The 72,089-nt window shown below is 43.0% G+C and overlaps 2 protein-coding genes across 3 annotated transcripts in view; both read left to right on the top strand.

Annotated features, from left to right (window-relative positions):
- The window catches only part of KATNBL1 (katanin regulatory subunit B1 like 1), a 49,234-nt gene extending 42,336 nt beyond the window's left edge, over window positions 1-6,898 (top strand). For both annotated transcript variants that reach the window (XM_063439056.1, XM_063439057.1), the window contains exons 8-10: window positions 208-297; window positions 2,043-2,136; window positions 6,352-6,898. In XM_063439056.1, the coding sequence (XP_063295126.1) occupies window positions 208-297; window positions 2,043-2,136; window positions 6,352-6,384 (217 nt within the window). In that variant the 3' untranslated portion in view covers window positions 6,385-6,898. The remainder of the gene's footprint in view (window positions 1-207; window positions 298-2,042; window positions 2,137-6,351) is intronic.
- A 17,128-nt stretch (window positions 6,899-24,026) lies between these two features.
- GOLGA5 (golgin A5) lies at window positions 24,027-60,653 on the top strand. Its single transcript, XM_063440524.1, has 13 exons — window positions 24,027-24,173; window positions 28,126-28,702; window positions 30,342-30,566; window positions 32,462-32,681; window positions 36,764-36,887; window positions 40,959-41,162; window positions 41,956-42,126; window positions 43,080-43,208; window positions 44,848-44,946; window positions 49,396-49,621; window positions 51,509-51,614; window positions 59,398-59,461; window positions 59,902-60,653. Exons 2-13 carry the CDS (start codon window positions 28,171-28,173, stop codon window positions 59,980-59,982), a joined length of 2,181 nt encoding a protein of 726 aa, XP_063296594.1. The 5' UTR covers window positions 24,027-24,173; window positions 28,126-28,170; the 3' UTR covers window positions 59,983-60,653.
- Window positions 60,654-72,089: the final 11,436 nt, after the last annotated feature.

The raw sequence follows: 72,089 nt of genomic DNA, 5'->3' as shown, positions 1-72,089 counted from the left end.
CACTAGAGGGGTTACTGGGCCACACTGCCTTTTCATTGCTCAGCCTGCAGGGCTGAAGTGGTTCTGGTGACTAGAGTGTTCCTTTAATCAGGAAAGGAAGTTTTAATTATTTATCATTTTGACTTGTATAAAAGTAAAGGTGGTCTTAAAGTGGGTATTGTTACTTGTGTCTTGGAGTAACTTCCTACATATGTTTTTTTTGTTTAGATATATAATAGTCGGTCTGAATTGGCTTCAGGCTATTGTGAAGAGGTGGTGGACACAGTTATCTGCAAATTCGGAAAGTACAGCAGATGAGTAAGTACTCTTAATTTTCAGATATGAAGGTCAATCCCGTCTGTAGCAAAATTAAATGGATGTTTACTCAACTCAGGAAATCTTATTTATTATTTATTACTGGCATTTATAGAACTCCAACATATTCCGCAGCACTGTACAATTGGGAAAGAGACTAAACACAATAAGAACGGGCCAATAAAACAGGTAGAGGGCCCTGCCCGTGAGCTTACAATCTAAAGGTTAAAATTGGGAGAAGAGACAAGAGGTAGCAGAGGAATTTGTATGTGAGGACAGAGAGTTTTAATGTTTTAACTGCAGCAACTGATAACGTGAATGGAATGAAGAGGTGATTGGCTGTGGTTCCAAACAGCTGGAGGTGCATGCTATATAGTTAGAAGGAACGCGGGTGGGTAGAGTCGAGTAAAATTAAATGGCCTTCATATTGCAGGGATGGATGGTTTGGGTCTAAGGAAGAGATAAGACAATTACTTAAAAGGAATTTAATGCTTGGAGTGGCAAGCGGGTGGGAGGAGGAATGGCGAAAATGTGCAATGTTGCCTATAGTATCTCTATGGACAATACTTTTAATGTATTTTATTCCTCTGGATATGTAAGAAAAGGAAAAAATAGGCAATGTAACTCAAGATAGGCAAGTCACAAGGCCTCCACAAGTTGTGTAGACCTAGACTGAGTGAGCTTTTCCTGCTTTATCCCATCCTATTTCTCATACTGTAAAAAGGTTCCTCCACAAATTAATCCTCTTCTTTTAAAAACTGTATTTGCTTACCTGAAAATCATTTCTAGATAATTGAAACCAGATTGTAAATAAAATTAGCTTGTTTACTTTGTATGTTGCTTCCTCACTTAATGGACCAAAGCATCAGAGATAAAATGAGCTTTCTGCATCTGCACTAGGCAGCGGTCAGCAACCTATGGCATGTGTGATTGAAGCTGCAAGAGCCAAACATGCTCTGGCCTATCAGGAGTCCCAGTGGGACTTCAGATATCTGCAGAGCTGCAGTAGAAACCTCCCCTTCTATAAATAATACAAACAGCCCACATACACAACACCACTGACAATCCACATGCATGCACACAACCCCACAAGCAGCCTCTCACATTTAATACCACAAGCAACCAGACACTTATACACAATGTGACATATCCTCCAAACACACAATCCTACAAGCCACCCCCATGCACAGCCCACATTCATAGTTATTTGACACAATACCACAAACTACTCATGAACATGTACAATATAACAGCCTATATATGCACAAACATAACACTACAAAGCAGCTTCAACAGACCTTAATAACACAAGAATACGGCAACATACAAACCTCAATTTAAAAAAAAAATTCAATATCATGTTTTGGCATACCATAGTACTACAAAAAGGTTACCTACCCCCTGCACTAGGAGCTCAAATTTACACATGCCTAATACAACAAAGCTGGTCAGCCTAAGCACCATAACCACTTTTCATTAAGAAGCCAAAGCCTTGTGTTACTGCTGTTGATCAAAAAGAAGGCAAGGAAATTAATTTGAACCAACTTCTAATTTTGACACAACATTTACAACCATGTTTGACACAACCATACCGTTTTTTTGTTTGTTTTTTTTAGTTATTGTAGGGAAATTTGCTGTTTTAGTTTTAAATTCTTACATAGTTTGTGAATGATTTGCAGTTTTATGCACATCTAAACTGTTAATCCTTATGCAAATAATCAGAACACGCTTTCTGTTTTTGTTTTTAGAAATGTTCTAATTTTAAAACACCTATTAAGTGGTATGTGGAAACAAGAAAATCATCTGACCTCCTTCCCTGGTTATACTGGGAACATAGCAAAGGTAAATAATTAAATATTTCTGCTTTATAACAAACATTTTCGTAGTTGAAAACTTTACAGTTGCAGTGAATGCCTTTCATGTTAAGGATGGTAGTAATATCCACCTGGTATGTTGCTTTTTAATAGTGAGCATTTCATTTGGATAAGGCAAAAATATAAACTAATTTACAGGGACACTGCAGACCCCTAAATCCCTTTAGGTTGCTAAAATGCTTTGTGTGTAAAGAGTGTCCTTTTTTTTTTTTTTTTTTTTTTTTGCAAAGAGTGCCGATTTTCAATATAAATGTATACATTATTTTGGTTACACTCCTCTGACTTTTCAAGCGGACAATGGATTCTCTTACTTTCCTGGTTCGGTCAGCTTAGCTGTACTGAACTCAAGAGGCAGCAATTGCTCAGAGCACCTACATTGCAAAGTCTGTGATTGAACCGTCACATAAAGTCTGGGTGCGGTTAAAAGGGGAGGAGATGCAGACTAGAGATGAGCAGTTTTTGCAAGCTGTTTGTAGATCTAACTCCAATGACAAAAATGCATAATTAAATGCCTGCAAGTTTTCATTTTGGGTGTATATACTTTTTATTAATTTTGGATTTGGGAAGTGGAGAGTCCCTTTAAACACTTACTAGGGATCGACCGATATTGATTTTTTAGAGCCGAAAACGATAATCTGTGAATTTTCAGGCCGATAGCTGATATTCTGTACATTTACCATTTTGAAAAAATAAACAAATTCTAAAGGTAAATGCACAAAATATACATGTCACATGTAGTGGATGAAGTGTGTTTAGACAGGGGAGAGCTGTGTGTGTAGTGGATGCAGTGTGTATTTGTGTAGTGTGTGTATATAATGAATGCCGTGTGTATATATAGTGAATGCAGTGTGTTTGTGTAGTGTGTATATATAGTGAATGCAGTGAGTGTGTGTAGTGTGTTTGTGTAGTGTGTATATATAGTGAATGCAGTGAGTGTTTGTGTAGTGTGTATATATAGTGAATGCAGTGAGTGTTTGTGTAGTGTGTATATATAGTGAATGCAGTGAGTGTTTGTGTAGTGTGTATATATAGTGAATGCAGTGAGTGTTTGTGTAGTGTGTATATATAGTGAATGCAGTGAGTGTTTGTGTAGTGTGTATATATAGTGAATGCAGTGAGTGTTTGTGTAGTGTGTATATATAGTGAATGCAGTGAGTGTTTGTGTAGTGTGTATATATAGTGAATGCAGTGAGTGTTTGTGTAGTGTGTATATATAGTGAATGCAGTGAGTGTTTGTGTAGTGTGTATATATAGTGAATGCAGTGAGTGTGTAGTGTGTATATATATAGTGAATGCAGTGAGTGTGTAGTGTGTGTGTATATATAGTGAATGCAGTGAGTGTGTAGTGTGTGTGTATATATAGTGAATGCAGTGAGTGTGTAGTGTGTGTGTATATATAGTGAATGCAGTGAGTGTGTAGTGTGTGTGTATATATAGTGAATGCAGTGAGTGTGTAGTGTGTGTGTATATATAGTGAATGCAGTGAGTGTGTAGTGTGTGTATATATAGTGAATGCAGTGAGTGTGTAGTGTGTGTATATATAGTGAATGCAGTGAGTGTGTAGTGTGTGTATATATAGTGAATGCAGTGAGTGTGTAGTGTGTGTATATATAGTGAATGCAGTGAGTGTGTAGTGTGTGTATATATAGTGAATGCAGTGAGTGTGTAGTGTGTGTATATATAGTGAATGCAGTGAGTGTGTAGTGTGTGTATATATAGTGAATGCAGTGAGTGTGTAGTGTGTGTATATATAGTGAATGCAGTGAGTGTGTAGTGTGTGTATATATAGTGAATGCAGTGAGTGTGTAGTGTGTGTATATATAGTGAATGCAGTGAGTGTGTAGTGTGTGTATATATAGTGAATGCAGTGAGTGTGTAGTGTGTGTATATATAGTGAATGCAGTGAGTGTGTAATGTGTGTATATATAGTGAATGCAGTGAGTGTTTGTGTAGTGTGTATATATAGTGAATGCAGTGAGTGTTTGTGTAGTGTGTATATATATATAGTGAATGCAGTGAGTGTGTAGTGTGTATATATATATAGTGAATGCAGTGAGTGTGTAGTGTGTATATATATATAGTGAATGCAGTGAGTGTGTAGTGTGTATATATATATAGTGAATGCAGTGAGTGTGTAGTGTGTATATATATAGTGAATGCAGTGAGTGTGTAGTGTGTGTATATATAGTGAATGCAGTGAGTGTGTAGTGTGTGTATATATAGTGAATGCAGTGAGTGTGTAGTGTGTGTATATATAGTGAATGCAGTGAGTGTGTAGTGTGTGTATATATAGTGAATGCAGTGTGTAGTGTGTGTATATATAGTGAATGCAGTGTGTAGTGTGTATATATAGTGAATGCAGTGAGTGTGTAGTGTGTGTATATATAGTGAATGCAGTGTGTAGTGTGTGTATATATATATATATAGTGAATGCAGTGAGTGTGTAGTGTGTGTATATATAGTGAATGCAGTGTGTGTGTAGTGTGTGTATATATAGTGAATGCAGTGAGTGTGTAGTGTGTGTATATATAGTGAATGCAGTGTGTGTGTATATAGTGAATGCAGTGTGTGTGTGTGTGTAGTGTGTATATATAGTGAATGCAGCGTGTGTGTAGTGTGTATATATAGTGAATGCAGCGTGTGTGTAGTGTGTATATATAGTGAATGCAGCGTGTGTGTAGTGTGTATATATAGTGAATGCAGCGTGTGTGTAGTGTGTATATATAGTGAATGCAGCGTGTGTGTAGTGTGTATATATAGTGAATGCAGCGTGTGTGTAGTGTGTATATATAGTGAATGCAGCGTGTGTGTAGTGTGTATATATAGTGATTGCAGCGTGTGTGTAGTGTGTATATATAGTGAATGCAGCGTGTGTGTAGTGTGTATATATAGTGAATGCAGCGTGTGTGTAGTGTGTATATATAGTGAATGCAGCGTGTGTGTAGTGTGTATATATAGTGAATGTAGTGTGTATATATAGTGAATGCAGCGTGTGTGTAGTGTGTATATATAGTGAATGCAGCGTGTGTGTAGTGTGTATATATAGTGAATGTAGTGTGTATATATAGTGAATGCAGTGTGTGTGTAGTGTGTATATATAGTGAATGCAGTGTGTGTGTAGTGTGTATATATAGTGAATGCAGTGTGTGTGTAGTGTGTATATATAGTGAATGCAGTGTGTGTGTGTAGTGTGTATATATAGTGAATGCAGTGTGTGTGTGTAGTGTGTGTATATATAGTGAATGCAGTGTGTGTGTGTAGTGTGTATATATAGTGAATGCAGTGTGTGTGTATATATAGTGAATGCAGTGAGTGTGTAGTGTGTATATATAGTGAATGCAGTGAGTGTGTAGTGTGTATATATAGTGAATGCAGTGAGTGTGTGTGTGTATATAGTGAATGCAGTGAGTGTGTGTGTAGTGTGTGTGTATATAGTGAATGCAGTGAGTGTGTGTAGTGTGTGTGTATATAGTGAATGCAGTGAGTGTGTAGTGTGTGTATATATAGTGAATGCAGTGTGTATATATAGTGAATGTAGTGTGTGTGTGTATATATATATATATATATATATATATATATATATATATATATATATAGTGAATGCAGTGAGTGTTTGTGTAGTGTGTGTATATATATATATATATATATATAGTGAATGCAGTGAGTGTTTGTGTAGTGTGTGTGTGTATATATATATATATATATAGTGAATGCAGTGAGTGTTTGTGTAGTGTGTGTGTATATAGTGAATGCAGTGAGTGTTTGTGTAGTGTGTGTGTGTATATAGTGAATGCAGTGAGTGTTTGTGTAGTGTGTGTGTGTATATAGTGAATGCAGTGAGTGTTTGTGTAGTGTGTGTATATATAGTGAATGCAGTGAGTGTTTGTGTAGTGTGTGTGTGTATATAGTGAATGCAGTGAGTGTTTGTGTAGTGTGTGTGTTTGTGTGTATAGTGAATGCAGTGTTTGTGTAAGGGGGGGGGTCTTACGAGGTATTATTGGCAATATCGGTATCTATATTGGGCGATCGCGATATTGCCGAAAATACCGATAATCGGTCGATCCCTAACACTTACTGTGAGGGAGGTATGGTGGTTCTCCAGCTCTGCGAAGAACAGTTTCTCATCTGTAGAAATAAAAGTCAAAATATTGAACTGATTTTCTATTGGTTTGCTTTCTGATAGGATTTGGATGGCTATTTATCACAGCTCCATTGACCTGGATTCTTCATCAGACTATGTGCTTTCTTCTGAATTTGCAAGATAGTGGACAATTCTTGCTATGGATGCTACTGAAGTAACCGATATTGGACACAAACAATATAATAAAACCACTAACTCATCGAAAATGTGATCATTCACGCATCCATTATGAATCCACAAACGAAACTGTGACTGCCTGCTTCATATTGAAGTAGTGTTATCTCAAGATGGCTTCTTTGACTTATTTTAAGGAATTGTCCTTTTTGGACATGTGAAAAAGTGTCACTCATTACCCAAAGGATAATGGAAACCATTACATAAACTTCACTGGAATCACGTTTGATGGACCGCTGCCATCTGAGCAAAATGCACTTCGTAATGCATAAGAGTCCGTGCAAACCTCTGTGCCTCCATCTCTTTGGTACACTTAGATGTGGACTCTGGACATTGCAGCTATTTTCTGTTTGTGTTTTATTATTATTATTATTTGATGCGTAATATTAAAAACATTTTTTTGCAATAGAAAAAATGTATATCTTTTTTGTTTTGTTAGAGGCCATTTTCTACCAACCCGCTATAAAGACTGATAGACCACATGCAGTGGAAGATCCTTCGTACTAGGGATCGACCGATATAGATTTTTTTAGAGCTGATCATAGGCGTGCGCACGGGGTGTGTCTGGGCACACCCTAATCTCCGCGGCACGTCTATGGAGTGAGACCGGCAGGGGAGATCTCAGGATCTCCCCTGCCGGCTCATGCAGACTCTGCTCTAAGCCTCCATGGGCCGGTGGGGAGATCAAAGATCTCCCTCACCGACCCACATGCAGGGAGGGAGGCAGGAGAGGACCCGGGGAGCTAAAGCCAGCAGCTCTGCCTGTTTCCTCTTGCGAGATCTGAGCGTTGCCACGGCAACGCTCAGATCTCGCAAGAGTGAACTCTAGCCCCGCAGGCTAGAGTTCACTCTCCACTGGACCACCATGGAAAGCATCAGCAACAAGGATCTCCCCTCCCTACATAAGGTTTGAAGGGAGGGGGGATATTAAGTAATCTACATCCACTGGACCACCAGGGAAGGCAGCAGCACGGTCCCCCCTCCCTACAAAAGGTAAGAAGGGAGGGGGGATATTTATTAACTAATCTGCCCCCACCTCCACCCCCACAAATCACCCAAACATACAGCACGCACACACAAACCTCACCAGCACACACACACACAGTACACTTACAGTACCCGCACACAGCACACGACACCCGCACACAGCACACGAACAGGACCCTAACAAACACACACATACACAGCACAGTGCCAGTACCCTTGCACACTACCAGCACCCTCACACACATAGCACACTACCAGCACCCTCACACACAGCACACTACCAGCACCCTCACACACATTGCACACTACCAGCACCCTCACACACATTGCACACTATCAGCACCCTCACACACATTGCACACTACCAGCACCCTCACACACATTGCACACTACCAGCACCCTCACACACATTGCACACTACCAGCACCCTCACACACATTGCACACTACCAGCACCCTCACACACATTGCACACTACCAGCACCCTCACACACATTGCACACTACCAGCACCCTCACACACATTGCACACTACCAGCACCCTCACACACATTGCACACTACCAGCACCCTCACACACATTGCACACTACCAGCACCCTCACACACATTGCACACTACCAGCACCCTCACACACATTGCACACTACCAGCACCCTCACACACATTGCACACTACCAGCACCCTCACACACATTGCACACTACCAGCACCCTCACACACATTGCACACTACCAGCACCCTCACACACATTGCACACTACCAGCACCCTCACACACATTGCACACTACCAGCACCCTCACACACATTGCACACTACCAGCACCCTCACACACATTGCACACTACCAGCACCCTCACACACATTGCACACTACCAGCACTCTCACACCACCCTTACACAGCACACAGCAGTGTGTGTGTATGTACATACATACATACATACATACATACATACATACATACATACATACATACATACATACATACATACATACATACATACATACATACATACATACATACATACATACATACATACATACATATACACGCGGCGTGTGCTTCTGCTTTAGGGTGAACACCCTAATGCAATCGGCTGCGCATGCCTATGGAGCTGATACCGATAATCTGTGAACTTTCGGGCTGATAGCTTACCGATATTCAACACATTTACCATATTTTTTTTATTAAGTGGTAAATGCACAAAATATACATGCCAGTCAGATTTGTTTTTGTTTTAAAAAATATTTGTGTCTTTACTGGATGCAATGTGTGTGTTTGTGTAGTAGATGCTGTTTGTGTAGTGGATGCAGTGTGTTTGTGTGTAAATATGTGTGGTAGGAACTCCCCTCCTCCCGAATCCTTACCTGTCTTAGTGCCCCCCCCCCCCCCCGCCCCCATTCTCCTGTTCCTCTCCCTTCTATTTTAGTGGTCCGTCCCTCCACCCCTGTTTTCATTTTTCCCTTCCCTCCCCTGTACGTTAGTGTATTCCTTTAATGTTCCTCTCTCCCCATAGTGTTCTTCACCCTTGCTTCCCTGTCCCATAGTGTTCTTCACCCCCCCTTCCCTGTCCCATAGTGTTTTTCACCCCCATCCCTGTCCCATAGTGTTCTTCACCCCCCTTCCCTGTCCCATAGTGTTTTTCACCCCCCTTCCCTGTCCCATAGTGTTCTTCACCCCCCTTCCCTGTCCCATAGTGTTCTTCACCCCCCCTTCACTGTCCCATAGTGTTCTTCACCCCCGCTTCCCTGTCCCATAGTGTTCTTCACCCCCCTTCCCTGTCCCATAGTGTTTTTCACCCCCATCCCTGTCCCATAGTGTTCTTCACCCCCCTTCCCTGTCCCATAGTGTTCTTCACCCCCCTTCCCTGTCCCATAGTGTTCTTCACCCCCCCTTCACTGTCCCATAGTGTTCTTCACCCCCCCCTTCCCTGTCCCATAGTGTTCTTCACCCCCCCCTTCCCTGTCCCATAGTGTTCTTCACCCCCCTTCCCTGTCCCATAGTGTTCTTCACCCCCCTTCCCTGTCCCATAGTGTTCTTCACCCCCCTTCCCTGTCCCATAGTGTTCTTCACCCCCCTTCCCTGTCCAATAGTGTTCTTCACCCCCCTTCCCTGTCCCATAGTGTTCTTCACCCCCCTTCCCTGTCCCATAGTGTTCTTCACCCCCTTCCCTGTCCCATAGTGTTCTTCACCCCCCTTCCCTGTCCCATAGTGTTCTTCACCTCCCTTCCCTGTCCAATAGTGTTCTTCACCCCCCCCTTCCCTGTCCCATAGTGTTCTTCACCCCCCACCCCCTTCCCTGTCCCATAGTGTTCTTCACCCCCCACCCCCTTCCCTGTCCCATAGTGTTCTTCACCCCCCACCCCCTTCCCTGTCCCATAGTGTTCTTCACCCTCCATCCCCTTCCCTGTCCCATAGTGTTCTTCACCCCCCACCCCCTTCCCTGTCCCATAGTGTTCTTCACCCCCCACCCCCTTCCCTGTCCCATAGTGTTCTTCACCCTCCATCCCCTTCCCTGTCCCATAGTGTTCTTCACCCCCACCCCTTTCCCTGTCCCATAGTGTTCTTCACCCCCCCTTCCCTGTCCCATAGTGTTCTTCACCCCCCCCTTCCCTGTCCCATAGTGTTCTTCACCCCCCCTTCCCTGTCCAATAGTGTTCTTCACCCCCCACCTCCTTCCCTGTCCCATAGTGTTCTTCACCCTCCACCCCCTTTCCTGTCCCATAGTGTTCTTCACCCCCACCCCTTTCCCTGTCCCATGGTGTTCCTTCTCACCCCCTGTCCCATAGTGTTCTACCACCACCCTTCCATAGTGATCCTTTAAACCCCATGTCCCCCCCCCGGTCCCTTAGTGTTCCTCTCTCCCCTCCTTGGTCCCCGCTCCCAGGTGTGTCTCCTGGTAGCGTGGCCTAAGGAACAGTGCGCACCATGGTACAGGAGATTCAGTCTCCTGTACCTGGCCGGACTAACAGGAAGTGCTCTCTCAGTGAGCACTTCCTTTTAGTCCGGCTGGGTACAGGAAACATAAGTTCCTGTACTGCGCTGCGCACTGCTCCGCTGGGCCACGCTACACAGAGTGCCTGGCAGGAGGGAGCGCTGTGCAACCACCTCCTGCCGGTCACTGATCTAGCGCCCCAAGGCAGACGCTTGTGCTGCCTTATGGACGCGCCGGACCACTCATTCATTATCAGTATTGCTGGTAATTATTGGCTGATACTTGCTAAAAATCGGAATATTGATAATCGGTCGATCCCTACTTCGTACATTCTCACCAAGGGTAGTAATGAAGGTTTTGGAACATTTTTGGATTTTGTTCATATTGTTATTATTTATATAGCGCCATCAGATTCCGTAGCGCTGTACAATGGGTGGACTAACAGACCTGTAATTGATATTACCTGCTGATATTCTGTATTTTCAGCAAGATCGGTATCGCCCAATAAAGATGCAGATAATACAGACCAGGGTCCTGGGGGGGCCGCAGCATACTCTTACCACCTTCCCAGCAGCTCCCTTCAGCTCCCCTCTCTAACTCTCGTGAGTCCTGCGGCCGTCAGAGCGTTGCAAGGGGTTACCATGGCAACGCGGCACACAGGCCGCTAGAGTTGGACAGGGGAGCGGAAGGGAGCTGCTGGGAAGGTAAATAAGAGTGCGCTGGGCCCCCCAGGACATGCCATATCCCCTCCCTGGCCAGGTAAGAAGCAGGAAGAGGGGACTAAAACTAAATGTAAAAAAATTAAATATTTAAAAAATAGAAAGAAAATGCCCCCCCCGCCCCATTTTACACACATTACATACCTACACAAACACTCACTGCATAAACACACACTACATTCATTATATACACTCTGCATTCATTATACACACTGCATTCACTATACACACTGCATTCACTATACACTAGTACAGGGGTAGGCAACCTTTTAGCAGCACTGTGCCGATATAGGAATGTGATGTCCCGTAGCGTGCCGGTCCTATTTTTTTTTTAATATGAGTTGTGTATGCTGCCGTATCCTGCTTGTGTTATTTTTACTGTAATTGCTTTGTATCGTTGTATTTGTGCGTATATGCAGGGCCGTCTTTAATATTTACTGGACCCTGGGCAAAGCATTTTTTTGGGGCCCCCTGGACCCTGCCCCCCTCCCAGGCGTGCAATCACGTCCTCCACCTCAACGCAGTGGCGGACCTAAAGTAGAGAGGTGCAAGAATTTTTTTAGGCCTCCCTGTTGCACGAGTGATTAAAAGGTAGATCCCCATCTGTCGTGCAACTCCAGTAATGCATTGACAGCTGGGGCTCTACCATTTACCCATGTTTCCAGGTCTTGGCACTAAGCGTTTTTTGTGTGTTCGAATATAAACAGGTTTTTGTATGGAATATGTTTGTATGTGGTGTTGGCGTGACTGCAAGCATGTATTTGTGTAGTGTTGGTTTTTGAATTCAGGGGTGTATTTACATATAATTTTGGTGTGTAACACAGACATGTGTTTGTACGTAGTGTTGAAATTTGAATGTAGGGGTGTATTTGTGTGTAGTGTTAGTGTGTGAATGCTGAGATGTATGCACATATACACGCACACAGAGATATATACACACTGAAACACACACACAGATATACTGACACAGATTTACTGACACACACACACACACACACACACACACACACAGACATGCTGACACACACACAGATATACTGACACACAGATATACATACTGACACACACACTGACAAAGACATACACACACAGATATACTGACACACACAAAAATTGCACTTTTAAACCCATCCTCCAGTTTCCTACCTTTCCTGCTGGTGGCTGAAGGTGTTGGGAGTTGGGGTCTGGCTCTCTCTGCCAGCCCCCTCCACTCTGCCTACTTTTCTTTCCCGCGCTCTCTTTGTGGGAGGAAGTGATGCACGCCCGTCACTTCCTCCCAGCCTGTTGCCAAAAAGCAAGGGGCCTGCTCGCGCTGTTAAAGCGCCTCAGTGCGCCACCGGGACCCTGCTGACAGAAGCCCACCGGGTGGCCCTTTGTGCACGGGCCACCCGGTGGGCCTCCTTAGTGTGCGGATTACCGTCCGGGGGTTAGAAATAGTTGAGGCCAGCGGGGCTCACGGTGCAGCTGCCCAGTTTGCCCCACATTAAAGACGGCCCTGCGTATATTAGCTATTATATTGTATATGTTCATGAGTAGTTTATGGTATTGTGTATGATACATATGAATGTGAGTTGTGTATGGGGGCTGCTTGTGGAATTGTGTGAATGGATATGTCACATTGTGTGTTTGGGGGCTGTTTGAGGTATTGCAGAGTTGAGGTATTGCAGAGTGTGAGAGACTGCATGTGGGGTTGTGTGCATGTATGTGGATTGTTAGTGGTGTTGCGTTTGTGCAGATTATGTGTATGTTTGTGTGTGGGCTGTCCGTACTATTTGTATGAGGGATTACACAGGAATGCAGGATTCTGCATTCCTGTGTATATCTAGCAGTGTGGGTGGCTTCCCTGGGTTCCAGTGGGGACCAGACCGGCCAGGTACATGTCAAGGACAGGAGCTGCAACAGCAACTGCGAGCTGCTCTACTGCAGTGTGGCTTCCTATTCACAAGTGCTGGGAGGAAGTGATCTGAGATCACTACCTCTACGTGCTGCAATGCATAAATTGAGGATTGTCCTTCACCACCTTTTCGGATTAGCAGATATCTGAAGTTTTACTGGGACTCCAGATAGGCCAGAGCCTATTTGTCTCTAGCAGCCTTGAGTGCCGTGCAAAGACACCTCGAGTGCCATGCATGGCACTAGTGCCGTAGGTTGCCTACCTCTGCACTAGTACATACACACTGCATTTACTAATCAAATACTCTCACTCCACACACATTCTTGAAAACTTAAAAAAATTCTGACTGGCATGTATATTTTGTGCATTTACCTTAATAAAAAAAATATTTGCAAATAAATAAATAATAACTGAACATGTTTAACAGATTTGTGTAGATAGTTTATTTTTTCAAAATGGTAAATGTACAGATTATCGGTATCTGAATTTGCTCTAAAAAAATCAATTTCAGATCTCTAGTACGTAGTGTGGAAGAGAATAAAGCATATTGCGTGAATGAAAGCAGAAACTGCTAAATAATATTACATGAAACGCCAAGCATCATAGCTACTACACTGTGTTATGGTGCCTTCCATTGTAAGCTGTCAAACCATTTTCAGAATGATTTAAATTCCTAGCTGGGGTCAGCCGAGTGCTGCTCCCTACCTCGTCCAACAAATTATTGCAGTGCAGGGCTTAGCTCATTGGCTGAGAGTGATTAACTGACACTTGTAACCGCGTCTGGTTCCCTTATTTACCACTATAATGTCTTAAAGCATAGAACTTAGTAGGGCTAACCATACAGATATCTTAGCCATCATTTTATATAGTTTGTGTAAGAGATCCTCTATTTAACATATATAAATAATTGAGAATACAATATAAAATAAGGATTGTCTTGGAAGTAATAGTTTTGTCTTTTGGATATTTATTATATAAAAATATAAATATAAATATAGACATAAAATCCATTATAGCAGAGTTTATAAGATTAAATGCTTGCAAGTATCATTAATAGGTTAACATTCCCTTCTGAACATGTAATCATGTCACTCTCTCTGTCATTTTAAGATGGAGCAGCATCTGTCTCAAAGTCTCTCATCTGTGTCTTAACATTTTAAAAGTACAACTATTTATACCTTAGGTGTCTCCATTTTAGGGTCACTGTAGTTCATATATGAGAAAAGTAACACTTCTTTTACTTTATTAATTTTAGGACCTTAATTTGGCAAACATACAAGGCCATAACTAAAGGGTGTATACGTCATGGATATTTTCCTGACTTAGTTCAGGATGGCATCTTAAAGTCTGAACGTCCTTATCTACTAAGGTTACCACAGTATATTACGTCCTGAAAGAGTCATAGCCTTGAAGCTTGTTTATGCATTATTGTTATTGTAATTTGTCTGGGACAAAATGGCGTAAATAAAATATGCACTGAGGTTATTGCTTAAAGAAACAAATATGAAAAACAATATGTTCCATTTCTAACACCTTGTCAGTTTGCAATATCTCTTAAAGACAAAGTACACAATTTAAGAAATAAAACATTTCATTCTAAAACTTGTAATATTTGCATCTGCCCATAACACACTCTTAACCAATGAGCAAGTCCTGCATTGCAGGTCTTGGCTCTGGAAAGCTAGCATAAGATTGGTTTAACCCGTTAAGGTACAAAAGTGCTGCTATGGCCTCCTAGTACCATAACAATTCGGGATTATTCTAACTTTTAGTGACAGGAGGCGAATATTTGCTTATCTTTCTTTACTGTAACTCCCAGCAGCAAAGAAACAGGTAACAATCAGTGTAAAAAAGTTTAACCAATCAGCATGCATCACAGTAATATAAACTGCCATCAGGCTCCTCCCAATTCCTCTTTCTTGATGTAGCCGAACAGCTGTAGAGTCAACCATGTAAACGTAGAACCATTAGAACGATGATTAGGTAACAGTGTAAGTATCCGATAGGATGAAGACAGTGCTCAACCCGCGGGGGAGACTTTAGACAGAGATGACGAGTGATCTTCACACTAGGAGGAAAGAGAAACATCGTGAAAGTATGGTCTCTTTGGCAAGAGAAAAATCTAATTAAATGCAATGAAACTAACGTCCAATTTAAGTACAAGCTTTAACATATAATAATTAACTGCCTGGTGTCTAGGGCAAGTGAAAACCAAATTAAAATGTAATGAAAGTGACGTCCAATTTGAATGCAAGCTTAACTTATAATAATGAACTAACGAGTATAGGCTAGAAAAGTTGAGAGAATGCTAGCCACCTAGTTAGAGATGGAGGTAGTTAGATATACTTACCTATTAGGGTGGGTAAAGATATTCCAGGGTGGGAAAATATTCGCCTCCTGTCTCTGCGCTGCAGGGTGGGAAAATATTCGCCTCCTGTCTCTGCGCTGCAGAGATAGCAGATCGAAACATGTTAAAAGTCCGGTAGGATTTACCCTGGTTGAACAGAGATGACAGGAAATTGATAATATTAATTATAGATGTTGAAAAGGGATCAAAGTTTCTTTCCAAACACCAGCAACTCCAGAGACGCCATGCAGAAATGTAAGAGCGTCTGGTTCCTGGGGCCCATGAATCCCAAAGGAGTCCCTGAGCAGTTGTCGAAAGGCCTGAGACATTCCAAGATCCCCCTGAAACGGTCCAAGCCACTAGTCGGAGATGATCCTGGATTGCCAATGGGTGAAAGTTGCCTGCCGGGTCCCTGAGGAGGTCGCAGGAGGTGGGTAGAAGCAGGGGAAAGTCCACTGATAGTTCCAGTAGGTAAGTTTACAATGGTTGGGCCCGCCATAGGGGGGGTCACCAGTGTTATCTTGACACCTTGAGTTTTGAGGTGCTGTAGTGTGCGTGGAATCATGGAGAATGGAGGGAACGCATATGCACCGGACATCGGCCACGTCTGTAAGAAGGCATCGACTGCAAGGCACACTGGATCTGGCAACCAGCTGAAAAATGCGTCCGTCTGACTGTTGAGGCGAGACGCAAAGAGGTCCAGGTTGAATGGTCCCCGCCAAATCTGGAGACAGTGGAATATCTGTGGATTCAGTTGCCAATCGCTGGAATCCCTCCAATGTCGGGAGAACCAGTGTGCGGCAAGGTTGTCTGATCCCGGTAGATATTCTGCTCGCAGGGAAATATTCCTGTCTAGGCAGAACTGATACAATTCTTTGATCAGGTCCAAAAGCATCTTCGATTTGGAACCTCCTAGATGATTCACGTAGCGAACTGCTGACACATTGTCCATCTTCAGCACCACGGAACAATTGTAGACATCCTTGGCGAAACTGCAGATTGCGAAGGAGCCTGCAATTAGTTCGAGGCAATTGATATGAAGTACTCGTTCCGAATGGGACCAGAGTCGTCCTGTAGAATTTTTCGAGCGAGTTGTGCCCCATCCGAGCAGGCTTGCATCCGATTCTAGAATGAAATCTGGTTGGAATCCGCAAATGGCTCTTCCATTCCAAGCGTCCATATGGTGTAGCCACCAATGGAGTTCTAGCCGGACTTCGTCTGTGAGTGTGATCTGTTGTTCGTAGGATGTCGACTGATGTAAATATTGCGTCTTCAGGCATTGCAATGCTTGGTAGTGCAATGGGGCAGGGAATATAGCCTGTATTGAGGCGGAGAGCAAGTCGATGATGCGAGCTAGATCTCGCAGGCAGAAGTATGGTGATATCAGCAACCTCCGAATGTCCTTTTTTATGGATTTGATTTTAGTTGCCGGAAGTTAAAGGACTGCATGAACAGAATCTATCTGGAATCCCAGGAATTGTACCGTCTGGGACTGTGTGAGAGATGACTTCTGGCGATTAACCCCTTAAGGACACATGACATGTGTGACATGTCATGATTCCCTTTTAATCCAGAAGTTTGGTCCTTAAGGGGTTAATCACGAATCCAAGGTTCTGCAACAAAGCGGAGGTCATGGCTGTATGAAGGTGAAGAGTCTCTTGGTCCTGCACCATGAGGAGGATATCGTCCAGATAAATGATGGATCGGATTCCCTGGAAACACAGTAATGCCATTACTGGTTTCATTAGTTTGGTAAAGCACCAGGGTGCAGAAGATAGGCCGAAGGGGAGGCAGGTGAATTGCCATAGTTCCTGTTCCCAACTAAATTGAAGGAGGCAGCGGTGGGCTAGTGTTACCGGCACCGTGAGGTATGCATCCTTTAGATCGAAGCGGGAGAACCAATCTCCCTCGCAGAGTAGGTCTTTCAATAAATGGATTCCCTCCATTTTGAAGTGACAGTATGTGATGAACCTGTATAGATCTCTCAGATTGATAACAGGTCGTAGGTCTCCTGATTTTTTTCTTGACTAGAAACATGTTGCTTATGAAGACCTGGGGGCCAACAACTCTTTCGATCGCACCTTTGGTGAATAGATTGTTGAGTTTGCTCTGTGGAGTCAACTCATATAACAATGACATCTTGATCGGGATAGGACACAATCTGAAGGATCCAAGGAGTGAGTTGAGACCACTGTTGGGAAAAAAGGGTTAACCGGCCTGCAATAGAAATATGAGAATAAGGAAGGTCCATTACCTGTAGCAGTGCGACCGCGGAGGGAAGCGGATCCACGTCCTTGGATAGCTCCGCGCGAGGGGATAAATTGCCTATGGTGGAATCTGGTATTGCCCGAGTTCCAGGTGTCCGAAGGTCGAGGCCTGTAGCCCATGAAGGCGGCTCTGCCAGTCGCTCGGCCTCTGTAGCGACCAGCTCTCCCGGAAAAAAGCTGTTCGCGAAACACCTTTGTGCTTCGATTGTGCACCTTTGTGCTTTTGTCAGCGTAGTAAATACAGAGACGTGTTTACTTAGTTCTTTTATGTACTTGTCTCCGAATAACATGACTTGAGCCTCTAGACCAAGTTCTTTAATGCCCAAATTCGTCAAGCTTGGCATCGATTTTGAAAAGGACGGCCTTCCGCCGTTCTGTCGAGATCGCCACATTGGCATTGCCTAAAAGGCATAAAGCCCTTTGTGCCCACTCTCGCACCATATGTGCGTCAAACGTGCCACCTGATAAAGCCTCGTCTGCTATAATGAAAATTTGTATAAGCAGGCCCGCCACATCCATCAACTTATCTTGAGTGGCTTTCAGACCCTGTTCTAGACCCTTACGGGGGTCTTTCCCTGACTTGGTCAGAAGGGTAACAAGGAAGGGGTCGAAATCAGGTGTACTGGCCACCTTGTCCGGGATAATGGGATGTGGGCATTCTGCCCTCAATTTGGCTCTCACCTCTTTTTCTAAAGGCCGACGGAGCCGCATTCTGCAGTATTTGGCAATGTGGTCCGGGGGTGTCCATTTGGCAGATCTAGGGTGCCTGATGCATCTGGGGTCAAATAAGGTATCATCTTTTAAGTTAGGGTTTTCAGATGTTAGTTTAGATTCCAAAGGAAATTCCTATTGAGGTAAGAGGGAGGGCTCATTATTTGCAGAAGGTTAAAGGTCTCTGGATGTCTTATGAGGTGGAGCATCATTATCCGAATGTTCTGCGTAGTATTCATCTACCACCTGAAGATTATAATTAGAGTTTGAACCCTCAAGTCGGTCAAAATTATGTTGGGAGACAACCTCCCTGGGTTTAGAATAGAAAACTCTAGGGTGTTTGGCAGGCGCTTTGCCTTTACCGGCGGTAGCGCTATCGCCCTTCCAAGGGTGTTTGCGAGGAGCTTCGTCACGTTCTGAACCGTGAGAATCCTCAGAATCTGACATCTGGTTAATGGTCGCCGTAGGGGCTGGGACTGTCTGTTCGTGGAAAGCTGCTAGAGCTTTGGGTATGGATTCGATAATGGCATTGAATAGCCAAGCCTTAAGTTCAGCAGAGACTGCTGGTTCTGGCAAATCTGACATAATGTCAGTAACAGTGGGGTCACCACTATAGTATTTAACTTATTTATATTTTATATTTTTTTTTATGTAAAGTTTTTTTTTTTTGTTGTTATATGCAGACAAACTATTTACAATGAGGCGGTGGACTTAGACAGTATGTAAACTGCAGGAAAACAATTATCCTGTAAAAAGTGGGGTTCATCCACAGCTTATCAGTGGGGTTCACCCAGAGAGAAAAGGACAATATAATGTCCAAAATCAATAACAGGTAATTATATAGGGGGTTACCCTGTATAGAGGCAAAAAGGGGGTCACCCTTAGAAAAGTGGCTAGAGGGGGTCACCCTCAGAATATAGGCTAGAGGGGGGTCACCCTCAAAATCAAGCAATGTTTTTTTGAAATACTTTGTTGTGTAATTGGGAATCTGTAAACAGAAAAACAGATATGAGTATGGGAGTTTATACCTTTAAGTAAACTAACGGACTGGGGCTTTAAGAAGAAAAAGTATACTTACCGAACAGCTGGGTCGCGTTTGCAGTGAAGAGCCGAAACAAAACTAAACCGCCGCACAGAAACCTTCCACAAGATGGCGCTGAGTCAAAAGCCCGGGAAAAAGGTAAGAGAAATGGCAGCGGCATAGGAGGAAGGGCGGGACGCGTCTCTATGGAGACGCCAGGGCAACACAAATTGTGTACAAAGAACTGAGCGGCTGAACGGACTGGCAAAACGCCGGGAGCCGCGGCGAAAGTGTCAGTTTGCACTTTAGATTTAAACTGACAGCACAATATAATGAAATTGAAAGAATTATGAAGTAATCTGAAGTTGTTAATAAAAGGAGCATATATTGCACATTATGTTATAATAAGTCACTGTATGTTGCCAGCTATGATTTGACTGTTTGTAATTTTATTGAGTTTTCATAGCAATGTTAATGTAATGACCATTTGGGCTAGTCCCAAGTAAAATAAAGCTTTAGACAGTTCTACTTCACTCTCAATTTGGAGTGCTGTCTCTTATTGGGGGAATCTGCTACAAGCCATTGCTATGCTTGTCATACTCCCTTACTAAATCACTACTAAGCTCTTGTAAGCGCTTGCTCCTGTCTTGCCCTCTGAAGCCTGAACCCTAACCCTAGCCCTTAACCTTGCCCTCTGAAGGAGTCTACGGTGGGTTTGGTTTGCTGGAAACCCTCAGGAAGCGTTAGGAGCATCCTTCAATGGAAGTACCCAGTCGGGGTGCCAGGTGGTCTGTTACATTGGTGGCAGCGGTGGGATGGCGTCCTGGTGTGAGAAGAACCCTAGAGACACCGGAATTATTTTGGAGCGGTATAGATCCAGCGAGTCCCTGGACAGCGCTCGAAGTGGAAGATGAGTTTTACAGAGCATCTTGGCCCAACTGGATAAGCCTATTGCAGAGGCAACCAGGTTGGCATGCAGAGAGGATGCCCGACAGGAGATGTGGGAAGAAACCCTAGAGGGTGTCCAGCGTTGGCGGGGTGAGCGTCTCCCTAGCAAGGAGCAGCGACTACAAGCCCGAGTGGCCCTACAAATACCTATGCTGGGAGACCAGCCCAGGAAGGAGTTGGTGATCCAGCTTGATTCACTGGCATGGAGGGAACTGGGTCTCAATGATGCGTACCAAGCGCTACGTTGGTACGTGGTTCAGCGTGTTCCCGGACTGGCCAAATTTGACAAACCAGAGGGCAAGGATTACAATGGCTCTGGTTTATTATGGGGGGGCCTTTGCAGAACCGGAATTCGGGAGTGCGGCAGAGTCATGGCTTTGGGACATATTTTACTACAGAGAGGCCATGCTGGATCTCCCTATGGCTGAAGACCTAAGGCCAGACCTGATTGAATTGGCTGTCCAGGAATGGGAACTGGAGCAGGATTACCAGCACCTGATCAGCTCCAGTCAGTCACCCTATACCCTGCAGGTACCGCCAGAGCAGTGAGAGATCAAACAGGATTATGCTTGCCTATATGATCAAGTGACACCACTTCTCTGACATCTCACCGCTTCTCTGACATCTCTGACATGATGGGGCTTATGGACTGTACACCATCGGGAGCGTTGAGTTTCGTCCCTCCTCCCCAGCAACTAAGCCCGTCATCTGGAGACATAGGTTCTGCACCACCTACTTCCCAACCAGCCCCAGAGATGAGAGACCTTATCGACTGGTCCTGGGAAGACCCCCAGCTGGCAGGTGGAGCAGGGACAGAGGTCTCTCCACCGGCCCTACAAGGATGCTGGGCAGCCGGCCCAGATCGCCAACCACAGATGGATATGTTAGAAGTGGGGACAGTCGGTCCCTCTCCACAGCGTGAAACCCAGGGAGAGAGAGTGTTGTCATCCATTTCCAGCAGCCAAGTGTGATGTTGGGAGAAGAGACAGGCGGTCTCTCTCCCCGGTAGCAGAGTTCCTTACAGGGAGGGGAGACAACCGGTCTCACTCACCAGAGGCTGAATGTGATAGTGGAAGGGGAGACGGTCGGTCTTCCTTCCCTGCAGGACAGTGTATTGGGAGAGGAGACAGCCGGTCTCCCTCCCCAGCGAGGGGAAGTGTTTCAGGGGGGTCTCGCTCCCCAACAGTCGGTCTCTCTCCCCAAGTATAGTACCAGGAGAGGAGAGTGTCGTCCTCCATCTCCAGTAACCAAGGGTGTTATTGGGAGAAAGGACAGGCGGTCCCTCTCCCCAGCGGCAGAATGTCTTACAGGAAGGGGAGACGGCTGATCTCCCTTCCCAACAGCAGGAAAATTTATTGGAAGGGGAGACAGTCGGCCCCCCCCTACAACAAGGGAGAGTGTTGCAGGAAGAGGAGCCTGTTACCCCTTCTCCCCACCAAGGGGAGACACTAAGCTCCCCACCGATGCAGATGGGACTGTGGTCTCTGTGCCCAAGCTACAGGGGGTAGGGACGGTCGGTCCTGTCCCCCAGCAGCAGGGCTGTTTATCCAAAGGGGAGACAGCCTGTCTTCCCCTCCAGCAGCAACACCCTTCTCCTCAGCTGGGCTCCAACCAGGCTACTCCCGTGGTAGCGCTGGCACCAGGGCAGAGTACCGCTGGTCTCTGCTCACTCAGAAACCCACCGATCCGGAGGGCTAGTACCCCCCCAGAGCTGAGGTGGAGCTCCTGGACATGGACAAGCGACCCACTACCCCAAGTGTAGTAACCAATTTTCGTGGGTGGGTTATACTGCGGATTCTGTTTTGTGGGTGGGTTGCTGGACTAACCAGGGCACTGACCGGCAGGAGGTCAGATACCCTGTTAGTCTGTTTGGAAAATGGGAGAAATGTGGTGGAACCAGCCTCGCCACTGGGCATTGGAGAAGACTGATTGACAGCCTCCTGCCATGTGACTATGGCCCCTGGGATGTATTGCCTGCTCTCCTGTACTGCTGAGGATGGCTACCAACTAGGTGGATTTGGCTATGGAGCTTGTGTAGGGCCTCTGTTGGTAGCAACAGTAATATGCACTACCTGAATAGCAAGACTGGTAATTTGCATATTCGTGTAGATTTGCATATCGCTAATTCTGCATGCAGGAGAGACATTTTGTGTTAATTATGGTCTTCCCCACCCATTTATAAATATGTAATTATGTTATAAAAAGTATGTTGCCTGCTATGATTTGACTGTTTGTAATTTTATTGAGTTTTCATAGCAATGTTAATGTAATGACCATATGGGCTAGTCCCAAGTAAAATAAAGTTTTAGACAGTTCTACTTCACTCTCAATTTGGTGTGCTGTCTCTTATTGGGGGAATCTGCTACAAGTGATTGCTATGCTTGTCATACTCCTTTACTAATTCACTACTAAGCTCTTGTAAGAGCTTGTTCCTGTTTTGCCCTCTGAAGGAGTTTATGGTGGGTTTGGTGTCTGCTGGGGTGCTGGAAACCCTCAGGAAGCGCTAGGAGCATCCTTCAACGGAGGTACCCAGTCGGGGTGCCAGGTGATCCGTTACAAAAACATTGAAAAAGGCTTTCCTAATGACAGCTTGAATGCGCCACGCATGTGCATTCGGCTCTGCTGACGTCGGGAGGCGAGGTCACCAGCGCAGAGGGAGAATAAGGTAAGCTGCTGGAGGGGTTTTAACCTTCAGTGCCACAGGGCACTATAGTGTCAGGAAAACCGCTTAGTTTTCCTGACACTATAGTGATCCTTTAATCTTGAATCTAAAACTGAAGAATTGGCAAGCAAAACAAAAAGCACAAAAAGTTAATTTGTAGGTTAAAAGGACACTACAGTCAATTACCACTTATATCAGTCGGTCCCTGCAGGTTTTTTGCAGTCAACACTGTGTTTTCAGAGAAAAGGCAGTCAACAATGTCTTTTCAGAGAAAAGGCAGTGTGTACATTACAGCCCAGGGACACCTCCAGTGCCCATTCCTCAGATGGCTACTAGAGGTGTTTCCTAGGATAGAGCTAGTGTTGCGCAGTGTGCAGCATGGAAACACTGAACTTTCCTCATAGGTATTCATTGCGTCAATGCATCTTTATGAGTAGAGGCTGATTGGCCAGGCTGGCGTTATCAGAATTGACAATCTCGCCAATACAATGCTTTGCTATTGGCTGAGGTCATCACTTCTCATGATGTCCGCCAAGGAGGCAAATCAGAAGCAGATACAGCACCAGCAGACTGGAATAAAGGTTAAGATTTTTCTATCTATCTAAACATGTGCTGCATTGTTCAGTAAATTTTTACATTTCAGCAAATGCAATTCAAAGTGCTACAATGAGACAAAAAAAGCTAAGCATGTGAAGGTAATACACTTACAGTGCTTTTCATAAAAAAAAAAATCTTTAAATTAGAGTACAGTCAAAGTCTGGCTTTGTAAATCAGAATGATTATCAACCTGTTGTATTCATTTCTTACAGGTATAGGTGAAATTATCAAAAATGAACACTAGAGGGAGCACGTATACAAGGAAGGATCAATTAAACTCCACGTTGTATTTATACCTCCAGTAACTGTCACGTGACAACTCTCTATGCTCACTCGGGGTAGGGAAATTTGATAGAACACCGTCTCTCTTCTCTATGGTTGCTTACGTTGCCTGGTTACGCCTCCGCCTCTCCATGGTAACCGGGGTCCTGCTCTCCAGTCAGGCAGTGCCACGGACGCCTTGTTTGGGGACCTGGCCGTGTCAGCACTTCCGGGTCCACGTCTTCCGAAGAGGATGGAGCTGAGGACCGGGGACAAACTGTGACCCAGACACCGGGACTGCCCGACACTCTGTGTATAGCCCGGGGCAGATAGCTCATCGGCTGCAGGTAACACAGTGCGTCAGGCCATGCCGGGACAGCCCAGGGCAGACTGTCTGTGTTTATATATGGCACCGCACACCTTATATACACTAAATATACACACTATATACAGCATCCATTATATATACACACAGCATCCACTATATATACACACAGCATCCACTATATATACACACAGCATCCACTATATATACACACAGCATCCACTATATATACACACAGCATCCACTATATATACACTATATATACACAGCATCCATTATGTATACACACAGCATCCATTATATATACACAGCATCCATTATATATACACACACAGCATCCATTATATATACACTATATATACACAGCATCCACTATATATACACACACAGCATCCATTATATATACACTATATATGCACACAGCATCCACTATATATACACTATATATACACAGCATCCACTATATATACACACACAGCATCCATTATATATACACTATATATGCACACAGCATCCACTATATATGCACAGCATCCATTATGTATACACACAGCATCCATTATATATACACTATATATACACAGCATCCATTATATATATATATATATATATACACAGCATCCATTATATATACACACAGCATCCATTATATATACACACAGCATCCACTATATATACACTATATATACACAGCATCCATTATGTATACACACAGCATCCATTATATATACACTATATATACACAGCATCCGCTATATACAGCATCCATTATATATACACTATATATACACACAGCATCCACTATATACAGCATCCATTATATATACACTATATATACATACAGCATCCATTATATATACACTATATATACATACAGCATCCATTATATATACACTATATATACATACAGCATCCATTATATATACACTATATATACATACAGCATCCATTATATAAACACTATATATACATACAGCATCCACTATATACAGCATCCATTATATATACACTATATATACACACAGCATCCACTATATACAGCATCCATTATATATACACTATATATACACACAGCATCCACTATATACAGCATCCATTATATATACACTATATATACACACAGCATCCACTATATACAGCATCCATTATATATACACTATATATACTCACAGCATCCACTATATACAGCATCCATTATATATACACTATATATACATACAGCATCCATTATATATACACTATATATACACAGCATCCACTATATATACACACAGCATCCACTATATATACACACAGCATCCACTATATATACACACAGCATCCATTATATATACACTATATATACACACAGCATCCATTATATATACACTATATATACACACAGCATCCATTATATATACACTATATATATATATATATATATATATATATATATATATATATATACACACACACAGCATCCATTATATATATACACTATATATACACACAGCATCCATTATATATACACTATATACACACAGCATCCATTATATATACACTATATATACACACAGCATCCATTATATATACACTATATATACACACAGCATCCATTATATATACACTATATATACACACAGCATCCATTATATATACACTATATATACACACAGCATCCATTATATATACACTATATATACACACAGCATCCATTATATATACACTATATATACACACAGCATCCATTATATATACACACAGCATCCATTATATATACATTATATATACACTATATATACACACAGCATCCATTATATATACACTATATATATATATACACAGCATCCATTATATATACACACAGCATCCACTATATACAGCATCCATTATATATACACACAGCATCCATTATATATACACACAGCATCCATTATATATACATACAGCATCCATTATATGAATTAAATCAATGCATCTCTATGGGAAACATTCAGCATCTCCATGCAGAGAGTGAAGACACTGAACATCAGTGCTGCATTCACTAGAGGTGTAACTAGCCAGCAATATAAAAGGCAGTGTCTACATTAAAAAGCCTGCAGGGATAGGCTATATACACCATAATAGCTACATTAAAGGATCACTATAGTGTCAGGAGAACATACTTGTTTTCCTGACACTATGGCATCCTTAGGACCCCCCCCCCCCCTTCCCTTGGTGCTGAAGGGGTTAAATCCTCTTCAGCAACTTGCCTTAATCCAGCACCGGGCTACCTCTGCGCTGGTGACCTCTCCTCCCCCGCCGTCGTCAGCTCCCGAGTGGAGCGGATTGCGCATGCGCGGCAATGCTTTCCTATGGACGTTCTGGATGCGAATTTCGCATTCAGTGTCGCAGAAGCGGCTGTCAGGCTGTCTTAACCCTGCAATGTAATTTCAGAGAAAATGCAGTGTTTACATTAAAGGATCACTATAGTGTCAGGAAAGCTAAATGGTTTTCCTGACACTATAGTGCCCTGAGGGTGCCCCCACCCTCAGGGTCCCCCTCCCGCTGGGCTGTTAAAACCCCTTCAGCAGCTTACCTTTTTCCAGGGCCGGGCTCCCTCGGCACTGGTGACCTCTCCTCCCCTGCCGACGTCAACGGAGTCGAATGTGCATGCGCGGCAAGTGCTGGCTTAACTCTGCAATGTAAACATAGCAGTTTCTCTGAGGGACCTGGCACCCAGACTACTTTATTGAGCTGAAGTGGTCTGTGTGACTATAGTGTCCCTTTAAAGCCTAGGGATAACTCCACTGGCCACTCCTCAGATGTCTACTAGAGGTGCTTTCTGGGGCAGTGAGTGTGCAGCACTGCCATTCAGTGTCTCCTCCCTCTGCTTGGAGACACTGGACTTTCCTCATAGAGATGCATTGATTCCTCTATGAGGAAATGCAGATTGGCCAGGGCTGTGTTTGGCTTGTGCTTCCTCTGCCCCTAATCTGCCTCCTTGACAGTGTCCTATGGGAAAGCATTGTGATTGGCTTAGTTCACCACTTCTGATGATGTCAGCCAAGCAGGCTGATCAGGGGCAGAGGCTGCAGTTGCAGACTTTAATACAAGTAAGATTTTACTATGGTTAGGGAGGCAAAGAGGGGGAAGGCAGATGGTGATCTTAAAGGAACACTATAGTCACCTAAATTACTTTAGCTAAATAAAGCAGTTTTAGTGTATAGATCATTGCCCTGCAATGTCACTGCTCAATTCACTGTCATTTAGGAGTTAAATCACTTTGTTTCTGTTTATGCAGCCCTAGCCACACCTCCCCTGGCTATGATTGACAAAGCCTGCATGAAAAAAAAGACTGGTTTCACTTTCAAACAGATATAATTTACCTTAAATAATTGTATCTCAATCTCTAAATTGAACTTTAATCACATACAGGAGGCTCTTGTAAGGTCTAGCAAGCTATTAACATAGTAGGGGATAAGAAAATCTTAATTAAACAGAACTTGCAATAAGGAAAGCCTTAATAGGGCTCTCTTTACAGGAAGTGTTTATGGAAGGCTGTGCAAGTCACAAGCAGGGAGGTGTGACTAGGGTTCATAAACAAAGGGATTTAACTCCTAAATGGCAGAGGATTGAGCAGTGAGGCTGCAGGGGCATGTTCTATACACCAAAACTGCTTCATTAAGCTACAGTTGTTCAGGTGACTATAGTGTCCCTTTAACATTGTAGAGTCAGAAATACATGTTTGTGTTCCTGACCCTATAGTGTTTATTTAATTATCATTGAAATAATTGCACCAACATTACAACAGTTCTAATACATGAATATAAATTTAAAGTAAAGGTGTGTGTGTGTGTGTGTATATGTATGTGTGTACACACACACCCACCCATCCCTCCCTTCCTCCCTCTAAACTTTCTGTCATACAGTTGTGCAGGCTGATTGTCTAGAGACTTATATTTCGCAGTTGAAGTGCCAAATGATCGCTTATCCTATCTGTTTTCTTGTCACAGGTCATGATCGTGTTCTTGTAACAGTTGCTTGAGAAATCATTTACAATGTCTTGGTTTACTGATCTTGCTGGCAAAGCAGAGGATCTGCTCAATCTAGTAGATCAAGGAGCAGCAACTGCTCTAAGCAAGAGTAAAGAAGATGATGATGTCCTATTGACTGGTAGTTACCCCAGTGCTGGTCTTGAACAAGAAAATGAGAAAAACACAGACAAACACCAGTCCTATGGAAAGTCCAGCTTCATCTCTTCAGCTGCTGACAATATAAAGCATCAAAAAGCAACTATGTTAGCTGGCACAGCGAATGTAAAAACTGGCACCAGGACAACTATGGAGGTTTCGCACAGCAGTTCAAGTGTCCCTTCACTCAGAGCCACCAACCAGTTTGTAAGGAGGAAGAAATCTGAGCCAGACGACGAGCTGCTGTTTGATTTTCTGAACAGTTCGGACAAGGTTCACAATAGTAGTCTAGATTCTAAAAAAGAAACGAGCAAGGAGACGGTATCAGTCAGTCCATCTGCTGCAAGATTCAGTTCTAAGAGCGTCAAGACATCTGAAAGCCTAATAACAAAGACACAAGGTAAAAAAATTATTTTCTTTTTTTACATTTATGTTTATAATTATTCTTGTATTATGCTACATATTTGTATTGAAGAGAGGGGGAGGAATTGTCACTTTTCGCTTACAATTTCAAACAGGTATTAGATGAATATTCTCTTTGAGTATAATCAGGATTTCTTAAAGGGATGCAGTGCATGATCGGTTATTCAAATCCATGGCTTAAAATTTTACATCCCAGGCTAATAACTTTCCACTGCCAGCCTTAATACTCTAGGGGACACTGTAGGCACCCAGACCACTTCAGCTCATTGAATCACCCTTAACCCTGAGCATGAAATTATTGCAGTTTTATACCCTGCTACATTCACACACTGACACGCTACAGTAATGACATTTACACATGGTCACTCTACACTTATACAACACGTCTTGAATCAAAAGTAAAATCCTGTTCATGAAAGTTTGAGTTGTTGGGTAATTAAAAAAAAAAAATTATATATCTGTAGACATTTAGTTTATAATTAAACCGTAGCTGCGGTTGCTCTGTCATATGGCTTCTGCAGATACAAATAAATGCATTTGGTGTACGTTAGTAACATTTTCTATAATATCCTGGGTTCTGGTAGGGTGAGGATATGTTTCATTGGTAAGCCAGCATATTGGCACAGAATATGATTTCAGGATTGTACCTGCCGCTACCTAGTTCGTGGGGTGGAGGAAAGCAAGTCTCTAGTGATTTCTGCAGCGTAAAGCCTTCCATTAAATCCTTCATTAAAGGTAACCTATAGTGCCCCCTCCCTGCAGTAGACAGCCAATGGAGGTGGAGTTAACACTGCAAGATAATTATTGCAGTTTATCAATAACTGCTATAATTACAATTGCAGGGTTAAGGGGTCTGGGACACTGCACCCAGACCACTTCAATGAGCTGAAGTAGTCTAGGTGCCTATAGTGTCCCTTTAATGTTTGTTAGCGTGACTAAACAGTGATATGAGTTATGTGACAAAATTCATATTCATGGCAAAGCATAAATATTTTTTATTTTTTTTGTAATATTCATTATTCTTGCGTATTAAAGCAGCACTGTCACCACCCCTGAAAAATGAGTTCATAAAGATAAACTTCAATACAGTCAAAAGGTATACCAAGACAAAATAGTGACTACTTTGTCATAGTATGTTGCCTTCGCTACATTTCTGAAGTTTTATCATTCTCCCCCCCAGCTATCACTAGTGTCTATGTAGGGTCTCATGTTATTTACCCTCCCTGATGATCATCTCAGCTGATCTCCTTAGAAAAGAATTGGGGCCTACGAGATATCTTTTGCTGCTCTGTGCCAGTCAACAGCTCCTAAAAAGAGATGTATTATCCCAGGACAGACAGATTGGCAGACTGTATTTGGAAGGAACTCTGAGCTGTCTGAGTGACCACAACTAGATTGTCCATAGCGCACTATAGTTGGAACTCTAATCATCCAGTTGGTTTCTTTGTACTATTTCATTGCTCTTCCCATAAATGTATATATTTTTTTTCTTGTGGAGATTTGAGGAATACACATTTTGTCTATTTAATTTTTTAACTTTTAATTTTTTTGCTATGTAAATTTTGAGTCATAATATATATTTTTATTTAAAAAAAAAAAATTCTTGTTCTGTATAGATAAACCTAGCGATACACAATCTGAGATCAATATCCAGGAGGATGTGATTAATGAGAGCAAGGTATCAGAAACAGAAAACAACTCAAATCACAGTACCAACGGGGATCAAAAATCTCACGAACTGTCCAATCTTCGCTTAGAGAACCAATTACTTAGAAGTGAGGTCCAGTCTCTGAACCAAGAAATGGCCACTTTGATACAGAGGTCTAAGGAAACACATGAAGGTAAGGGGATTTCAGACCACTTTAATTTTACTCTTTACAATGGAAGATATATATCTTCCATTATAGCAAAGACTATAAATTCATTTTTGTCAACATTTCAAATGGACAAACAGGGACATTTTCATTTTAGGGGTGAGGCCAGGGGCGAGCCGTTCTGATAACATTTAGGTGACTTTTACTAATAACAATTTATTTAGAACAAGAATAATGTATCTTATTTACACACTGATTTTCTCAACACATGTATTGTAGTTTAAAGACACATTACTGTGAGTATTATTGTTGTGGAGCTCTGTTATTCACAGACACACCAGCAATATGGAGGAAGGTATGTCAATTTTGAGTACTTCATGAAGATAGACTCTTTTAATATGGTTGAAATTCATCATTCAAAAGCAATTCAAGAAAAGTAGTGCAATATGCTGTGGTACGGTGGTGAGGATAGTATCTTATATTGGAATCACTCACATGGTTTAGAGCCTCTTAAGGACTGGCTCTGATCTCTTCCTCTTTTGTGTACTTAAGGTGACACACACCCTAAACGTCCATATTAGGTGAAAACCTCAATAATGGAGATAAAAAAAAAAAATGGGAGAGAACAGGGAAGAAATGCTAGCCCTGGTGTAGAAATCCTTGGTATAATAAAGTGCAAAATATAAATAAAGGTTGCGTCTCACCTTATAAAGAGCCTATGACTGGGCTCTAAGTATGCAAACTTTGTGCCAAATTAGAGTGACACAGCCCTTCTTTCAAGCAGCATTGAGGTTCCACCAGGCTTCCTAGTGAAGCAGTATATAACATTTATTGTAACATATATTAAAACAATGAAATCAATATAAATATACACTTAAGTGCTGGTGGTGTAGAGTCCAAGATGCGTTTCGCCGATATAGTTCAGCTTTTTCGATTGGTAATTCCAGTGCTGCCAGTTCGAGTTTAAATAGCCCCTGAAGGGAAGTTGATTGGTGTATGGCGTCCGTGATACGTCCAATCACGGGCGCTCATATCGGAGGGAGTGTGAGGCATCCGTATTCTTTTCCTGACGTGACGTCACTTACGGAATTCACATCGCCCAAAGTCTATCTTCGTGTATAGATCTGCCTCCCTTTAGTGTTGCTCCTCCCAAACGGTCACATGGTTGTGACAAGGGTATCTTTCCCTTTAAACCTCGGGCCGTGCGGTGGGTTAAGTTTTCGTTCCATTTACAGAGGTTGCGTCCGCCATCTTTCTTAAGGGCAAAGTAATGGAAGGGAATGTTCATAGGTAGTTTAACGTTCTTTATATCCCAGGAAATATTCCTAAATAGTCTTACTCACAGCAGAGCATATTAACAGAAGTGGGACATGAATAATGTTGTATTAATAAAATAATGATATAGTTCTTGCATAGTTTCATATTGGATATGGGGAACTGAATGAATTAGCCCCTTAAATAATGATATTCTGAAACAAATTTCTATCTATATTCCTATAGGATGTTACAAAGGTGCTCTTAGTATCACATTATTGATTTCATATATATCTTAAAAAAAGACCCAATCTTATTGTCCATAAACCTAAAATTATAAATATGTGGATAGTAAAAAAAAATATGAATGAATAATACGTAAAACATCTACATATAAAAAATGGATATTATAAATTCTGTTGCCTAACATATGGTATTTAGGAATATTTCCAGAGCCGGTCCTTAAGAGGCTCTAAACCATGTACGTCTTGTTACAATAGGCTTCTGCTTTTAAACAACCCTGAAGATCTGTGAAAACAGTGGGGTGTCCTTGGCACACCTACCTATGCCAACATTTCTAACCTCTGCTGTGTTTCCATTATCCTTTGCTGAATTTCCACCCTTGGTATCTTATTTGAATAACACTCTTTAATATATTGCTTTTGAAGAATTGAATGAAGCTCGGACACGTATAGAGAAATGGAATAGTAACAACTCAAAAAGTGACAGATCGGCACGAGAACTGCGAGCTCAGGTTGATGACCTGACAGAAGCCATGGCTGCAAAAGATTCCCAGCTTGCTGTACTCAAAATTCGACTTCAGGAAGCAGACCAACTACTCCATAGCCGTACAGAGGCATTGGAAATTCTCCAGAGTGAGAAATCCAGGTACATTTAAACATAAAGTACGTGTACGGCTTTTGAATTGTACAGAAGATTTTATTTTCAAACAATTTATGGATAATCTGATGTAACATCTTAAAATCCAGCCCCTCTTTCTTCTGCTTTGCCACCCAACCAAAAACTTGCTTAAATGATATGTTTGTCTTTCTATAGAACTATAGAAAATTGGGACAAATTGTCTCTCTCTCTCTGTTTTTGTGTTCTTCCTTTGGTTTTCTTGGAGACTGAGATCTATCTGCCTTTGTTTTGTACGTTTGTCCTTGTTTGTTTTTTCCCCTTTCTTAATGTATTTCTCAGTCTCTGTGTGTGTTGCTGTATCTGCCTGTCTCTGTGCAGTTTTCTGACCATCAGCATGTGGTCAGAGATTTTTTGTTATTGACATGGACATTTAAAAATCAGCACCTGGAGGCAACCAAGTAAGTGGCAAACCATTTTAAAATATTGTTTAGTTGGATCTAATGCACATTGGCAAATAAAGTTTCCAAAATTTGAACGCTCATGAGATTCAATGGTGCATTAGATTCAAATAAATTTGCCTGTGCATTTAGAATTTTTCCGTAGGAATGGAACTCAGTCGTCAAGTGAGGAGCAATTTGAGTTCTAAGGAGCTATAAAAACAAAAATAATAATAATGCACAATGTTGTATAGTAGTATCTTCTTGTACAAATGCACATTACATTTGGCAACAATTTTTTTTTTCATCTTCCAGGTTTTAAAAACTGAGACCGCCACTAGAGGCTGGATTAACTCTAGTGTAAACAGCAGTTTTTCTGAAACTGCTATGTTTACAGCAGGCAGGGTTAACCCTAGAGGGACCTGGCACCCAGACCACTTCATTGAGCTGAAGTGGTCTGGGTGACTATAGTGTCCATTTAATTTGGGAAGAAAAGTTTAGTATTCATTAATTTCATGTGCTGCCAAATTCAGGGGGGTGCAGGGTGACAGTGCACACTTACTTTAACCACACACACACACACACACACACACAGGATGCTCCTGCAGACTAAAGAGAATATCATAGGGAAAGCATTGGATTGGCTAAAATCGGCACGGGGCGGGCCAAATGCCATTTTGGCCATTCTGGACCTCCTCATAGAGATGCATTTCTATGAGAAAAATTCAGTGTCTCCATGCAGAGCGTGGGGACGCTGAATAGCAGGGCTGCTTACTGTGCAGCCCTGAGCCAGGAAGCCTGTCTAGTGGCCATCTAGCTGTAGTTGTTCTGGTGACTATAGTGTCCCTTTAAATTACATAGTGATGGCTCCATTTACTAAACTCTGCCCTGGAATTGCTTTTCCACAACTCCTAGTGTCCATAGAACATTTTGCCTCAACATTGTGTGAAGTTCTATGTCTGAATGTTCAACATGTCTGCCTGTTGAATGCACCTGTAGAGACAGAGCATGTGCCATGCATATCGAATGAGAAATGCATTTTTTGATGACTTGTGGGACATGCCTGTTGAATTATCGAATTGATTTTCCTGCAATGTGCATAAAACATGTGCCTATTGAGGGAGTTTTGTATTTAATTGTAGTGTGACTAACGTCACACTACAATTAAATACAAAACTCCCTCAATATAATATAAGGCTTGACATGTGCTCTTATTGCAATCAAATGGGTCTTACTTTATACCCTTTTTTGCTATACTCATTATATTACTGTGTGTTATCTTTTTATTTTGTTATAAAATAATTCATTCAAAAGTCTAATATTAATAAAAGCATAGAAAAAAACTATTTTAAAATCATTTGGGGGAAAAAAAATATTTTCGGTTTCAGCCCAGAATTTTAATTTTGGTGCATCCCTAGCTTTACGTGCTAGAGGGAGTGGAGTAAAGTGACACAAAAAGTAAGGATAGTATAAGAGAACTAGATTAGAGGAATCACAGGCAAGGGATGTGAAGGCTGCCGTTTAAAGGGACAGTTTTACATCCACCCCTGCAAGAAGCCCCATTTAATTTGAAGACTGCCGTTTAAAGGTACAGACTGAAAATCAGCTTTTCTACCGTATTTCCGTCATCTTGGTTACTACATTATTAATTCACTATAACAATGTTACTATTTGAACCTGTAGTTCACTACTGTATAATTTTGTACTTGCAGCTACATGTAATTATTAATATTCTGGATGATAGTATTCTGGTTGGCAAATATTGTAATTTTATAAGACAAATGGCAGGTCTGCTAAACCATTCCCCCCTTTCACCCCCCCCCCCTCCCCCCCCCCCCCTTGCCACTCCTAGCCACTCCTAGCCTTTACAGTTGCAAGAAAAAGTATGTGAACCCTTTGGAATGATATGGATTTCTGCACAAATTGGTCATAAAATGTGATCTGATCATCATCTAAGTCACAACAATAGACAATCACAGTGGAACTGAAACAGTTCTGTAAAGAGGAATTGTCAAGAATTACTCCTGACCGTTGTGCACGTCTGATCTGCAACTACAGGAAACGTTTGGTTGAAGTTATTGCTGCCAAAGGAGGTTCAACCAGTTATTAAATCCAAGGGTTCACATACTTTTTCCACCTGCACTGTGAATGTTTACATGGTGTGTTCAATAAAAACATGGCAACATGTCATTCTTTGTGTGTTATTAGTTTAAGCAGACTGTGATTGTCTATTGTTGTGATGATGATCACTTAGATGATGATCAGATCACATTTTATGACCAATTTGTGCAGAAATCCATATCATTCCAAAGGGTTCACATACTTTTTCTTGCAACTGTAAATAACTGTTTCTCTCTACTCTTTAGGGCCAGTTTTACAACCACTCATGCAAGAAGCCCCATTTAATTTTACTCGTACAGCGCTGCGGAATATATTTGGCGCTTCATAAATACCAGTAATGAATAAATAAGTAGGGCAGATAATTTAGCATTAAAACTGCAGGGGCAAAATCTATACACCAAAACTCCTTTATTAAGCTGTTTTTGTGCTTAGAATGTTCCTTTAGCCTCTAGCTTGACTGGCTTAAATAGATTAACACAAAAGTAACCAGGAAGAGAGACCATAACAAATAAATGATAAAGAAAATAATTTTACAAAAAACCCAGAGTAACAAATACATATGGCTGAATGCTAAAGGTATTCTATAGTGTTAGGAATTCAAATCTGTATTTGCATTATATTTCTATTTGCATAGTCACTTACCCAATCCCTGCGCGTGTGGCCCTCGGTGCTGGGACGGTGCTCCTACTTCTCTGATGGAAGCGGGGCGCATGTGTGGCAAGTGCATTATGCACTCCCCTTAGGAAAACATTGTTTCAATGCTTTCCTATGAGGAATTTCACTGACACTGGATGGCCTCATGCAGAGCATGAGGACGTCCAGCGTCATTTAAGTGACCAAAAGTAAATTAGCAACCAGGAAACGCCACTAGAGGCAGTCCTGCAGTGTAATTCTTGCAGTTTCTCTAAAGGTCAGAATTCTCATTATGTCAAAATAGTGATTATTGCTGTTCCCTTGGCCTGCTTGTTTGTTCTACAGCATTATTCTTCTATAGACTATATTCTTTCTAAGAGTCAGGGGTAGATTGAAATAACTCACTGTCCATGTCTCCATCTTCTATAGTCTGTTTCTGGAGTTAATACAGACTGAAAACAATATCTCTTAATGGTTCTAAAATAGTCATTTTTTTTGGAAATGGAGACAGCTCAGGCAGTCTCTGTCTTCCATCGTTCTTGCATATTGGAGAGAAGAGTAACTTGGGTGTGGCTAAAAGCGATGTATTTTTTTTACCAATATTTTCTTTCTTTTTTTTTTTTTAATAGTCATCTAACTGAAACTTAAATCTGCATTAACTGTGTTTCAGAATAATCGCACATAAAAATAATCTATAGAAACTGTTTTCTATGTTAATAGACTCTGCTAAAATAATGCAAATGTATTTCAACAAAAAAAATGTAATTACTTTGACTAGACAGGCTTTGCACAAAAGGTGTCTAGGTCGTTTTTTCAACCTCATGTACTAGAACCATCTAAAGACTTTGCATGTGGAAAACTGAAATGCTCCTGTCATAAAATATATCTTAAAAGACCATGTACTTTAATGTTTTTCAGAATACTCCAAGATCAAAGTGAAGGTAACAGCATACACAATCAGGCCTTGCAAACTACTCAGGAGAGACTTCGAGATGCAGAGGCAACACTAAAACGTGAACAGGAGAGTTTCAAACATATGCAGGTCTGGTTCCTTATTAGATACACTATGGATATTTTAACTATGTGATTTAAATTTTCTGAGGCTATTAGTTTTTGATCGTGTACTTTGAGTTATCAAATGCAGAAAGAATGTATAAAGGGAACTCTGAGCACCATAACCACTGCAGTTCATTATAGTGTTTGTGGTGCAGAGAACATTTGCTGTCCCCCTGGTTCTCTGTCGGACTGATTTCTGAAAGCGGTTAGCCCAGCCAAGAAACCTATGGTCAACATTAAACGTTTGATAGATAATGCAGAAGTGAAACGTTTGACACTAAGGTGCCCCCAACCAACATCCTGGCTCCGTGCCCTGCTAACTGGTATTAGTATAACTAATGCGGAGTTAGACTTGTCATACCAACTCATACTAGAGATGGGTGGGAGTGCTGAAAGAGCTCAGCTGACTCAGCCTATTACTGCCTCCCATTTGCATTACCCCAAACAGCAGAGAATGGCTTAGCTAACCTTGGACCCTCATTTAATTTTAAACTGAGCAAAAATGGTTTAACACTGAACAGTGGGACAATCCCAGGGCACACCGTTCAGAGTCTAAATCCTAGAGAGTAACCCCAGCTTTATTTCTCATTTACCGTTCGATTATTGCCAGGGTAACCAGATCCACCATGTTTACCGAGACAGATAAATTTGTCATAGTTATGAAAACTGTTGTCCTGCAGCATGTGTAATCCTTATTCTGCAGGATTCTTCATTGCTTAATTACAGGACTCTCCGTTGCCAATTGCTTAGTCCCAATTGCTTCATGATTTCTACATATAACAGGGCTACCCTTTCATATGCTGCCCATCAGTATGACTGGAAAAAAAAAAATATATATATATATATATATATTATACAAAAATATTGAAATTCCTTGCACTCAAGCTGAATTTTCATAATAGAAGGTAACTTTTACTTGCCGGGTGCCAGTCCTATGGGGATGTTGATATTCACATAACAAAAGCATGGGCTGCACTCACGGTCTTCCGATGCAAAAAATTATTTATTTCATCTAATAAACAAATCGACGTTTCGGTCCGCACAGGGACCTTCCTCAGGACAAAGTGGCAATTTCAGAATAAAACACACTTCAATATATACCCAGAAGAATTATAGAAAAGTAACCCTGTAGACCGCCTAAATACAAATAGACAGACGGAACCTCATAGTGAATAACCTTCTAATTACATGTGATCGGGATAGAGCCACAAAAGAGAATGAAAGTAATAATAGAAATAGAACTAAAAACATGCATTGGCCTTGCGAGATAGTAAAGGATCCACCGTGTGTGCATATGTAATTTAAAGCAACCCCATTGCTATAATAAGCTTAACAGGGAAAAGCATATACATTTATAAATTTTCAGGAGCTATACTCTATCAAAATAGGTCTCCCACTTAATAGACTGTACTTTGTAATCCTCAAATGCTTAAGGAATGTGAAAATTGAATATTCCTTGTGTACTAATAATATTAATATACTTATGAACATTAGTGTTGCCATAATATATATATTTAAAGTGCATATAGTTAAATATAAAGTTAGATGGTTATATCCTTAGTGTATCTGTGCTAGTATATGCTAGAACTAAACTAAACTATAATGAACTCAAAAGGTAAAAAACATTTTATGTTGCTAAAGAGTGAGAAGACTGGAAAGACCTATAACGTTTAACCCCAATTTATCATGTGTATATAGTGGCGTCAATACTATATTTTCCACATCCTTCAGCATGCAATTGGGATTAGAGCTGCAAGGAAGTAATTCCATGAATGCCCATTTTTAAAGTATTGTTATATATCAATTTGAAGAAGCCATTATCATATATTTTTGGCTGAACATGCATCTGTTTGCTATGTTACCAGCTAATAGGGGTATATGTGCCCTTTAAATTTAAATATCATTGTGGCTTCAAATTATAAAAATACTGGACTATCAAGGAAACCTAGTTATCAGCTCTATACACTTAAAAACAATTAGAACAAGCAAGGTTTATATAGCAGAACTAGCCAGATAACTTACAAAAAGGAATGGAATGTTATCAATTCATTAAGTCCCTTCGGATAAACTGTATCCAATTTAAAAATCCAGTAAGTTTCTCTGTTCAAGAGCATCCTTCCTCTGTCACCACCATGACGTGGTTCAGGTATGTGGTCTATGGCTGTGAACTTAAGTGATGTGAGTGGATGTCCTTTATCCAAAAAGTGTATCCAACAGGCTTGTCACTATAGCCATCTCTATTGGCTGTACAAATATTGGACCGATGTCCACGTATGCGTTCACATAAGGGTGTCTCTGTTTTGCCTATATACGATAAGCCACAAGGACAATTGAGTTTATATATCACAAACTGAGTTTTGCAAGTAATTGTACAATTAATATAAAATTTCTTATTCGAATGAGGATGGTTAAACGTCCGTGACGGTACCATATGGCTGCATGTCACGCAGCCTAGACATCTGATACTGCCCCGTTGTTGTGACTTGTTTGTCCGCGCATAACTCTGTATTGGATCCGTCTTAACCAGTATATCACGGAGATTTCTATTGCGCTTATAACATACAAATGGTTTTTGTTTAAATGTAATTGGGAGTGTCGGATCTTGTGCTAACATATTCCAGTTCCTTTTAATAACATTAGATAGTTTAATAGATGCCTCATTATATGTCGTAGTACAAATCAAGCGATTCTGTGATTTAACAGGATTTTTCGGAGTGTGTTCTCTTGCTCGTTGTAGAGCGACATCCAACTGCTTATTACTGTAGCCTCGGTTTATACATTTTATTTTCATGTGTTGTAGTTGTTCATCCCTTATTTCGTCATTTGAGTTGTTGCGTATCGTTCTTAAGAACTGTGCTTTGGGTAATGAACCTTCAGTCTTTCCGGATGTGCGCTCTGTGCATGCAGAGTAGTGTTTTTATCTGTAGGTTTCGTATATAATGAATACTGCCCTCTTTAATCTAGATTTGTAAATCTAGTAAACGTACTTTATCGGTACTAATTTCCGATGTGAATCGGATCGGGCTGTCCAAGCCATTCAGGTTATCGACCATCTCTTGTGCTTCTAGCATGGTACCTGTCCAAATAATTCGTTGATAAACCTGCAAAATTTTGTCGCCATAACATGGCAAAATATGTGTTGTTTCATATATATATATATATATATATATACATAAATACATTAGCATACATGGGGGCCATAGCTGCCCGCATCGACCTGCCCGCTATCTGCATAAACCTCTCGTCTTCAAATCTGAAGGTTTATCGACGAGAGATATATATATATATATATATATATATATATATATATATATATATATATATATATATATATATATATATATATATATATATATATATATATATATATATAAAAGTAATGAAGGGAGCACACTAGGTCTTAGAAATAGTGCAAAATTATTTACTGCATTCAAAAGAATACATCGCTGTGGTATACAAACAAATCAACGTTTCGACCCTGCTGGGTCTTTATCAAGATATATATATCGTCGATAAACCTATATATATATCATATATACATACACACACACACACACACATTATATAATATATATCGAATAATTAGGCGCACTCCTGGGTTTGAAAAGTGTTTAGTTTATGTTACGTTCTGATCTTGATAAAGACCTGAATAGGTCGAAACATTGATCTATTGAACTTTGAATTTATGGACACAGTAAACTAAATACTTTTCAAACCCAGGAGTGCGCCTAATTATTCGCTATTTATATGTTTTCGCTGGTTGTTGCACCCTGGTATGTATCTATAATTTTTATTTTTAAGGAAGAGTGCCAAACCATTTCTCTCTCTCTCTATCTATCTATCTATCTATCTCCTAGAAAACATGATGGATCTGGTCACACTCATTATTGCTGACTTTGGATAGTAAATAAGTAAAATGCACTGTGTGTACTGTAAGTTTCATGTTATTACTTTGTTTTTGTTTTTTCTTCTGGGACATAAAAAACTGCTTTTTGGAATTCTATTTAGGAGATGATATTGTTATAAAGCATTATAAAGCCTCATCCTCTATTCCCAGAATGAGTTTTCCGACCGAATGAGCAAAATGGAAGTAGAGCGCCAGAGTTTGGCCGAAGCCGTTGTGGTCGCAGAGAAGAAGTCTATGGAAGAGAAGAGGAAGAGTGATGATCTCCAGCATCAGCTGAAAGTAGCCAAGACCGGGCTGGAATCATCCAAGCAGGAAATGGCCGATTACAAGCAAAAGGCATCTCGCATTCTGCAGGTGAGAACAAGAAATGTTCCACCACCGAGCTCCTGATGTTAGAGAGAGGACCAATGTTTACATTTACTGGCCTTGGTTGGCTTGCTTGTTCATTTTGTTCTTGTAATTACGTCCGTATCCGTAGTATGTTTTGGTCTGAAACTTTGGCATGTCCTTTCCTATCTTTGTGCCTCTTTAACCAGTTTGTCATAGGTAACTACTCTTGCATTTAGTTCCTTTCCGAAGTTGAAAACCATGCGGTCATTCACAGAACTTGCAACTCGCAACAGTTAACAGTTGCAGTGTTTGCAATGTCTCAGTTAACATGTTGGTTCCCTCTCACTAGTTCCTGCCACTGTTAAAAGTAATTTAATCACTCTGCAACTATTTATGCGTTGCAGAGTAATTAAACAACTTTTTATCAAGTGTCCACGAACTTCCTGTGCTTTGATTCTCCACTGGTGGCATTTACGTCATGTCACTCATATCAGAGCGTTATTAGTGACCCACGGGGGAGTGTTATACAGAACACGGACACTGCTCTGAATAATGTGACTACAACTGACTAAAAGTTGCCTGTTTAAACCAGCATTAATATTTAATTTACATGTTTTAGTGATGCATTCTTCGCGAGTAATTATAAAACAGTTTGTGGATAAGTACAGAGAGACAAAATACTTTTGTTTAATTTCACCAAATCATTTGATGTGCCAAACCATCGCTAACTGATATGACCTCAGATAATTGTTCTTTTCTGTGCTTATGTTACTAGTTCTCAGAGCTGTATTTGTAACAAAAATATGTCTGTCTGCAGTCAAAGGAGAAACTGATTAACAGTTTAAAGGAAGGATCGGGCATAGAAGGTTTGGACAGTCACACCGCCACTGCGGTGGAGCTGGAGGAATTAAGGCATGAGCGGGACATTCAGAAAGAGGATCTCCAGAGGCTTATGGGCCAGATCCAGCAGCTGAAGGCGGAACTGCAGGTAAGAGCTTAGTATATACATCTACTTGTAATGGGTGTATATATTATATACATAGTTACATATTACATAGTTACATAGCTGAAAAGAGACTTGTGTCCATCAAGTTCAGCCTTCCTCACATATGTTGTTGCTGTTGATCCAAAAGAAGGCAAAAAACCTAGTCTGAAGCGCTTCCAATTTTGCCACAAACTAGGAAAAAAATTCCTTCTTGACCCCAAAATAGCAGTCAGATGTCTCCTTGGATCAAGCAGCTATTACCCCATTAATTAGAAATGATATCCCTGTATGTTATGTTTTTGTAAGTATTTATCCAATTGCAGTTTAAACATCTGTAGTGACTCTGACAAAACCACCTCTTCAGGCATAGAATTCCATATCCTTATTGCTCTTACTGTATAAAAACCTTTTCTTTGCCTTAGATGAAATCTCCTTTCTTCCAGCCTAAATGTGTGACCTCGTGTCCTATGTATAGCCCTGTTTATGAATAGATTTCCAGATAAAGGTTTGTACTGGCCCCGAATATATTTGTATAAAGTTATCATATCCCCTCTCAGGCGCCGTTTTTCCAAATATCATCTGCCTCTTATTTTAATGATCAGATGTTTTCAAACACCGTAATTCTTATTGTTATCCCTAATTTACAGGGAATGATTGTACTGTGAATTTTTGAGAAATCCTTGTGAGACTCCTCATAAAGTGCTGTGTGCTGTCCAAAGGCTGCCTTACTTTCTCTTCCAGACTGCTGCCATCATTCTAAAAAAAAAACTCTCTCCCTTTACTGACATGCCAGGAGTTATTGGAGGGAGTGTGACATTGTGCCTTGCTTCGAGCTTGCTTTGAGCTTACTTTGCTTTTCCACATATATATTTTTTTTTTTAATTTCAATTATTAGCTGCTAAATGTGTGTAGGCCACACAGTTTTTTCATGTTTTTTATTTATTTATTTTATTAAGGATTTGGAAGCACAGCAAGTGAGTGAAGCAGAATCAGCCAGGGAGCAGCTACAAGACCTTCAGGAGCAGCTGGCAGAGCAAAGGAGAGCCAAACAAGAGGCTGACTCAGAGTTAGAGCGTCAGAAGCAGGTAACGTTTTTGATGATGTTGTAGTTCAAGTAGGTACATTTTAGCGTCAAACGCCACAACAGTGTATGTGTGTGTGTGTGTGTATATATATATATATATATATATATGTATACATATGTATATATATATAATGTGTGTGTGTGTATATTTATTTATTATAGACTGTGGCGTGAGAAGTTGCATATTTTTTGTAAAGATATTTAAGCAAGCTTAACGTAACAGATGAGTCTCCAATATGAAATAGAGTGCATATGTGATAGAGGATGTAATAAATCTTCAGTTTCTTCTTCTGTGTCTTTTTACAGTCGCTGGATATATACGTCTTTTGTTTATATAGTCTTGGGTTAAAGGCTCACCACATTAATATACGTCTATATTAATGAAAAGTACTAATACGCAATCTGACTTACGGTTTCTTCAGGTTTACGAATTCATAATAAAACAACAAAGGATGTTACATGATCATGGATGTTCAACAGCAGATGGTAATTGCTGGACTTCTGAAGGGAGAGTTACATCGAGAGAGAGACAGGGAGACCTCGTGTCCCTTTGTTCAGTTACTATATAGATGTGCCCATACTGAAGTCAGAGTATAACTCTAGCCATATAAGGACAAGACCCCCAATCCACATTCCAGAGTTCTCATACAAGAAAACCTTGTGACTTATTTATACCATCTGTTACTTATTTCAATCCAGACATCCATACATAATCAATAGAAACATATAATATGCAATATTCTACAGAGGAAACTAACGCAGGAGGATTGTGTAGTTTAGGCGGGACAGGAGGGTAGAGAGTAACATGTTTGGTAACGTGCATTTTAACAGATATTAATTACATGGTGTAGCATGTTTACTGTAATTAAAATAAAAGTAAAAAAAATTACATGCTGTGAAACTACGTAGATTGAAAGGACACTTCTGGCACTATAACATTAATATGAATGAAGTTACTATTGTGTGAGGCGGTGTTGGGTACCCACTTACCTTCAGGGTTAAAACTGTACGTATACATCTTTTTCACTCCATTTTGTGAATGGTGAGCTACTGCCCATCAGCGGTGCCCAGTCAGAGGCTTCCTGAGTCAAACAGATGTAGCTTGGCTGAGCTGCCATTTGATGGACTTTGGGGGTTAGTTCATTAATTGTATAACCCATAAGCCAGCACCTGGGACTTCCGTGCACCATAACCACTTTATTCCAGTTTAGTGGTTATGGTGCCTGAAGTGTTCCTTTTAAAAATTGTAATATATATCTCTTTAATGCATTAAAATGTGACACATGGAGTATGCCTTATTACCAATTCAACAGACTCTTATTTAACATTTTAAAACCATTGCTTTAATAACTGCAGTTCCTTTGCTGTCAGCATTATTACACTCTTAACCACTTTGCTGCTGTTTTTTTTTTTTTTTTTTTTTTTTATGCCATAATTGAGAGATATTCCACAGTCCTTTTCTGTTTAAGTTATAAATTCAGATTTACTATGACTATCTCAATGTCCTATTAGGATACCCTAAATATATGTTAATTTAATATTGTTTTATTCATAATTTGGACTTGACTTGCACCAAAGACTGAAAAGAAATAACTGGATACAACAGGTTAAGGAGATTAATTATCAATTTTAATTTACAGGAATTACAATACACACAAGATGATATTTTGAAAACCAAGACTAGTCTGCAGGGAAGGATCAGAGACCGAGAGGATGAGATTCAGAAACTCCGGAATCAGGTAACCATGCAGAAAGCAACATGATTTATCTTTTGACTCTGTTGATTTTAGAGAAGAGACATCACAAGACAGAGTATGGACTATTTTGTGATATGATCAAGCTAGAAATTGGCAAAAAACTGAGCTTCCACCTTCACGTATTGTCAATTTTCTAGTGATGGCTGGGGGATATCTGGCTTATTCACGCAATTTCAAGACTTAGTCAACAACATTGGTACTGCACTCTTGCATTGACAAGTGTACAGTACTGGTGTGACGCTGATCAAGTGTCAGAAGCTGAAGGAAGAAAACTGGAATACATAAAGAGTTTAACATAAGACCGCTATTTTCCATAGGACCTCCAAGTGGGGATATCAACTTCATGCTTTGTAAAGACCCCAACTTGGATTTCTGCCAGTCACTGGTGACTGAGGCAAGTCCATGCTACCCTCTTGTGATTACCTGAAAGAAAAATAATAGTATTATATACAGGGAGTGCAGAATTATTAGGCAAATGAGTATTTTGACCACATCATCCTCTTTATGCATGTTGTCTTACTCCAAGCTGTATAGGCTCGAAAGCCTACTACCAATTAAGCATATTAGGTGATGTGCATCTCTGTAATGAGAAGGGGTGTGGTCTAATGACATCAACACCCTATATCAGGTGTGCATAATTATTAGGCAACTTCCTTTCCTTTGGCAAAATGGGTCAAAAGAAGGACTTGACGGGCTCAGAAAAGTCAAAAATAGTGAGATATCTTGCAGAGGGATGCAGCACTCTTAAAATTGCAAAGCTTCTGAAGCGTGATCATCGAACAATCAAGCGTTTCATTCAAAATAGTCAACAGGGTCGCAAGAAGCGTGTGGAGAAACCAAGGCGCAAAATAACTGCCCATGAACTGAGAAAAGTCAAGCGTGCAGATGCCACTTGCCACCAGTTTGGCCATATTTCAGAGCTGCAACATCACTGGAGTGCCCAAAAGCACAAGGTGTGCAATACTCAGAGACATGGCCAAGGTAAGAAAGGCTGAAAGACGACCACCACTGAACAAGACACACAAGCTGAAACGTCAAGACTGGGCCAAGAAATATCTCAAGACTGATTTTTCTAAGGTTTTATGGACTGATGAAATGAGAGTGAGTCTTGATGGGCCAGATGGATGGGCCCGTGGCTGGATTGGTAAAGGGCAGAGAGCTCCAGTCCGACTCAGACGCCAGCAAGGTGGAGTACTGGTTTGGGCTGGTATCATCAAAGATGAGCTTGTGGGGCCTTTTCGGGTTGAGGATGGAGTCAAGCTCGACTCCCAGTCCTACTGCCAGTTTCTGGAAGACACCACCTTCAAGCAGTGGAACAGGAAGAAGTCTGCATCCTTCAAGAAAAACATGATTTTCATGCAGGACAATGCTCCATCACACGCGTCCAAGTACTCCACAGCGTGGCTGGCAAGAAAGGGTATAAAAGAAGAAAATCTAATGACATGGCCTCCTTGTTCACCTGATCTGAACCCCATTGAGAACCTGTGGTCCATCATCAAATGTGAGATTTACAAGGAGGGAAAACAGTACACCTCTCTGAACAGTGTCTGGGAGGCTGTGGTTGCTGCTGCACGCAATGTTGATGGTGAACAGATCAAAACACTGACAGAATCCATGGATGGCAGGCTTTTGAGTGTCCTTGCAAAGAAAGGTGGCTATATTGGTCACTGATTTGTTTTTGTTATGTTTTTGAATGTCAGAAATGTACATTTGTGAATGTTGAGATGTTATATTGGTTTCACTGGTAAAAATAAATAATTGAAATGGGTATATATTTGTTTTTTGTTAAGTTGCCTAATAATTATGCACAGTAATAGTCACCTGCACACACAGATATCCCCCTAAAATAGCTAAAACTAAAAACAAACTAAAAACTACTTCCAAAAATATTCAGCTTTGATATTAATGAGTTTTTGGGTTCATTGAGAACATGGTTGTTGTTCAATAATAAAATTAATCCTCAAAAATACAACTTGCCTAATAATTCTGCACTCCCTGTAATGGACTATTGTTTGAATAACACCAGTAATTTTCCACTGCAAAAAAAAAAAAAAATACTTTGTGGTACACATTAGTTTTATCTGTATGTATGTATGTATGTATGTATGTATGTATGTATGTATGTATGTATGTATGTATGTATGTATGTATGTATGTATGTATGTATGTATGTATGTATGTATGTATGTATGTATGTATGTATGTATGTATGTATGTATGTATGTATGTATGTATGTATGTATGTATGTATGTATGTATGTATGTATGTATGTATGTATGTATGTATGTATGTATGTATGTATGTATGTATGTATGTATGTATGTATGTATGTATACACACACACATATATTTTGTTGACCGTTATCTGTTGGCAAAATAAACATGTTACACAGCTAATGCAGAATTTGCAACAAAACTTAAAAAAAAAAATATATATATATATATATCCACAGAAAATTAATCTTTGTCCTGTGTTTTGAAACAAACTACGAACACTTCTAATCCAAGTACATTTAACATTTTGTGCAAAACCATTCCAAACCGGTCTTACACCCATAGTTGGCTCCCATCATGCTCCTCCTTTGGTTGTATTCCGCATCTAATGGACCATTAAGTCAGTCAGTAGTTGTAACTCTGCCTTCCTCCAGCCCAACAACATTGTTACTACACCTCTCCAGCCTTCCTTCCAAGACCATGCTCCAAGCTCAGCCTGCTTGCTACACCTCCAGGGACAACCCTCATATTATGCTCAGTGGAGGCTGTTACCAAGCAGCAGTGGTCACTATATACAATGAGAGAATTTTGAGTGGCATAATATGAGTATTGAAACTGAAGGTCAAGCAGACACAGGCGTTAGAATAGCAGAGACTGGCAGTCAGAGCTCAGTAACTGGGGGCACGATCTAGGAAGGGGAGGAGTTGCAATATTGTGGGGCTTGAGTGGCAGAGTTTGGATGTTATGGGCGGCGCAGACTTACAATAATTGATTGTTGTGGAATCTGGAGGAACAAAATTATGGCTAATAGAGGGATCTGAGACTGTTTTGGAGCAGTTGTTCACAAAACAAATATCACTCATACTTGGTTTAGACTTTCATAGTATGTTTCAAAACTCCGGGCAAGAATTTATTTTCTGTAAAACTTTTTTTTGGGTGACAGTTATCATTTAAAGTGTTACTCTATGCACTATAAAGATTTACATCATTACATGTAGCTTATAAACAGAGCTATAAGCCTGCACCTGGATCTCACACATTATGGATATACATATTAAATGTTTGTTCCCTTCTTTGCCATCTGCAATCCATGCACTGTACACTGACAAGATAGATATTTCTCTCTTGCCTGTAGAGAGACCTGTTACAGCTTATTAAGCAGTTCTGCTTGTCCGATGTGATGAAGTGGCAGAACCAGTCATTGAAAATTACCAGTGCAAATGCAGCAGTGTTATGAATCATTCAAAAAGAAGTATTTTTAAATACATTCTCTATGTAACAGATTAAAAACGTGATGTAAAAGTATTCTATGGTGCCAGGAAAACAAAGCCGTTTTCCTGGCACTCTTGAATACTACAGTGTCCGTACCCATCGCGCCCCCTACTGCAAAGGGTGTTTACTTACCTGGCTGGTCAGGCTCCACCCACGCTCCTCCCTGGCCGACTTTAGCCGGCGTTGGAGATCTAATCCACATGCGCAGCGATGGCCGCATTCACATTAGGATTTACCCATAGTGGAGCAATTAGAAAAAAACATTCCACTAGTTCCCATGTTGACTGAAACAAGACGTAGTAGAAGTTATTAGTGCCTATAGCAGAGAACTTACAACATAGAGGACCCAATGTCTTGTAGACAATCAAGTTATTAACTAAAGTTTGCATTGTCAGGAACTCTTGAAAGTTTTTACTCCAGAATAACTGAGTTAAAAGAACACTCCCACTTTCATAACAACTTTGGCCTACTTAAGTTAAGGTGCCAGTGATGTGTGGGTGCTGTCTTATCCGTTTTAACCCTGAATTTGCTTCTTGGCGACCTAAATCACTGCATCCTCCTGGATGATGCAGCATAAAGAGGTTTTGCTGAGCGTTCCCTACCACTGAAAGAAATTGTACGCAGCCTTCCCTGATACTGTGGTGGCTGGGTGGAAGGAAGAGGTGTCTGGCACTGGCCAACTCCGGGGTTTAACCCATGAAGGCTCTTAGACACTCTTGCTCCATTAGCAACTTTATTGAGCTGACATTTGTTACTGGGTGGTAGAGTTCCTTTCACGATTAAATGTTTAGTAGACAAGTCTATGAATATCTTCAATTAACATGCTTTGACAATAAAAGGCAGCATGAGTATTGAGATCTATCCCGTACACAAATATCAGCGAAGAACTAGATCATCATTTTTGTTTGTCCCATTTCATTTATTTACTTTTTCTCTTCTCTCAGCTAACTAATAAGGCCTTGAGTAGCAGCAGCCAGAGTGAGCTGGAGAGCCGCTTACACCAACTTACTGAGACCCTGATCCAGAAACAAACCATGCTGGAGAACCTCAGCACTGAGAAGAACTCACTGGTGTATCAGCTGGAGCGTCTTGAGGCTCAACTCAAGACTGTGCAGGGGAACAGCAGCAATGGAGCGTCCATCAATATGTCTACGGTGGACAGCGGAGAAGGTAAATAGATGCAATTTATCTCACACGTGGATATAAAGCTTGAGGAAGGAACTAACTACTAACAACCCTTATGCAGGAATTTGCCTCAAACTCTAACCATTTAGCTTCTAGACCAGTACTGTTTAATAGGTTGCAACATACTTACTTCATACATCAGGTGACACATACAGCGTAGCAAGTAGTTGTAATGATCACTGCAAAATGTTATAAATTATATTCCGTTGTATTTAAAACACAACCTTTTTTAAAACGTTTGTTAAAAGAGCTGTCCAAACACCATAATCACTGTAACATGCTGTAGTGGTTATAGGGCCTGGAGTCTCGTGGAGCTTTCTCACCATAAGTAGTTACACAGTTCGACACCGACACTTACTTGGGTTCCCTGGGCATTCTTCAGTTATTACTAAACTGGAAGTCCCCCATTTCCGCATTAGTGACCGTTTTGGATGGACTTCATTTACTGAGATTGTCTGGATTTATGTCACTAATGTAGAAGTAGGGACTTCCACTGTAGTTATATCTGAAGTGTGGACCAAGGTAAAAAGGAATTTTGAAAATTCTTTGACTACTTACACAATTATATTTAAATATTTTTATTGTCTTTTCCTCTGTATGATTTTGTAATACAATTGCATATAAGATACAAACTAAGGTGACACTACCTAAAGAAGAAAGTATAAACAAACATGAAATTACAAGATGGTTGAGATAATTTTAAACGCCTTACTGGTCATATTGGCTCTCTTGTACCAACTACATAAGGCTATACAGTAATGTTGAGAGTATTTATTAACAAAATTAAGAGCAGACAAATATGCATCCTCATTTATATATTGCTTGTTCTGTCCAAAACAACACTCTCTCTGGAAAGAGTTTGAAATCAGAAATCCAAAAGACAAACTGTGTAAGTTAAAAGTGCAACGTCTTTCCTTCATTATCGTTATTAGATTGAATATGTAATCGCTTGAGGTTAGTGTAAATCTCCCCTTGTGTGTGGCTTTGGACTTTTGGCTTGGATAGAACAAGCAGTGGGATACATCTTCTGTACTTATGTTACAGAACTGCTTTGATTTCTTCTCCAGAACATTTTTTTTTTTTTAAAGTGAGGGAACTCAAACTGTACAGTAGAGGTAATCGGACCATTTAAACAGCGTCTTGTCATTTCACAGTTTATTTACCTTTTTCTGAGTCACTCTGTTTCATCTTATTATGCCAGCCTGTATGCAATTGTATTCCAATGTAATACAAAAACAATAAGAAGGAATGCTAAGAAAAAAAAAAAGCAATCCCATAAAAATGTAATGCACTTTGAACCTCTAATTTGTCTCTCTTGCAAATACGTGTTTATTATAGGTGTGCAGTGGATCTGCCTACATTTCATTATTGGGTTGGGAATGGAGGGAATTGCTGCACATGCACCATAAAGCCATTTGATCTTTCAAGGTCATCCAGCTAAATAATCTAAGAAGGAGGGAGGAGTGGTACCACGATGAGACTGGGGTGCTGCTGGATTAAGCGAGATTTACATTTTTTTTTATTTGTTTATACCGGGTGGGCCCTGAATCTAAGAGTGGGGCCAGTGTCACACTAACATTTAAACTGCCTGAATATTTTGGCTGACAAAATTTAGCTAAACAGTGGTAGATGATTTTGCGGAATAGAATCTGAAGAAAAGATCCCCAGTAATATAGCATAGGAAGTGGATTCATTTCCTATGCCTATAGACAGGTGTAGCCTGATCTCAGCAAATGTGCTCTTATGGCAATTTGGAACACAATTACACACATTACATTGGAGCACATTCCTTTTATATTCTCCTTTTGCTATTCCTTTTATGCTCTTAGTTTATTTGATCACCAATATTGTTTCATTTATTTTTTTCCCCAGGGGCCCGTTTGCGAAATGTTCCTGTCCTTTTCAGCGATTCTGAACCCGGCGTGGCTGGCATGTATGGGAAGGTCCGAAAAGCTGCCAACAGCATTGATCAGTTCAGGTATGGTGACCACACATCTCAGACGTTACTGTCAAATATTCTAAATACCTTATTAGCAATCCAGTTTAGTTTTGAGAAGTCCACATATATTGCTGCCTTACATATATAAATTGGCTGAACTCTGCACGGTTGTGGAGCACAACTCTAAATAGGTAGGATTCCATAGGGGGGACTTCAAATACATTTCTGAGCTATATTAAAATATGTCTTGTGTATTGTAAAGAACCTACAATTTGACATATACTAAACCGGAAAGAAAGAGAATCCATGCTTTATCTTTATGTCCAGGGAAAACATAATGATTGTCACCCATGTGAATCAAGGGTCAGTAGGAGATATTTGTCTATATACAACTTTATATGCATTTTCAGTAATGCAACAATTGATAACTAGTCTCTTGCAGCCATTCATTTAAAACCACAGATATCACACACTTAAAGGAATATTGAAAGCACCATAACTCCTACAGCTCATTTGAGTAGTTACTGTGCTACAATGAGGGCATGTACCCTTCCCTGCTGCATTGATAATAGGGAACTTATACTTCTGGAAATCTTCAAACATTGATCCACACAGTTTCAGACTACTAAGATGGTGAAACTGTTGCAGCTACCAGCTGCCTACCCAAGCAAATATTGGATTCATTAGTGGTTCAATTTACACTTTAATCCCTTAAACACTAGGTTTTATCCAGATGGATTACATTTCAACCAGAATGGCAATTCTTACAATAAGTAATTACTAAATTACTTCCAACTGAATCTGCACCATTTGCCCAGATGCATTCGGTATCAACTTTAAAGGGACACTACAGAACAACTACAGCTTAATGTAGTTAGACCCTGTAGGCTTTTGAATTTTTTTGAGAAAAGGCAGGGTTTACATTGATCCCTAGCCACTCCTAAGTCGGCCACTTGAGGTGCTTCCTGGGGTAGTGCAGCACTGATGTTCAGCGTCTCTACACTCTGCATAGAGACAATGAACTCTCCCCATATAGATGCACTGATTCAATACATCTTAATGAGGAGATGCTGATTGGCCAAGCTGGCGTTTGTCCCCACCACCGAACGGTCTCAGCCAATCCAATGCTTTTCCTATGGGAAAGCATTGGATTAGCTGAGCTCATCAATTCTGATTTGAAGGCAAGGAGGCAGATTGGGGTCGGGGCCAGCGCCAATAAGGTTCCACCTATATGTTGGTTTTAAAACTACAGGGTCTAGAATACACATGTGTTTCTGACCATATAGTGTTCCTTTAAAATCGGTGCTTTTCACATTCAAACCCTCTTTACACTATAGGAGCCATATCATTTAAACAAAATCAGGACTCTTTGCAAGGGAATGTTTTTTTTTTTTCACTGGCAGCCCTAGCAGCCAGCAGACAAATAACTTGGATATTTGAAATCTGGGTATGGGATTTAAATGACCACTATAGGCACCCAGACCACATCAGCTCAATGAAGTAGTCTGAGTGCTAGGTCCCCCTAGTTTTTTTTTTTTTTTTTAATTCTTTGTTTTTGCTGTGCACGTATAGGTTCGAAAATTGCACTATATACAGAATATAACAGAGAAGTAAAATAATTAGTGAAGTCTAAACATTTGTACATGAAATACTGCACTTTTTTTTTTTGCATGCATAATGCATATAGACGGTAACAGAGCTATAAAATATGAAATCATATTATGAGCATTTAGATGAATGTCTTGGGTGTTGTCTATAAGAACATCTGAGTGTATATAGTCGGTTTTGGCAGACCGAGAGACTCTGGGATGATCCTAGACCTGGCAACACCAATAGGTAAAGTGAATTATATTGAAAATTGTAACTAATGATTATACCCTCCCGGCAGATTGGTGTGGCGATGCTATCAGTGCAGAGGCATCTGGGAAAGCCTTGGCCCATACGTTTTTTGCATAAGGATGGGGGTATACAGGCTATCTTCTGTGTGGTCGTATGCTGAGAGGGTCATGAGTGTTAGGGTAACAGCAGGTGATTGCTGCGAGGTGATTAAGGTGGTCTTAATCAAGACTGGGGTAAATCTGGTATGTAGGCTTGAGTGCTCTAGGGGGAGGATGATAGCCCCCCTTGGGTTCTAACGTTTTACCTGTACATCAATTAGGGGGGGGGGGGTGGTTGGAGCCTGGGTGGGCCTGGCAGACCTTATGGGAGAGGGCCGGTCGACATCTGGGTGGGCTGCTCTGTTCTAAGAGCGCGACCCTCAGCTAATTAATCCCCTCGGGTTGTCTGAGGATGTAGCTGTGGGACTGATAAAGAAGGGGAGGGGAAACAAGTCATAACATATGAGAATAATGTAAAGGCCCTCAAATGGAGCCACGTTAGCTTTCCCTTTCAGTGAGTCCAGGCGGAGTTACTTGCTCCGCATCAGTGTGGTACAGTGAAGTCCAGCAAACGAAAAAAAAGAAAAAACAGTTTAACGCATAAAAAACAATAATAAAGAAAAAACAGTGAAACTCGTTGGCGGATTTTGTGGCCTTCAATGAGGTGGAAAATACAGCAACGAGTCTGCCGTTGTCAGGTCGCGTTGTCTGCTGCTGCGGTATGTCTGGCTGACCTGGGTACGAACTCCTTGGCAGTGGTGGGGTTCAGCCTTATGGAGGTGGTCGCGGATTCCGCTTGCCCAGGTAGATGTCCAGATCCCAGGCCCAGGTAGATGTCCAGATCTTGTGGGTTTTTCACCCGGTAGTCAGATCCGTTGGCGGTGAATGGAAGTATCCGAGGTGTGCCCCAGCGGTACAGGATGTTGTGCGATCTCAATATTTGTAGATTAGGTTGGAGCGTTTTCCGCCAGCTTAAGGTGGTTCTTGTGAGGTCAGGGAATAGTTGTAGTTGAGAATCTACAAATGTTAAGGGAGTTTTTCCCCGTGTTGCTGCCAATAGGGCTGACTTGTCTTGGTTTGTCTGGAATTTGACTATAACATCGGCCGTGGCATTTGTACTCTCTGTTTTCGGCTTGGGCAGTCTGAACACTCCGTCAAACTTCACAAGTTTAGCTTGTTTAGGTTGCAAAAGTGTGGCAGTTAAGCGTCTCACATAATGCGGGAGGTCAGCGAGCCCTATGTTGTCGGATATCCCCCTTATCTTCACGTTGTTTCTTCTCCTATGGTTTTCTAAGGCTTCCATTTTCTCTATGGTGCTCTGCTGCTGTGTATGGAGGTCTTCCATTTTCCGTTCCAGGTTATGCAGGCGCTGGTCCTGGGTGCTTGTCTGGGCCTCCAGGTGGGTGAGCCTTGTGGTGGCCCCCTCTATGGCCTCTTTAAAGCTTGCCCGGTCCGCTGCCAGGTCTTGCCTGAGTTCAGTGAACATCTTGGTGAGCAGGGCTGCTGTGGCCGGTTCCTCCGCCGGGGTGGCTGGGGCACAGGTCCTGGGGGTCGGGTTCTCTGTGCGCCCTCACCCAGGTCTGGGTAGAAGTCGCCTGAAGAGTCAGAGTATGTGTCTTCCCCCAGCGCCATTTTCTCCCATGCGGCCTTCTGTGAGTTCCGCAGGAGTTCACCGATGTCGCGGCTGGATGGCGGCCTGCCCGGCTTTAATTTTTTATTCTTCTTGCCCATCGTGTCTTCAGCAGTCGATAGGTAAGGTGTGAGTATGGTGGGCACCCAAATTCCGCCAATTTCGTGCGTATTACCGATTTTTCAGCACGGAGCTCTTCTCCATGCTTCTTTGATGGTCTCTAGCTAGCTCCGCCCCCACCTAGGTCCCCCTAGTTTTAACCCTGCCGCTGTAACTGTTGTTACAGCTGTAACTGTTGTTACAGCTGTTACATTGTCTCCCTGACATCCACTAGAGGCCGCTTCCGCAATCCTCAATGCAAAAATCGCACTGAAGACATGCTGACGTCCATAGGAAAGCTTTGAGTAATGCTTTCCCATGGGCGGTTTGAATGCGCGCGCAGCTCTTACCGCGCATGTGCATTCATAGCTGACGTCGGCAGAGAGAGGAGAGGTCACCAGCGCCGAAGGAGCCGCCGCTGGATTAAGGTAAGTGGCTGAAGGGGGGGACCTAATAACCCTGTAGTGCTCCTTTAGGTGTTTGATCCCAAATAAAACCAAACGCAAGTGATGATCATTATTAGCCAGAATTGCAAAATCTGGACTTTGCTAGTGAATACCAGACTACACAAAAATCATAACTGTCTGAGAACAAATCTTTAAATGACCTCTATTTACAATACAAAACTGATCACAAACACCTACCTTTCCTGTGGAACAATATTATGATTCTTTATGTAAAGTGGGAATATCTTTAGCTTGATTTCTAGGGTAAAAGTGTTTTATTACATAAAGTAAAAAGCGAAAAACGCCAGCCTCTTGCCCTGTGACTATGGCCCCTGGGGGTGAATTGCCTTTTAAAACACTTTTCTGCACCTTTAAATCCTATGGAAAAGGATCTGCACTTTTGAAATGGCACTTCGGATACAGCCGAAGTGGCCGCCATTCGTATAGTCAAACACGTGGCGGCGGCCATCTTGTTTAGCCGAACGCGGCCAGCGTGGAACTTTACCTTCTATAGAACTTCGGTAGTCGAACAATGTTCGACAATTCGAACGCCACTTTAACTTTGGCTATTTGCACGAACAGAACTTAACTATTGAAAATAGACCGGCCGCACAGCTAAAACAATTTTGGGCATGAAAGCCATGCTGGCGGTTGGTCAAAAGAGACTTCCATAAAACTTTGAACCCCTGCTCTGATCTGGGTGATTTTTGGATATGTTGTTCACCCAGATCAGGGATATGGGGTGTTTTCTGTTTTGGGTAAAAATTTATGTTTTCTGCCTGTGGTAATTGAATTAGTCCATTGTCTTTGTTAATTGTATCACAGGCAGAGGGGAGGGTTTGTGTACAGTAACTGGGAGTGTTCAAATGTAAAAACTGTTTTTATTGGATTGTGCATTTCATGTCCTGTGCCCCACAAGGTCCACGTGGGCGGTTACCTTGTCGCGAAATACAGTATAAAAGAAGCAGCTGTACCATTAAACCTTCAGTTCTACTTGACCCTTAACTCGCAGCCTTGACTTGTGTTTGGAGGGGACAGCGATATCCCTCCAGGGATTGCTATGCTCTTCATACTCCCTTAGCTTCATTGAGCTCTTGTAAGAGCTTGTTCCTGTTCCACTCTCTGGGGAAAGAGAGGTTCACCCACTGGAACCTTGTCGTAGGTCCAGGGTGGGTAGGAGACGGCGAAACCCCAACCAAGCTGCGGCAGTTCGTGGGGTCTGCAGTGGTTATGGTGTCTGGTGCTGTGCTGATGGTCCATGGTGAGCGCTAGGAGCATCCTTCTACGGTCCAACCCTCAGCTAGCCTGGGGCAACAGTAAGAAAAGGGTTACTCCAACCACCATGACCGTTTCTGCAAATTGTCATTGTGGCAGGAGTCTGTAAGTGCAGGGTTTCAGAGATAGTTACACTTTTGTGCAGTCAGCTACTTACACGCTCTGCACACATGATTTTCACAGCCTGGAAGTATGTGCATGACTCCTAATGTCTTCCGCACAAACTGCAAGGGGATGTATTTGTCTCCATACCTCCCTATAAGCTCCATTACTGGGTGCTGTGTTTTTTTTTTTGTTTGTTTTTTTTTGCTCTCCCCCTCCTTGGGTTCGGAGTTTGTTAAAATGGCCAACCATAGGCTTCTCCAAGAGAAGCTTTTGAATGGATCACGTAATGGCTGCTGTGACAGACAGGAGAGTTGCCAGGCGCTGAATTTCAGATACTTTTTTTTTTTTTAGATTCATTTTACCGTTTGGGAGAAATACCTTTTAACAATCATTCCCAAGAGGGCATTAGGAATTTAAAAGAAAAGGGAAAAAAATTTAATAGCAATCTACTTCCCTAATACTATCCTTACCTTTTGTGTCACTATACCCCACTCCCTCTAGCATGTAAACTCATTGAGCAGGGCCCTCAACCCCTTTGTTCCTGTATGTCAAACTTGTCTGGTTACAATTACATGTTTGTTAGTCCACCCATTGTAAAGTGCTATGGAATTTGTTGGCACTATATAAAAATAATAAAATAATGCAGAACAAATAATATATTTCATGGTATCCTCTTATTTAATTTTGTTTGAGAATGTTTACCCTATTATTGCTGATGCTCTCATCAAATTTAAGTATACTGATTTTGCATTACAAGGAAAGTCTCCATTAAAGAGACACTGCAACCACTTCAATGAGATTATATAGTTAGTACCTACAGAGTCTGGTGTCCACTGGCACCATCCTTCCATTAAGTTTTAAAGTGACACTACAGGCACACAGATCACTTCAACTCATTGATGAAGTGGTCTGTGAAATGGGCGCTGGAATCGAGTAAATACACAAAGATTTTTTTTTTTTTATTATTTTTTTTTTTAACCCTTCTGTGGGGGACAGAGGGAAATATAGTGTAAGGAATACAGATTTAACTTTATTGTACAAATTGATTGGAAAGAAATTATAACAAGAGGATGTGGAAACGGCAATTGTACAATGATTTTTGTTTTAACATCTAACCCTGCTCACACCAAAAGTCCTGAATGAGAAAACCTCCATATCTCAGTGCAGGTAAAGATGTCCTCCTCATCCCTGTGAACCTCCACTTCTTGTAGAATGTTTAACATATATTAAAACAGATTTTTACTTGCCTTGCCTACCCAACCATTGGGGTTTTGAGCAGTAGGATTCAAATATATTGCTTCTTTATAGTTCAGACAAATACCACCAAACAATTGCATCCTTTTGAAAGACAAAAAAAAAAGAAGCTATTTAGTTATCCTTCTAGCTAATCTCATTAGCAGTAGCTGTCAAAGCGATTTTTAATAAAAGTGTATTAAAATTTGAACAGGATGCAAATCAAAACAGAATGTTTCAAATAAATACATTAACGGGGTTATTTACTAAAATTTGAAATTCACTTTATTTACTTAAGTCTAGAATAGCAAAAATGATAGCATAGCTGGCTTAGAACATTTTTCCAGTACATCTATTTAGACCTTAAATTTCTAATTCAGTTTGAATTCTCGCTTTAGTGGATTAACCATGTGTCGGGTCATCCCTTCCTTAAAAAAAACATTTTAAACCGTGTCTTCCTTTATTAGTCCTATTTATAAAGTTAATCTCTTGTGGCAAACTCTGGTCCCATATCACCACACTGGTAAGTAATTTTTGCATGATAATAATGCCCACAATCCTTTTTTTCTTTTAACTAAATGACGAATAGCAAAGTATCAGCTATATCTAAGCTGTGGTTATAGCAGAGCTTGATACATTTTCCAGATTGGCTGTAATTAGCTAAAAATCACCCCAATTTGCTCTGTAGTGAATATATCTTTGTGTAAACCTTTCCCACATGTATTTACTAAACCGACAACTCTGGAGGATAGAGCAGGGAATTTAAGATCTCAGCCAAAAAAGAATATTTTCCAGAATTCTGTAAATTCTGTTGTGCGTCGGTCCTTGTTTTATCAGGAGTGCCCAAAATGTTGAAACACACAAGGTCTGTTTCTGATCCACTGTACTCTGCATCACTGGTCTCTTATTTTACCTAAACTTGCTGATTTTAGATCTAGAAATTAGTCTTGCATATTGTTATAGAAATTAAGTTTTAATGAATCTTTTGTTTTGATAGTAAGCTACCTTTCCATGGATTACTGGATTGCACACATGATAACGGACCAAGGAAATTTGGTTATAAGTTAATCTTAAACATTGGGGTAAATGATGCAAGATCACATTAAATTATTTATGCCTATGTAATTAAGATTAAACTTTGTGTTTTTGTTTTGCAGTATCAGATTAGGCATATTCCTCAGAAGATATCCAATCGCGAGGCTGTTCATTATCATTTATATGGTGAGTTACGAGCGATTCTAATTGGAGAAAGGGGACAGCTATCAAACATGACTATATTTCTATAATTATTTCAAATGCCATCCTCAATCATTTCAAAACATTAACAAATGGGAGAGGAGAGAACAGTCTAACCTTAGAGTACAGATGTTTGGGAACTACATTGCCTACAGTGCTCTGCCAACCTAAAGACTAGACCTAGATGATTGTCTTGGGAAATGTAGTTTTACAGTATTAATTCTAGCCACCATTAGTTGTGTTACAATTTTGTTTTGAGATTTGCACAAAAGGCAAGGCATTAAATGCAAATCTTCTTATGCCACAATCCTCTGTATATGGACAGAGGGTGCCTAATACATGTATTAGGGTGTACAGGGTGCATGCAGCAGTAAACTAATCAATCTGTCACATAGTAATATGTCCATTTTTGTTTCTAATTTCAGGCACTTCTTCACCTATGGGTGATGATTGTTCTTCTCACGTACACCCCAGAAATGCATCATGACCAACCACCAGGAAAGTAATATCAGAAACCAAAGAGCATCCCTTGTAAACGTGCCACATTTACTCTGTTACGGAAAAAATTTACATCTACTTTAGACTAGGGGACATCTTTCAATAACCAATCAATCCTACTATTCTTTTAATTAAAACAATATCTTCTCTAATCGGATGCAAAAGATGAGAAATTTATTATACAACAAGTGATTTAAGGGTAATGCAAGCAGGGCAGTGATCTTTTGAAATACTCTGCACTGATCGGGTATTCGATCACAGTAACAAACCGCAAGTTTCTCTCTCAAGACATTTGTTCATGGACAGAAGGTGTTATGTACAGTTCGATTTGAGTTTCCTAGAAAATTTCACAGATTCTATCAGTTCACATTTGCACAATTGAACCCATTGCAAGCTGGGACATGTTTTCACAGATGATCATACAGTTCATTGGAAGCCAAACGGTTCGAAGGATTTGGTGCATTATGTAAATTATCTATAATCAGGGACTTGAAATGTAATTAAATAAATTATACATGGTTCTGTTCTTTATGTTCAAAATTCTTATGCACTTGTTTAGGTTTTAAATGTAAATAGTTGCTCCTTTTTTTCCAAGCTATTAAAATACTTACAGGCCTGTCAAATGACTAGTGCAATCTTTTAGTTATTTACTAAAAGTATTAATAAAACATCAAACATTGTTGTTTATTTTTCTGATTTAACTTTAGCAGAGGGCAGAAAAAGCATGCGTCTCAATTGCTGTAAATAATTAATGGTGTGTATTATCCAGTAGGGGGAGGCAACAGATCAAGTCTTAAAGGATTTCTCCACTGCTATTATGTATTCTCTAAGCATTTATGTTTGTTGTACAGCCTCTCTTTAGGTCCTCAACCCAGTTTTTGGCCCAATTAATCTTTTAACATATGTTCAAATTTAGCCTAGAATCCAATACTGGGCAAAGTCAGATGCTTCCCTCTTTGTGGTCCAATCAAATGCTTCTCATAGAGAAACATTTGATTAGATAAGTCTGCAATAGTGGAGATGGACAGAGGGTATTTAAAAAAAAAAAAAAAAGAAAAAGCTAAAGAAACCCATAAATATGGATACGGGGAGAGGCATTCAAGCTTCCCCTTGCAGGCATACACCCAAGTACTGCCTGTGACAAACACTCTTTACCGTGGACGTTGGCCATGAACTCCTGGAGGAGTGTGGAAGATGGCCTCTTGCCAACGGACTATGGTTCGGGTCGAAGACACCTGTTTGGGAGTTACCCTGCCCAGCCGCCATTAGCAGCTTTCCCTCTGTGTCTCTGGTTCGGCACTTTCCTTTCTCACGAATGGAACCGTACGCTAGCTGACGTTTGCAAGAAAACCACGACTGGTACTCAGCGGTACTTAGCCGCGAACGATTTTCCGCATGAGGACTTTGTTATCTCCCAGGCACAGAGATCTCTGGGAGGGGCTTGCATTGTATTGTTTGGAGACCCTCTGCCGGGGGTTGTGTAGATAAGCAAAGAAAGGGGACGATAAATGGGGAGCCTGAGGCAGAATAAAGATGAGCAGGGAGAGCCTGGGTTCCTCCTCCCTTTTCACCTTTCACTCATGTTACGGTTGCCTCAGACTAGCTGAGGCTTGGGCTGCTTGGATGTCCTTGTCCCCGATCTTGGAGAGTGGTAGAAAGCACCAATTCAGCAACTAGCAATCTTCCTGCAAGTGTAGCGTATCCCTGTAGCTCTGAGCAGAGCTAGTGATCAGCATTTCCCTACAACACGAGTCGCGGCTGCAAGTTGAGGATAAGAAGTCTGGTTTATTGAGCAGAAAGGCATTGCTTATATACACGTTTTCAGGCCAGAGGCACACCCCTCCGGACCTGATGGTACACAATGCTACAAGAGACAATAAAAACAAAGTGCATCTTTTCAAACCCTCCCCTCTATCCTGGAGATAATTAGCTTAAATGGTTACAGTAACTGAATTATTTCCAGGTACAGGCAATATTCTGGTTTTGCAATTACTATAAAAACTACATAAAAATCCATAACTCATACAATATATTATTCAACTTATACATTCAACATATACCCAGACAGCTTGGATCTGAGCGCACAAGATATTAAAAAAGCGCTCAGATCACACAAATAGAATGGGAACGCCATGGGGATATAGTTTGTCTACAGGGTTGTTCGGTAAAAATCAACCCAGTAATTAGCTCCACAATGTTCAGGCATAGGGTCGGTCTAGCCTCCAGAGTCTCAAAGTACCGAACAGCACGGTGTTCATTGATTTAAACATGAACGGATGAGGTTTTGGCGATCCCAGCTGGGCATTCGGCAGTTAAAGATGGCCGCCGCCACATGTTAGTGCATACGAACAACGACCACCCAGCCGTTCGACAATTAAGCTGCGGTTAACCAAAAATCGCAGCTTCTGGGTGGTAAATAGGCGACACACTCCATAGGCCGGGTGGTCGGTCATTCGTGCATAGAAATGACCTGGGGAAGGTTTTCGTAGGTTTTATTATAGCAACATAAACCGCAAAAGTGTCAGACAGAGGATATTTTGTAACAACTCAGTCTAGACTAGTGTGTAGGTGGATTAGCGATACTCTCTGCAGGAGAGCTCAATCACTTATAGCTGTACCCAGGACCCTGTTCCAGGGTGGGAAGCGACGGTTAGGGGCTGAAGCACTCCTGTGTCCCAGAGAATAGCTACCCGGTCAAGGTGCCTACCATGTAGAAGAGGATTATGACGGATGCCAGTGTGTTTACTACATAATACAGATTGAGGAACAGCGCACACATAAAAATACTGTTTGCAGAGATAGCGGATTTAAAGTAGCCTTGTAAAATTTGAAACTTATTATATGGAGATTCAGTTCCACCATATGGCCACGGTGTGTGCAAAGCCCTCCACTACTTCGCAGTAACCCAATATCGGTGTATCCTACACAAATTCCAATGTGCTAATACTAAATAAGCTGAAGTGTATTGTGAATATATAATGCAAAAATAAAGTGATTAAAAAAACAACAATTAAGTTATTAGTGTTTTGATGGATATACTTACAAGGCATATAATGATATGCATTGTGAGAATATACATCAAAGCACTATCACTTTAATTATAATTTTTCCTCTGGTGGAGAGTAGTTAAAGCAACATTACTATCCAAAACCTCCTCAAATCACTTTCCTGTGGTCATCTCCAAAGGGGCATCTGAAGCTGGGGTGCTCAACCAAAAAGAAATCTGGTTTGGACTCCAAACTTACATAGTAAAGACAAAGAGGAGCAGGGGGAGCCTGGGCAAAGGAAGATGGAGCAAAAGGAGCCTGGGGCAGAGGAGCATGAGGAAGCCTGGGGAAGGAAGGAAGAGCGTGGGGAGCCTGGGATAGGAAGGAGGAGCAGGGGGAGCCTGGGCAAGAAAAGGGGAGCCTGGGGCAGAGGAGCAGGGGGAAGCCTGGGGCAAGGAATGAAGAGCAGTGGGAGCTTGGGTGAGGATAGAAGAGCAGGGGGAGCCTGGGCAAGGAAGGAAGAGTAGGGGAATCATGGGTAAGGAAGGAGGAGCAGGGGGAGCCTGAGTAAGGAAGAAGGAGCAGGGAGAGCCTGGGAAAAGAAGGAAGAGCAGGGGGAGCCTGGGCAAGGAAGAGGGAGCCTGGGGAAGAGGAGCATGGGGAAGCCTGTGCAAGCAGAGGCGCAGGGGGAAGCCTGGGCAAGGAATGAAGAGCAGAGGGAGAATGGGCGAGGAAGGAAGAGCAGGGGGAAGCCTGGGGCAGAGGAGCAGGGGGAGCCTGGGCAAGGAAGGAGGAGCAGGGAGAGCCTGGGCAAGGAAGGAGGAGCAGGGGGAAGCCTGGGCAAGGAAGGAAGAGCATGGGGAGCCTGGGGCAGAGGAGCAGGGGGAAGCCTGGGCAAGGAAGGAAGAGCAGGGGGAGCCAGGGGCAGAGGAGCAGGGGGAAGCCTGGGCAAGGAAGGAAGAGCAGGGGGAGCCTGGGATAGAAAGGAAGAGCAGGGGCAGCCTGGGATAGGAAGGAAGAGCAGGGGGAGCCTGGGATAGGAAGGAAGAGCAGGGGGAGCCTGGGATAGGAAGGAAGAGCAGGGGGCAGAGGAGCAGGGGGAAGCCTGGGGCAGAGGAGCAGGGGGAAGCCTGGGGCAGGGGGAAGCCTGGGCAAGGAATGAAGAGCAGGGGGAGGCTGGGATAGGAAGGAGGAGCAGGGGGAGCCTGGTGCAGAGGAGCAGGGTGAAGCCTGGGGAAGAGGAGCAGAGGGAAGTCTGGGACAGAGGAGCAGGGGGAAGCCTGGGGCAGAGGAGCAGAGGGAAGTCTGAGACAGAGGAGCAGAGGGAAGCCTGGGACAGAGGAGCAGTCGGAAGCCTTGGGCAGAGGAGCAGTGGGAAGCCTGGGCCAGAGGAGCAGGGGGAAGCCTGGGCCAGAGGAGCAGGGGGAAGCCTGGGCCAGAGGAGCAGGGGGAAGCCTGGGCCAGAGGAGCAGAGGGAAGCCTGGGGCAGAGGAGCAGAGGGAAGCCTGAGGCAGAGGAGCAGAGGGAAGCCTGGGGCAGAGGAGCAGAGGGAAGCCTGAGGCAGAGGAGCAGAGGGAAGTCTGGGGCAGAGGAGCAGAGGGAAGTCTGGGGCAGAGGAGCAGGGCGGGGGGCTGGAGCAAATGGAGCATGGGCAAAGGAAGGAGGAGTAGAGGAGCCTGGACTGGGGGAGCTTGCGGCGAGAGGAGAGGGGGGAACCTGGGACAGGGGAGTAAGGGAGCCTGGGCAAAGGAAGTAGGGATAAGGGAGCCTGGGGTGGAGGAGCCTGGGGCGAAGAAACAGGGGAAGCCTGGGGCAGAGGAGCAGGGGGAGCCTGGGCAAGGAAGGAGGAGCAGGGAGAGCCTGGGCAAGGAAGGAGGAGCAGGGAGAGCCTGGGCAAGGAAGGAGGAGCAGGGGGAAGCCTGGGCAAGGAAGGAAGAGCATGGGGAGCCTGGGGCAGAGGAGCAGGGGGAAGCCTGGGCAAGGAAGGAAGAGCAGGGGGAGCCAGGGGCAGAGGAGCAGGGGGAAGCCTGGGCAAGGAAGGAAGAGCAGGGGGAGCCTGGGATAGAAAGGAAGAGCAGGGGCAGCCTGGGATAGGAAGGAAGAGCAGGGGGAGCCTGGGATAGGAAGGAAGAGCAGGGGGAGCCTGGGATAGGAAGGAAGAGCAGGGGGCAGAGGAGCAGGGGGAAGCCTGGGGCAGAGGAGCAGGGGGAAGCCTGGGGCAGGGGGAAGCCTGGGCAAGGAATGAAGAGCAGGGGGAGGCTGGGATAGGAAGGAGGAGCAGGGGGAGCCTGGTGCAGAGGAGCAGGGTGAAGCCTGGGGAAGAGGAGCAGAGGGAAGAGGGGCAGAGGAGCAGAGGGAAGTCTGGGACAGAGGAGCAGGGGGAAGCCTGGGGCAGAGGAGCAGAGGGAAGTCTGAGACAGAGGAGCAGAGGGAAGCCTGGGGCAGAGGAGCAGTGGGAAGCCTGGGCCAGAGGAGCAGGGGGAAGCCTGGGCCAGAGGAGCAGGGGGAAGCCTGGGCCAGAGGAGCAGAGGGAAGCCTGGGGCAGAGGAGCAGAGGGAAGCCTGAGGCAGAGGAGCAGAGGGAAGCCTGGGGCAGAGGAGCAGAGGGAAGCCTGAGGCAGAGGAGCAGAGGGAAGTCTGGGGCAGAGGAGCAGAGGGAAGTCTGGGGCAGAGGAGCAGAGGGAAGCCTGGGGCAGAGGAGCAGGGCGGGGGGCTGGGGCGAAGGAGCAAATGGAGCATGGGCAAAGGAAGGAGGAGTAGAGGAGCCTGGACTGGGGGAGCTTGCGGCGAGAGGAGAAGGGGGAACCTGGGACAGGGGAGTAAGGGAGCCTGGGCAAAGGAAGTAGGGATAAGGGAGCCTGGGGTGGAGGAGCCTGGGGCGAAGAAACAGGGGGAGTCTGGGGCAAGGGAGTCTGGGGTAAAGGAGCAGGGGGAGTCTGGGGCAAAGGAGAAGGGTGAGCCTGGGTCAGAGGAGCAGGGGGAACCTTGGAGAACTAGGGAATGAAACACATGTTCCCGCTGTGAACCAGAGTATTTGGAGTGACACTTATGAATAGGGGGAGGGGCTAGGCAAATAAGGAAGAGCAGGAGGAGGCTGGGATAGGAAGGAGGAGCAGGGGGGAGCCTGGTGCAGAGGAGCAGGGTGAAGCCTGGGGAAGAGGAGCAGAGGGAAGCCTGGGGAAGAGGGGCAGAGGAGCAGGGTGAAGCCTGGGGAAGATGAGCAGGGTGAAGCCTGGGACAGAGGAGCAGGGGGAAGTCTGGGCCAGAGGAGCAGGGGGAAGCCTGGGCCAGAGGAGCAGGTGGAAGCCTGGGCCAGAGGAGCAGGTGGAAGCCTGGAGCAAATGGAGCATGGGCAAAGGAAGGAGGAGTAGAGGAGCCTGGACTAGGGGAAGTTTCCGGCGAGAGGAGAATGGGAAACCTGGGACAGAGGAGTAAGGGAGCCTGGGCAAAGGAAGGAGGGATAAGGGAGCCTGGGGCGAAGGAGCAGGGGAAGTCTGGGGCAAGGGAGCCTGGGGTGGAGGAGCCTGGGGCGAAGGAGCAGGGTGAGTCTGAGGCAGAGGAGTAGGGGAACCCTGGGGCAGAGGAGCAGGGGGGAGCATGGGGCAGAGGAATAGGAGGAAACCTGGGCAAGGAATGAAGAACAGGGGGAGTCTGGGCAAGTAAGGAAGAGCTGGGGGAGCTTGGGTGAGGAAGGAAGAGCAGGGGGAGCCTGGGGCAGAGGGAAGCCTGGGCAAGGAATGAAGAGCAGGGGGAGCCTGGGATAGGACGGAGGTTCAGAGGGAGCCTGGGCAAGGAAGGAGGAGCAGGTGGAGCCTGGGAAAAGAAATGGGGAGCATGGGGCAGACGAGCAGGGGAAAGCCTGGGCAAGGAAGGAATAGCAGGGGGAGCCTGGGATAGGAAGGATGAGCAGGGGGCAGATCAGCATCGGAAACCTGGGGCAGATCAGCATCGGAAGCCTGGGGCAGATCAGCATCGAAAGCCTGGGGCAGATCAGCATCGAAAGCCTGGGGCAGATCAGCATCGGAAGCCTGGAGCAGAGGAGCATCGGAAGCCTGGGGCAGAGGAGCATCGGAAGCCTGGGGCAGAGGAGCAGAGGGAAGCCTGGGGCAGAGGAGCAGAGGGAAGCCTGGGGCAGAGGAGCAGAGGGAAGCCTGGGGCAGAGGAGCAGGGGGAAGCCTGGGGCAGAGGAGCAGGGGAAAGCCTGGGGCAGAGGAGCAGGGGGAAGCCTGGGGCAGAGGAGCAGGGGGAAGCCTGGGGCAGAGGAGCAGGGGGAAGCCTGAGGAAGCGGAGCAGAGGGAAGCCTGAGGAAGAGGAGCAGAGGGAAGCCTGAGGAAGAGGAGCAGAGGGAAGCATGGGGCAGAGAAGCAGGGGGAAGCCTGGGGCAGAGGAGAAGAGGGAAGCCTGGGGGCGGAGGAGAAGAGGGAAGCCTGGGGGCGGAGGAGCAGGGGGAAGCCTGGGGGCAGAGGAGCAGGGGGAAGCCTGGGGGCAGAGGAGCAGGGGGAAGCCTGGGGGCAGAGGAGCAGGGGGAAGCCTGGGGGCAGAGGAGCTGGGGGCAGAGGAGCAGGGGGAGCCTGGGGCAGAAGAGCAGGGGGAGCCTGGGGCAGATGAGCAGGGGGGGCCTGGGGCAGAGGAGCAGGGGGGGCCTGGGGCAGAGGAGCAGGGGGGGGGGGGCTGGGGCAGAGGAGCAGGGGGGGGGGGCTGGGGCAGAGGAGCAGGGGGGGGGGGGGCTGGGGCAAAGGAGCAAATGAAGCATGGGCAAAGGAAGGAGGAGTAGAGGAGCCTGGACTGGGGGAGTTTGCGTCGAGAGGAGAAGGGGGAACCTGGGACAGGGGAGTAAGGGAGCCTGGGCAAAGGAAGTAGGGATAAGGGAGCCTGGGGCGAAGGAACAGGGGGAGTCTGGGGCGGGGGAGTCTGGGGTAAAGGAGCAGGGGAGTCTGGGGCAAAGGAGAAGGGGGAGCCTGGGTCAGAGGAGCAGGGGGAGCCTTGGCAAAGGAAGGAGGACTAGGGAATGAAACACATGTTCCCGCTGGGAACCAGAGTATTTGGAGTGACACTTATGAATAGAGTTAAACATGTTAAAGTGAAATAATGTCCCAATATACAAGGTGAAGTGTGAATAAATACTATTTTAGACTATACCTACACATACTAATGCTAAATTAATGTGGATTACCTTTACTATATTGCTTGGAATTGGAAAGCATGCTCAGTGGGTAACATTACATGTTAATGTGGACTGCAGACAGTTTCTGTGTCCATATATACCTCTCACAGGGGCGGGCTGGGAAGGGGGGCAGGGAGGCAATTGCCCCCCAGGCCGCCCTAAACCCAGGGCTGCCCACACCCAGCAAAAAAAGGAAAAATCTGAATCCCCTGCTTCTGGCTGAGGAGTCAGATTTTTCAACTTACCTCACTCTTCCTGCAGTCAGTGGAGTCGGCCTCTCCTGATGATGTCAGGAGGAGGGGGCGTGACTTCCACTGCTCTTCTCACAAGACCGCTGGGGAGTCTGTGAGAAGAGCAGAGGAAGTCACGGCCCCTCCTCCTCACATCATCAGAAGAGGACGACTGCACTGGCTGCTGCTGGTTGCTGCTCCTGTTGGCTGCTGTCCACCCCTCCCTGTCCTAAGGTAAGACGGGAGGTGGGAAATACACTTTAGTACCCTTCCTCAGCCCCTGTCCCCCCTCCTCAGCCCTGTCCCCTCCTCAGCCCCTGTCCCCTTAGTCAGCCCCTGTCCCCTTAGTCAGCCCCTGCCCCCTCCTCAGCCCCTGCCCCCTCTTCCAGCCCCTGTCCTCTTCCAGCCCCTGTCCTCTTCCAACCCTGTCCTCGTCCAGCCCCTGTCCTCGTCCAGCCCCTGTCCTCGTCAAAGCCCCTGTCCTCTTCCAGCCCCTGTCCTCTCCTCAGCCCCTGTTCCTTACCTCAGCCCCTGTACCCCTTAGTCAGCCCCTGTCCCCTCCTCAGCCTCTGTCCCCATCTCAGCCCTGTCCCCTCCTCACCCACTGTCCCCTCCTCACCCACTGCCCCCACCTCAGCCCCTGTCCCCACCTCAGCCCCTGTCCCCACCTCAGCCCCTGTCCCCACCTCAGCCCCTGTCCCCATCTCAGCCCCTGTCCCCATCTCAGCCCCTGCCCCCACCTCAGCCCCTGCCCCCACCTCAGCCCCTGTCCCCACCTCCCCTTAGTCAGCCCCTGTCCCCTTAGTCAGCTCCTACCTCAGCCCCTGCCCCCCCCTCCTCAGCCCCTGTCCCCTTAGTCAGCCCCTGTCCCCTACCTCAGCCCCTGTCCCCTACCTCAGCCCCTGTCCCACCCTTTCCCTGCTCCTTTCCCCCCTCTCAGCTCCTGCCCCCTTCCTCAGCCCCATGCCCCCCACCACAGCCCCATAACATCCCCACTACAGCTCCTCTCCCCCAATTGCAACCCATATTACCCACACCACAGCCCCTTTCCCAAATTGTAGCCATCCACTTGCTTCAGCCCCTATCCCCCCGTACATTTCCTAAACCCCCAATTACAGCTTATACCCTCCAGTACCACCCCCTGTCCCCCACTACAGCCCTTTCCCCTTACTCAGCCCCTGTCCACTGTTTTTAAAAGTGTAAAGTTTGTGTGTGTGTGTGTATGAGTATGTATGTGTGTATGAGTATGTCTGTGTCAGTCAGTATGTCAGTATGTCTGTGTGTGTGTGCGTCAGTATGTCAGTATGTCTGTGTGTGCATTAGAATGTCAGTATGTCTGTGTGTGCGTTAGAATGTCAGTATGTCTGTGTGTGTGTGCCAGTATGTCTGTCTGTGTGTGTGCCAGTATGTCTGTCTGTGTGTGTGCCAGTTTGTGTGTGTGCCAGTTTGTCTGTGTGTGTCAGCCAGTATGCCTGTGTGTGTGTGTGTGTCAGTATGTCTGTCTGTCTGAGTCAGTATGCCTGTAACAGTGTGTCTTTCTGTGTGTGTCTGTGTGAGTACCAGTATGTATCGCTGTGTGTGTGTGTGTCAGTATGTCTGTGTGCAAGTATGTCTCTGTGTCTGTGCCAATTTGTCTGTGTCAGCCAGTATGCCTGTGTGTGTCAGTATGTCTGTCTGTCTGAGTCAGTATGCCTGTAACAATGTGTCTTTCTGTGTGTGTCTGTGTGCCTGTCAGTGAGTGTGTGTGCCAAATCAGCAAGTGTGTGTGCCTGTCATTGATTGCTGCCCCCCCCCCCCCCAGGCCTAAGGCTGCCAGCCCTCCCCTGTACCTCTCCTCACATAGCACGATTCAATCAGTAACCCTAATGTAATCTTGCGATTTATTTGCTAAACAGTGTGTTGCTTGAAAAACGTGAAAACATTACAAATAAATAAATAAGATCAACATAGTTTGGTTTCCATATCAGGGTTTCAGGATGAGATCATTAAAATCCCTGAGCCATGCAGCAGTTTCTCATAGTAATTTATTAAACTTTAAAGGGGTTGAAGAAAAATGTCATCTTTGGAGTCCAGGCATACCCCTACATTATGTGCATTGAATTTAGCCAAATAACATAGATAGAGAATTATTAAACTTTAAAGGGGTTGAAGAAAAATGTCATCTTTGGAGTCCAGGCATACCCCTACATTATGTGCATTGAATTTAGCCAAATAACATAGATAGAGAATTTCCTTTTGTCTGTTTTTTTTTTTTTTTTTTTTTTTTTTTAATACAAGACGGTTGCAAACATCAGAAATGCATTTAGAGCAGATTGCAGTCTAAAATAAAAACCATGAATTAAGTTAGTGTCTTTATTACGTGAATTATTCCATTGTGGTTATCCTTGTAAAATAATTGCGTCACACAGCAGAAATTCCGCTGGCTGTCCTCTGAGTTACTGCTCTTGCTGGGTGTCTCGGGGTCTGAGACAGAGCAGTAATAGCAAATCATGGTGTCCCAGCTCATGTGATCACACTGACAGCCAGATTCAGTGATTACTGTGCTGTGAAGTCATCTGAACCGCATCTCTCTTCCTCTCTCTGTGTTATAAAATGGAGACAGACCAATCCGACTGATACTTTGTGTCCCTGTGAAGAAAAAAGTGATTAAAATAGTCATTAGAGTTTATGTATCGGTTCCTGGGGGATGATATTTTAGGGGAGATTGTCACACAGACAAACATTTACGCTGATCAACTACACGTGATGTGTAGTTTGTTACAGGAATAGGGTAGACTATTCCCAGGCTTAAAGACCAGAGCTTAACTTACTACACTGGGACATAGCAGGGTTATGGGGTGCCTGGGGGCAAGTCTTTAAATTCTCCCCCTTCCCCCCCCCCCCCCCCCAAACCATAGTTCCCATAATACACCATGCCGACATAGTGTGTGTATATATACAGCTAAATAAAATTGAGAATGTTCCAATGTGGATGAGAACACTCACAGGATGTTATGTTGAATTCAGCCAAATATTATAATTTGAGAGAATATTTTTTTTTATTGCAAGACTGCACTGCAAACATCAGAAATGCAATTACAGCAGATTGCAATCTCAAATAATGTTTGATGGGAACAGTTTCTTGGTCTTCCCAAAAGTGGAACACCAGAGAATCTAAGTTGGGATGGTGAGACAGGATTGGAAAATCGGGACGGGACTGTCTCGCTGAAATGGGGACAGTCGGTAGGCTTGAAACTGTTTTAAGCCATTTAGTTTAATTGCATGCCTCTTTCTGAAAAGCCTCAACTGTACTGTATAAAATGTAACTATAAATATTACATATTTCAATTGCCAAATGTTTTGTAGATTAACATCTTTATTGTATTAATGATAACAGTATTGTGTTCACAGTAATGTGCAGTCACACCAGTTATTTACTAAAGTAAAGGTATCACAAAATTAATTTTAAACTTAAAGGGTTACTCCAGCCCTTGTTAACACGTCACAAGTTTTGTTTCACAATGCCTTATTGGGCCTTTCTAACATGGAAACATATTTAAATTTACCTGAAATCCAGTTTCTTGTCATCCCTGCACTTACATGGTCCATTTAAAGGCGTCTCATAGAAAATACTTTGATTGGACTGTTTGGCCTGCTCAGAGCACATGCGCTAAGCCAGCAAGAGGAGGGAGGGAGTGGAGAGGGAGGGATTGTAAATAGAAGAAACACACAGGTATAGAAGCGAGAGTAAGCCTG

The sequence above is a fragment of the Pelobates fuscus genome, chromosome 13, assembly GCF_036172605.1.
Source record: "Pelobates fuscus isolate aPelFus1 chromosome 13, aPelFus1.pri, whole genome shotgun sequence".
NCBI classification, from domain to species: domain Eukaryota; kingdom Metazoa; phylum Chordata; class Amphibia; order Anura; family Pelobatidae; genus Pelobates; species Pelobates fuscus.
This window is presented reverse-complemented; position numbering and strand designations above follow the sequence as displayed.

Excerpts from the sequence above, each read along its gene's own strand:
- GOLGA5 (XM_063440524.1), top strand. The coding sequence starts at position 28,171 with ATGTCTTGGTTTACTGATCTTGCTGGCAAAGCAGAGGATCTGCTCAAT. Across the intron at positions 32,682-36,763 it reads CTCCAGAGTGAGAAATCCAG|AATACTCCAAGATCAAAGTG; the intron begins GTACATTTAAAC and ends AATGTTTTTCAG. Across the intron at positions 41,163-41,955 it reads AGGCATCTCGCATTCTGCAG|TCAAAGGAGAAACTGATTAA; the intron begins GTGAGAACAAGA and ends GTCTGTCTGCAG.